The 66,430-nt window shown below is 34.1% G+C and overlaps 6 protein-coding genes across 6 annotated transcripts; 1 reads left to right on the top strand and 5 right to left on the bottom strand.

The window, feature by feature from the left end:
* Positions 1-10,303: 10,303 nt before the first annotated feature.
* On the bottom strand, positions 10,304-11,368 carry LOC131605359 (uncharacterized). Its single transcript, XM_058877727.1, has one exon. It carries the CDS (start codon positions 11,366-11,368, stop codon positions 10,304-10,306), a length of 1,065 nt encoding a protein of 354 aa, XP_058733710.1.
* A 2,704-nt stretch (positions 11,369-14,072) lies between these two features.
* Positions 14,073-15,049, bottom strand: LOC131607256 (uncharacterized). The gene is made up of 3 exons (XM_058879274.1): positions 14,840-15,049; positions 14,700-14,744; positions 14,073-14,491 (listed from the first exon to the last, which is right to left on the bottom strand). The coding sequence occupies exons 1-3, from the start codon at positions 14,993-14,995 to the stop codon at positions 14,081-14,083; spliced, it is 612 nt and encodes a 203-aa protein (XP_058735257.1). The 5' UTR covers positions 14,996-15,049; the 3' UTR covers positions 14,073-14,080.
* A 15,852-nt stretch (positions 15,050-30,901) lies between these two features.
* On the top strand, positions 30,902-34,776 carry LOC131602366 (ketol-acid reductoisomerase, chloroplastic-like). Its single transcript, XM_058874453.1, has 10 exons — positions 30,902-31,216; positions 31,313-31,405; positions 31,718-31,783; positions 31,927-32,067; positions 32,559-32,786; positions 32,912-33,029; positions 33,113-33,252; positions 33,371-33,538; positions 33,613-33,768; positions 34,193-34,776. Exons 1-10 carry the CDS (start codon positions 30,950-30,952, stop codon positions 34,559-34,561), a joined length of 1,746 nt encoding a protein of 581 aa, XP_058730436.1. The 5' UTR covers positions 30,902-30,949; the 3' UTR covers positions 34,562-34,776.
* Positions 34,777-38,375: 3,599 nt separating this feature from the next.
* LOC131607255 (senescence-specific cysteine protease SAG39-like) lies at positions 38,376-39,734 on the bottom strand. The gene is made up of 2 exons (XM_058879273.1): positions 39,107-39,734; positions 38,376-39,006 (listed from the first exon to the last, which is right to left on the bottom strand). The coding sequence occupies exons 1-2, from the start codon at positions 39,549-39,551 to the stop codon at positions 38,414-38,416; spliced, it is 1,038 nt and encodes a 345-aa protein (XP_058735256.1). The 5' UTR covers positions 39,552-39,734; the 3' UTR covers positions 38,376-38,413.
* Positions 39,735-56,243: 16,509 nt separating this feature from the next.
* On the bottom strand, positions 56,244-58,619 carry LOC131602364 (senescence-specific cysteine protease SAG39-like). Its single transcript, XM_058874450.1, has 3 exons — positions 58,146-58,619; positions 57,082-57,450; positions 56,244-56,978 (listed from the first exon to the last, which is right to left on the bottom strand). The coding sequence occupies exons 1-3, from the start codon at positions 58,246-58,248 to the stop codon at positions 56,386-56,388; spliced, it is 1,065 nt and encodes a 354-aa protein (XP_058730433.1). The 5' UTR covers positions 58,249-58,619; the 3' UTR covers positions 56,244-56,385.
* Positions 58,620-59,642: 1,023 nt separating this feature from the next.
* LOC131602365 (senescence-specific cysteine protease SAG39-like) lies at positions 59,643-60,771 on the bottom strand. The gene is made up of 2 exons (XM_058874451.1): positions 60,324-60,771; positions 59,643-60,235 (listed from the first exon to the last, which is right to left on the bottom strand). Exons 1-2 carry the CDS (start codon positions 60,769-60,771, stop codon positions 59,643-59,645), a joined length of 1,041 nt encoding a protein of 346 aa, XP_058730434.1.
* Positions 60,772-66,430: the final 5,659 nt, after the last annotated feature.

Below are 66,430 nucleotides of genomic sequence, written 5' to 3'. Positions count from 1 at the left end.
TTAAGGGTTGTGATGCACTGACCGTGTAAAAAATTTTACACTGACAGTGCACTACCTTTAAGCTCAAAAAGTAATAGCAATTTTTATATGATTTGTTTTATTGTATATATAGCCTTTTTGACCATCTTCAACTGAGCGAAATTTTGTTTGACTACTATATTTTATTTTAATAACTTTCTTTGATTTTGTGGATTTTATGACCAAATATTTGTAAGTGTTTTGTTTTCACATTTATATTGAATAACTTTATTTAATTCATTTAAGATTATTAATTAATTTTTTGATTATCCACTATTTTTGTTATATAAAAATAAAATGAATTGTATAAATAAAATAATTATAAAAAAATATTTTTAAATTTTTAATTTTATGATTTAATAAAAATTACTCTACATCACACAAACTTAAATCGATGGAAATAAAATAATTTGAAACCAAAGAAAATGAGACACAAATTTAGATCGGAAGAAATTACATTATGAGTTCTCAGAATTTATCCAGCACGTTAAACCTCAGTAATAGATACTCCCTCCATTTTTATTTATAAACAAATTTTAACTTTTTAAGTTCATTGAATAAATGATGTATTTAGACTATATATAAGTTAAATTCATCAATTATTAAATGAGCCTAAAAAATTAAAATTTACTTATAAATAAGAAAGAATTGGGGTATATTGATTGTTAATGATGAAAGATCCATGAGCATTTATTATGATGATGAAAAATTGAATGTAATAGAAAGAGAAAGTTTGTTACAAATAGAGAAAAGAGTGTGTAACTATTTCATTGATCGAATACTAGTTAATCACTTGAACTTTTTCTTTATATAATTCGAAATTCATTAAAATAAAAAAGATAGCAGTACAAGAGATTGGGGGACATAGAACCTGACCTAATGAAACAGAAAACTAAAGTAATCTGAATTAGAGATAGACATTAATACATCACATGTACAATCTAACGAACCACTTATGGCGCGAAACCAAATTAAAAAAATGAAATATGAATTGATCGTCACTAAACTCGGATTATGAGAACAGTGAATGAACTTGATCCCCAACACGATAACTAATTCATTAACAAACAACTTACGCACAAATTGCAGTAAGTAATCACGGCCATGTCTGGCCATACAGTCCGAAATCAATTACAATCAACTGAAACTGATTTTAATACCGCAGAGGTAGTACACTCGAACCAGAGCAAGAATCCATGTTCCACCGCCAAACCGAACAACCAAAAATTCTTGGACGCAATGGAGACAAATAACATCTTGAAACATGTTAATCTTAACATATTTGGAAGCAAACAAAGATCCAAGAATCACAAAAGTCAACACTCACGCATCAGAGAAGATGAGGCTTAGCACCAGCAAAAACCGGTGCCAAAGAAGGAGATGCAGAATCGCAACCGAGTTGCATCACGCAACCATCATCAGCGAACACTTCCTCCACCCACAAACCAAAATCCGATGAGGACTTAACCAAAAAAAGCAAACAGCTTCCAAATCTAAAAAAAAAAAAATCTGATTTAACTAGATCGATCAACAAACAACCAAACCTACTGTCGTCAAAACTCGTCGGAGAAACCACCCAACAACGACCATCTCAAAAGAATAGCCCCCAGGGTAAAATGGGCGTCCGTTCCTGTCATAACAAAAACAAAAAAACAATGTTAGTTAAACCGTTAGAAGAAAGTGCAATAAAACATAAATAAAAAATGATTAAATTATAAAGTGTAATAAAAAACTACCTCTCCATCCCAAACACGTCGAGCGAGGTGCTCGTGGTAGTATATCAACAGAGATGTGTTCGAAGGCCCTCCCGGGTAGCCCTCATCCTCATCGTCCTGAGCCTTCACCCCGGATACCCCCTCCTCCCCAGGCGCCTCCACCTCCTCCTAATGCTCCTCCACCACATCCTCCTCAACCTCGCGGGAGGAAGACGCTCGAGCCAGCCTACTCCTCGATTCAGATGAGGAACTTGCAAGACACTCGACCTTGTCCCCGTGTCGCTGCTAGCTGTGCAGCCCGCTCGCATCGAGTCAATGTCGTCTAGGTCTCCCTACCCTGTCTAAGTCGTGCCTGATTTCCTGATATTTTCCTGAAAAAATTGAAACCGGTAAGACTTTGAAACAATTTTGAAAATAAAAAAAATTAGTTCAGACTACATTTAGGAAGTGCATTTTCGAAACTGGTCAGAGGTGATTTCGGAAATGCACTTCTAAAAACATATGTGATGCTCCATTTCTGCAGAAACCCATTTCTTGCCCTAACCCATTCAAAATCCAATTTTTATCAACTATGCACTACCATTGACCCATAATAACTTCAACCTACTACATTTTGCTAATTTCTAACAGCCCTAATAAGATTATCAATGCTAGAGTTTAAAGTTTGGAAACTTACAAATTTATGAAGATTTGAGTTGCCTTTGAATGAGCCTTTGAATCCTTTTATGTTGTAAAGCAAGTGTAGTTTGTGTAGAAGTTGGAACAAATGGGTGTTGTGTTGAAAATTTTATGTTTTGGGTAAAATGAAAAGAGGGGGTGGCTGTTTTGAGTTAACAGAAAAAACGCAACATATTTCGGATATGCATCTCCGAAATGGTGTTTTCATAGATGCATCTCCGAAAACACCTTTTATTTTTTGCTTAAATGCAATTTTGACCCCCCAAATTTCTCAATTACTTGATTTTGGTCCCTATGTTTCAATTGCTTGATTTTGGTCCCCCAAGTTTTGTAATTGCTTGATTTTGGCCCTCCAAGTTCCAATTGCTTGATTTAGACCCCTCAAGTTTGTCTCCTTTTGCATTTGATAGTCCCCTAATGACACGTGGACTAAATTTCTCTATTTTCTGTTGCTTTTTCTCTTTTCTTTTTTTTTTTAATTTTCTTTTCTACAATTTTATTTTTCTTCTGTTTTTAATAGTTAAATTTTGAATGTAATATTTAAAAAATCTTAAATATTTCATTCAACTCATGTGTAATGGCAAATTATTTTGACAAAATAAAATAGACCACTGCCTAATTAAAATAACAAACTCTTTGCCAATAACTCTCTCATAGTTAAGCATAAATCCCAAAGTCTAGCAATCCTATTTCAATTTTTTATAAGGGATATTGCATGTTTGTCTATATATTCAAAGTTGAATAAAATATTTAAGATTTTTAAAATATTACATTCAAAGCTTAACTATTAAAAAGAGAAGAAAAATAGAATTGTAAAGAAGAAAATTTAAAAAAAAAAAAAGCAAAAAAAAAAGGAAGAAATTTAGTCAACATGTCATTAGGGGACTATCAAATGCAAAAGAGGATAATCTTGAGGGGGCAAAATCAAGAAATTGAAACTTAGAGGGCTAAAATTAAGCAATTCAAAAACTTGAGGGATCAAAATCAAGCAATTGAAATATGAGGGACCAAAATCAAAAAATTGAGAAATTTGGGGGTAAGAACTGCATTTAAGCCTTTATTTTTTAAAAAAATTTGATTTTTAATATGCATATCCGTAGTCACCCTTTTTGATGTTTTCGAAGATTCACATCCGATATATAGGGATATTTATGAAATTTCACCACTGATTCTTAAGAAGGTATAGGTCTATAAAGAAATTGTTAAAAAAATGGGTTAAATATACAAAATCCTATGTAATTTAGCGAGATTCGGTTTAAGTTCCTGTAATAAAAAATTTAAAAGCCCCCTCGTAATTTTCAGATTCCGTCAAATAAGCCCCCAATTGTCTAATTGCATCAAAGATTCTCTTTATTTGCCAACTTGGCAGTCCATGTGGCATTTTTAATTTTTTTATTATTATTTTTAAATCCACCTGGATTTTTTAATATTTTTTATTTCATTAAATATTGTTTTCGTTTTTAATTTTTTCATTAATTTAATTTTCATAGAATTATTTAAACTAAAATTAATTTAATTTTCATTTTTTTCCATAATTATTTAAACTAAAATCTAATTAAAATTATATTAGATTTATGGTGCATTATCAGCTTGTAATTAGTTTATTGACTTATATTACTGTGTGGTATATAAACACAAAATCATTCACTAACATATCCGGTGTAGGACTCTATTTTTTCTATTATCACTGCGAGCCAGAATGAAACAAGTTGAACAAACACATAACAATTTATAATAATCTTTACCCAACAATGCAAAGTTTGAGTCTGTACCTAAAACAAATGAAACATCACCCAAATCTTTCACATGGAGGTTTCCATCATACTCCACTATGAGGTTTCCATCATCTTCCACAAAAACATTACACAAAACAACCATATAGAGGTTTCCATCATACTTCACTATGTTTATATCAGAATCCAGCCATTCATGTATATTTTCTTTGCACCACAAGTTTTTCGGCGAAAACAAAAAAGAGAAAACATTGATCCAGAAAAGTGTTCCAATTTTATCCACAACATAAACCTGCCCCTTGTATAGTATTATATCATCTAAATACTTATTTTCTGCACCATCATCCTTTAAGACGGTAATTTTATTCTTTCCCATATTCGAAACATAAGTGATGATGATTGAATACGATATATTTTGGTTTGTAGTAGAGAACATAAGTGATGTGGAATACAAATATTGTGAGATGAAGGTGGAAAAGGAACAAGAGAACGCCATAGACTGCAAGTACTACGAAATTGAATAACATGAATAGTAGTGTTGAGTTTTTGTCCTATAACGGGAAGATTTGAGTTGGAACACTCTTCCTCTTTCTTATTCATGAACATGAACATGAATGTATGATGAACTTGTATATAACAACCACCACCACCTCCTCATTGAAGCCATGAATGTAATGATGAACTTGTATATCTCAATGGTTGCTTTGTTTTTTACTGCTGCAGTTGCAAGTCGCAGTAGCAACACCTCGACTTATTGGAGAAGATGGAATTGCCTGTGTAATTTTAGGGTCCCACATCGAAAACAATTCATTAAATTGAAGTGCTTATAAACCTTTTTAGTGCAATGGTTTACAAATAATGAAATAATAGGATTAGTGAAATATATTGAGCCTAGTCTATTGTTTTAATAGTTAATTTGAAATCCGAAAAACAACCCTGTAAAAAAAAAAAACACAGATTCCGTCCCTGCCATTTGTAGATTCCTCTATTTTGCCCCCTCATTGAATTTGGTCAACAAAAATGATGATGTGGCGCTATTTTTTTAATTATTTAATTATTATTTTATGACGTGGAATGCTGATATGCTGACGTGGAATTTAAGTTTTTTATTATTTTAAATTCTTTTTAATTCCACGTAATAACCCTTTATTTTTTATTTATTTTAATTTTATTTATAATAACCCTTTATTTTTTTTATTTTAATTTTATTTATGTATTATTATTGTTATTACATTGTTAAAATTAATAATTCTTAAAACAAAAACACAGATTCCGTCCCTGCCATTTGTAGATTCCTCTATTTTGTCCCCTCATTGAATTTGGTCAACAAAAATGATGATGTGGCGCTATTTTTTTAATTATTTAATTATTATTTTATGATGTGGAATGCTGATATGCTGACGTGGAATTTAAGTTTTTTATTATTTTAAATTCTTTTTAATTCCACGTAATAACCCTTTATTTTTTATTTATTTTAATTTTATTTATAATAACCCTTTATTTTTTACTTATTTTAATTTTATTTATGTATTATTATTGTTATTACATTGTTAAAATTAATAATTCTTAAAAAGTTGTCTAAAGTAAGGTATGTTCCACACCATTCTACAACACCCTTGCCAACTGAGCTATTTAATTTCTTTGGCAATTAATTGCATCAATATGTATATGTTACATAGGTATTATTCAACAATATAATAAATCGAAAGTATTTTTTCAACCATAAGTATTATTCAACCCAAATTTATTATTCAACCATATATTAAAACTGAAAGTATTATTTCTATAAATAAATATATTTTTCAAATATATTATATTGAAACGTTATTAAACAAACAATTTTAATATTTATTATTTAAATACTAAAAATAATAAAATAATAATAAATTGAAAATAATTGAAATATAATTTCAGTTTATTAATTGAACGTAAATATAATAAACTGAAATATTTAAATATAATACTTTTACGTCTAATATATTAATTATTTTTAATTGAAATATTAAAAACAATTAAAAATTTTAAAGATAATAAATGTTATTTGAAAAACAATTAAAAAGTTAATAATTCTACAGTAAAATTAATTCCAGTTTAATTTTAGTTTATTATTATAGTACACTAAAAATTAATTAACGTTATTATATTAAACTGGAAATAAATATATTTTAATATTTTAATATTTATTCACCACTTTGTTTTTTTTTATGTTTTTTATATTTAATTTATATATTTTAGTTTCTTAATATTTCATTTTATTTGAACGTAAATAAAATTAATATTAAATATATTAAACTAAAAAATAAATATAAATATATCTTATTAATGATTGAAAGTTGATATTAAATATATCTAATTAATATATCAATTTTACTATTTAATTAAATTTTTACGTTTTACAATATATCATATAAATAAAAGTGGAGATATTATTCCAACAGAGCTTATGGCCTAATGGTATAGTTATCTTTCAATGAGGTAGGGAACCTGGGTTCAACTCTTACCTCTACAAATGGCAGAGATGGAATCTGTGTTTTTGTTTTTATAGGGTGTTTTCATGCTCGGAATTTTAATTGAAATTTAAAACATATTTTAATTGTTTTAGATAAAAAAATTAGAAGGTAAATTTTTTAATACCTAGGAATTTTGGTTTGCACTGATAACTCCAATAAAAATTGATTTAAAATTTTGATTTATTTTAAAATAAAACAATACTAAAAAAATAACATAAAATTAAATAACATTATTTAATTAAAAGATGGATAACTATCCCACTGAATTCAAGTGAAACGTTTACCAAATTAAAAAACATTTTTTAAAACAATTTTGTAAAACATTAGAATCAATCAAATTTTAAATTTTTTAAAAGTAAAAAAAAAAAAAACTATTTTTAAAATCGGACTAAAGAAACTCTTTAGAATGGTAAGAAATGGAGAATATTTCATATTTAATCCAAATTTAAAGGTGGTAGGGTTAGTTGTTGATATCGCAGGAAGCAGAAAATAGGAAAGAACTTTTCATTATTATCAGTCAATAATTACTGTTACATTGGGAACTTGTATATATAGTGCAGTTAAGACTAAATTGTATCCACTATGCACACTGTACATTAATAATAAAACTATACATTAAAGTATATCTAAGTGAGCAAGCTATTTACTATGCTAATACCTCCCCACAAGTTGGAATGTGGATATTGCACAATCCCAACTTGGACAGAAGAGAAGAGAAAAATGATGAGTGTAAAGGTTTGGTGAGGACATCTGCTAGCTGAGAACTAGAAGGAACAGGTAGAAGATGAATGAGTTTGGACGCCAATTTCTCTCGAATAACATGGCAATCCAGCTCAATGTGTTTGTTGCGTTCATGAAAGTCGGATTGTGAGCCAAATAGATAGCAGACTCGCTATCACAGTAGGGAGATGCAGGCTCAGAAAAGGTGATACGAAAATCATCGAACAAATAACGCAGCCATTGTATTTCACATGTCAGAGAAGCTAAAGCTCGGTATTCAGCCTTAGTAGAGGATCGAGAGACAATATTATGTTTCTTAGAACGCCATGAAAGTAAGGTATTAGTGAGGTATAAGAGCCTTCCAATCAATTTTCTGTAGGATGAAGGATTATCTAATGGGATACCACCAGTAGAAGAAAGCTTTGTATTTGGATCAATAGGAGTTGAATTCAAGCAACTCTAAAACATATTTCCTTTGGCTTGAGAAAATTCCTGAGGTGGATCTTGCTATCTCCAATCCTAGGAAGTATCTGAGATGACCGAGGTCTTTAATTCTAAATTTTTGATCCAAAAATGTCTTGACTTGTTTAATCTCAGTGAGAGAGTTCCCTGTGAGAACTATGTTATCAACATAAACAAGGAGTGCAGTAAAATGATGTGTAGTGCATTTTGTGTAAAGTGAGTGATCAGCCTCAGATTGTTTGTAGCCCAAGTCTAATAAAGCAGTTGATAGTTTGGCTTGCCACTGTCTACTGGCTTGTTTCAAGCCATATAGAGATTTTATCAGTTTGCATACCTTAGAGGAATCTGGACTGCCATAACCAGGGGGTAGATGCATATATACTTCCTCATTGAGATCTTCATCGAGGAAAGTATTATTGATATCAAGCTGTTCCAAATGCCAATGTTTGATGGCAGCAATGGATAAGAGAACCCTGATTGTTGTGATCTTTGCAACAGGTGAGAAGGTGTCAAAATAATCTACCCCTTCAAGTTGAGTGTAACCTTTAGATACTAGCCTTGCCTTGTATCTCTCTATAGTGCCATCAGCATGATATTTAATTTAATAGACTCATTTGCAGCCAACTAGAACTTTACCTGCAGGAAGATCTACAAGGATCCAAGTTTGGTTATTCTCAAGGGCAGATATCTCAACATCCATAGTCTTTTTCCAACATTCATGTTTTGAAACTTGGGTATATGTTTTTGGTTCAGAAATGGATGAAATGGTGCAACAAAAATGTTTATAGGTAGGAGAACAATTTTGATAAAATAAAGAATTAGAGAGAGGATAAGGGACAATTGGATATGGTTGAGCCCTAGTGGATAGGAGATTGCAATGGAAATCCTTGAGATAACTTGGAGGGTGTTTTGGCCTAGTAGATTTCCTTGTGGGCTGAACTAAGGCAGGTGAGGCAGGGATAACAGCATGAGGACTAGTAGCAACAATTGTGGTATCAGGCAAAGCTGTGTCATGAGGAGAATTAGGGTCAAATTCTATTATATTAGGGCTGGGACTAACAGTAGGACTAACAGGGGCTACATTGTCATGACAAGGAAAAGGACTGGATGTAGAGTTGGGACTAACAGTAGGAGGAGCAGAGATTAAATTTGTCTCAAGAGGAGTGCTATTATCCAACAGTTTAGGCATGGTGCTAGTCACAGGAGTATTAACAGACATTTCTAGAAACAAACATTTCATGTGATAACATGTCATATAACAAGTAGCCCATCTTTGAAGCCAAGAAAGACAGCCTTTCTAGCTTGAGGTTGAAACTTAGTTTTATGAGCCTGAAGTGTGGTGGCAAAACAAAGACATCCAAAAACTTTGAGATGTATTAAGACAGGAAAAGAGTTGAAAGTATTTCATATGGACATTTATTTTGAAGGAGAGGACTAGGAATCCTGTTAATTAAATGTACAGCATGCTTAATGCTGAAATTCAATAAGGTTGTAGGCATGTTAGAATGAAAAGCAAGGGCTCTAGCAACATTGAGAATGTGCTTATGTTTTCTCTCAACCACCCCATTTTGTTGGGGTGTTTCTACACAATAATTTTGTTGGGAAATACCTTTGGACAGAAAAAATTGGCTTAAAGTCAGGAATTCTGAACCATTGTCAGATCTGAAACATTTTAAAGTGGTTTTGAATTGATTTTCTAAAGAGGCAATGAAATGGATAATACTCTGCTTTACTTCAGTTTTAGTTTTAAGGAAAATGATCCATGTAAATTGAGAGAAATCATCTACTAATGTAAGAAAATATTTGCGACCTTGAATAGATTCAGAGGCAAATGGGCCCCATAGGTCATCATGAACAATATCAAAGAGAGCATGAGTAAGAGTAACACTAGTGGGAAAAGGGAGCTTTTTCTATTTTGCTAGATGGCAAGAATCACAGGGTGCCATATTACTTTTATTACAAGGAATGAGGGGAAATTTCTTAGCTTAAGTATGCATACATGAATCTGAAACATGTCCTAGACTTGAATGTCAGGTTTCAAAGGAATTTGAAATAAGAGCATTACATTGAGTAAATTGAGTATAAGTATCTATGATATAGAGACCTCTTTGCAGCTTAGCTGTACCAATCGTTTGCCTCAAATGGTTCTACAAAATATGACATGTATTTGAAGAGAAATTGAGATTACAATCCATGTTATCAGTGAGTTTAGTGACACAGATCATATTAACATGGAAAATAGGAATGTAAAGAACATTGTAAAGGGTGGGAGTGGGGATGACAATGACATTTTCAGAAATAGAAGCATCTATGTGAGAGCCATTTGGTAAAGACACAGAGATATGTACAATAGTGTGATAAGATGAAAAGTTAGCAAGATCAAAAGTGATGTGATCCGTGGCTCCTGTGTCTAAGATCCATATAATAGAATTCTTACCAATTCCTATAGGTGTGTTGGAATTCATAGCTAGGGGTGAAGTGGTGATGGAATTGGCAGCAGGAGGTGTTTGGATTGTTGAAGCAAGGCCCAGATGCTTTGAAACTCCTCCTGAATAAAACCAAAAGAAGGTCCTGAAGCAATTTCTGCAGATGCTGAACCATTGGTAGCATTGTTAGCTTGAGACTGTGAAGAAGCATGAGTGGAATTCTGGCCTTTATTCTTCTGCCTGTAACCAGGAGGGTAGCCATTCTTTTGAAAGCATGTATCCACGGTATGATTCGTTCTTCCACAGTGTGTGCACACCCTATTACCTTTACCTTTAGAAATGTGTGACTGTTTGCCATGTTGACCGTTGACATGAAGAGCTGTAACCTCAAAATTAGTGGAATCAGATGACAATGAGTAATTGAGTTCTCGTTCTTGTTGAATAACAAGAGAGAAAGCCTTGTCAATGTGAGGCAGAGGTGTCATCATCATGATCTGGGACTTGGACTGTGCAAATCGGTCATTCAACCTTTTCAAAAACCTGATGACATAATCTTGCTCACGGTATTTCTTGGCAGAGTCAACAACACCACATGAGCAAGCAAACGAACAGGTACAACAGGGAAGGGGATGATAATTTTCAAGTTCATCCCAAAGCATCTTTAACTGAGTAAAGTATTCAGATACATCGAGTGTACCTTGGCGGAAGCGATAGAGTTCTTCTTGGATATCTGATATGCGAAAAACGTCACTATGCGAAAACCTAATCCGTAAATTGTTCCAAACATCTGAAGGTGTAGCGATCCATAAAACCGATTTCGCGATGGATTCAGAAATGGATCTTTGAATCCAAGAAAGGACCATGGTGTTGCATCTAATCCACTGAGCATACATAGGATCGGAGACGAATTGCTTTGGGAACGATCCATCGATGAATCTTTCTTTGTTCTTCGAAATCAACGCAATGTGCATCAATCTAGACCATGTGTGATAGTTCTTGTTATCCAATGGTGGAGCAACAAGAATCAAAGCTGGACTTTCGTTTGAATGAAGATATAAAGGGTTTGTAGAGTTTGTTGCAAAAGCCGCATAGCTCTGGTGATCCATGATGAAGAAGAAGGATCGATTGAGGAAGAAGAAAGGTGAAGAATCTTCATCTTGATCAATCGATGAAGAGCAATGAAGAATCTTGAACAATCAAGAAGGAAAAAGGAGGGAACGGTCACTAGAGCTCAGTTGAGCTCTCATACCATGTTGATATGGCCAGAAGTAGAAAAAAGGAAAGAGCTTTTCATTATTATCAGTCAATAATCACTGTTACAATGGGAACTTGTATATATAGTGCAATTAAGACTAAACTATATCCACCATGCGCAATAATAAAACTATACACTAAATGTATATCTAAGTGAGCAAACTATTTACTATGCTAATATCAATCCTAAGGGTGCAGTTAGATTGCTACTGGAATTAACATGTTTTATCTGATTTTTTAAAAAATTTGATAAAAATGTATAATTTGATAGTGAATTTTTTTACTTTGAAAAAAATGAGAAGAGCGTTTTAATTAACATGAAAAATTAGAGGGTGTCGGGTTTAATTGGAAGGGTGTCTGAACAAATTCTCCAAAGCCCAAGATAGTTCAAATAAAGCCCAATAGTTTCCTCAAAACTGAAAACCCAACAACAGTCAACAGCCAACGGTTATTTTTTCAACCAAACCAACCAGTGCATTCTTGGAAGATATTATTTTCATGTTCCATAGACAACGTTATTGAGAACAAATTCAAGCAAACCAAACATGACTAGAAAACATCGTTCATCATCATCTGAATATCCCGCCACTGTTCCCAAACCCAAACATCCCACTAGAATTCCAAAACAAAATGCATTGGAAGAAGAAGATGATGACAATAGTAATTATAGTGATGCAGAAGCTGTTGATTCTGAATACAACAGTGAATCTCAGGAAGATGATCATCAACAGTTTCAAGATGAAACAGAAATATATGAAGAAGAAGATGAAGAAAATAATGATAATGATGGTGATGATGATGATGATGATGATGATGATGATGATGATGATGATGATGATGATGATGATGATGATGATAATGATGATGGTAATGATGAAGTCCCTATTCCACCGCAAACCATGAATGCATCTTCATACATAAAAGTCGCACCTTTCCCCATTTTTCGCGGCACTCCAAACGAATCTCCAATAACCCATTTGAGTCGTTTCAAAAAAGTATGCAGAGCGAACAATGCATCCTCCATTGAAATGCAAAAGAATATCTTCCCCGTCACACTTGAAGAAGAATCTGCACTATGGTACGACCTCAACATCGAGCCTTACTTCCCTTCTCTTTCATGGGAGGAAATCAAGTTGTCGTTTTTGCAAGCATATTACGAAATTGAACCCGTTGAGGAGTTAAAGTCAGAGCTTATGGGAATTCGTCAAGGTGAGAAGGAACGTGTTAGATCCTACTTTCTAAGACTTCAATGGATTTTGAAGCGGTGGCCAGAACATGGGTTAGAAGATGATGTTATTAAAGGGGTATTTGTGAATGGATTGAGGGAAGAGTTTCATGATTGGGTTCTCATGCAAAAACCCAAATCTTTGAATGATGCATTGAGATTGGCCTTTGATTTTGAGCATGTGAGAAGGACTAGGAGTAAGAAGGAAATGGTTTTTAGTTGTGGGTTTTGTGAAGGGCCGCATAAAGAGAGTAGTTGTGAAGTTAGGGAAAGGATGAGAGAATTATGGAGACAGAGTGGGAAGAAAGGAGGGCGGTGATAAGGCTGCTAAGGGTGGTGAATCTTTGGAGGTGTGGAGAATGAAAAGAGACCTGAGTCAATGCCCAAAAACATATGTGTTGGATATAAAACCTTTCAAGGAACAAGAGCCATGAATGTAGGATTTCTCCAATAAATTTGGAAATTGTGTAGCTCTATTTAATTAATGGGGAAGTTGTTTGGTATATAGATTTTGGAATAGAATTGAGTTATCATGCATGAAAATATTATTTTGCTAAACACGGTGTATTGCTGGAATCAGCAATAATTTATTTGCAAATAAATAAACGTATTTATGGTTAGAAGATGGTATTTCCTATTGTTAATGTAAAACAATCTTTACACTATATGTTGTATAATAATTCTGATTTTGATTGTTGTTCAGTTCATTATCTCCCTTTCTATTGTTTTTGTTTCTTGATGATTGGCCACAACTCCTAGCAGGTGGTGAAAATAAACTTCATTCCTACCCTTTTGTGTAGCCTATTACATCCCTAAGTTTTACCTCTTGCCACAAAATGTAAACTAAAAGGGAGAATCTGATATTTCTGTTTTAAGTACCTCATAGTATAAATACACTTCTATACTTAAATTAGTAATATACACATTATTAATGAATCTTCCTTAAGGTGTCAAATACTTCAGTCCATCATGGAGAACCTGTTATTAAATCTATTGGCGGTAATGCAATATGTGCTAGCAAAATCGGCCATAAGAGGCTATGTCTTACTAGCAAGAACAAAAAGCAAGTACAACAAACAGAAATATCATAACAATCCTTATTTATCATCTTAGTGAAAGGATTCAAAGTAAAATCACTAGGCATTTATCATCTTAGAGAATAATATTCTGATTCTCTAACTCACCAAACATGATACTCATATACTATACTATGAACTATGAAGTATTAAACTCACTCTCTCTTTACATCTTCATAATCCAATTCTAACATTGGTTAAAAGAAACAACACAATAATACTATAACTGAAAGAGAGAAAGCAAAAGAATAGTAGTAATTTTTTCAGCACGAAGCGAGCGAAGCAGAATCCACGATTGAAGTGGAAGAGTGAAGAGCATGAATATTGCTCCTCTTTCGCCTTGGCACCATTTTCATAAGTTCTGGCCTACGCTTTAAAGTTTCAGGGATGATACCACCAGTTTCATCACTTATATTCTGGTGACTGTAGTTTTGCGACTGCGAGTGATTCACAACTCCAACATTCTGATTAGAGAAAGCAGGAAACAATCTCTGATCATCGCAGCAGCCGAATTTCTGGATAGAGGTAACACAACACTCTTGCCAGTTGAGATCAGCGAGATCCGCAATCGCCTCCTCCACAGTCAAATCAGCAAACGCAGAAATGCTCTCGGAGAGCGTTGATCGCGGAAGATCCAGCAGATCTAGCGTGTCCACAGCATCCATTAACACTTTCTGCGAATCAGATCCAAAACAGATTTTGCAAATTCCTTAAAACGAAACTAATCATCGAAGATTCACATAGCAACAGCAACACCGTTCAACTATACAGAGATGCTAAACTAAGTAGAAATAACTACTACAGATCGATGATGAGTATTACATATTACAACTATTATATAACTTGAAATCAGTTAAACAGAGAGAATTCAATCATTGCTACCTTTGGAGCATGGTGAATTTTCTTGAAGCCGTGAATACGGATGACCTGATGCAGTTGAAAGGAGTAAAAGAGATGAAGAATTTCAGAAATGAAAACTGAAAATTAGGTTTGATTTGGTGTAAATGTAGAAGGAATGGAACCTGATTGAGTTGATTCATGGTGAGATCAATGGCGTGACGAGAGTGAAGGAGATGAATGTAATCCTCGAGGCCGAGCTTATCGTTCTTGATCGTTTTTTTCTTTGAGGAGATCGTGTGTGCTGCCATTACCGTTCCCATGGTTAATTCTTCTGCCATTGTTGCAATCTCAGTTCAAATTGAAATGTAAGGAGGGAACCGCCTTTTATAATCGCGCCCATTTCACGAGTTTGTTGCGTTTACTACTACTACTTGTCGTTTATCTCCTCCTCCTCACATAATAAATTTCTTATTTTATTTTGTAGTAGCTGTGAAATTTTTTATTTATTTTTGGAATAAGGAACTATGTAAATATAAATGTAAAAAGATATATAAACTCAGTCACATAAATGTAAACTATGATATTAATTAAGTACACAAGGAGATCTTTACCCAGACTTACACTTATCATAATTATATGTTTAATATTAACATTTACCATTTGGTTAAGTAAAAAAAAAAATTATTCTGATTGGTCAATCACTTTTTCTTTTTTGGGATAAATCATGCATGTTCATTAATATGTTTTCTCAATTAATTAATTAAGTTTTCAAATTAAATAATCAATCTACTAGTGTGTATACCCGTGCGAGGCACGGGTTTAAATTGTATTAGTTAAAACAATTTTGTATATTACATATAAACAATATATATATATATATATATATATATATATATATATATATATATATATATATATATATATATATATGCACTGACAGTGTAAAGATATTTTACACTATCAGTTAATCATAGCCGTTAGATTTTTATAAGTTGTTGACTTTTATTTTAAATGCATATAAAGTAATATTAATAAGTGATTGTGATCCGTCGACCGTGTAAAGTATTTTACACCGACAGTGTATAGCAATTAACCTCATATATATATATATATATATATATATATATATATATATATATATATATATATATATATATATATATATATATATATATATATATATATATATATATATATATATATATATATATATATATATATATATATATATATATATATATATATATATATAGGGATAGGATCAAATGACACCAAGGTGTCAAAGTTTAATTTGACACCAAATCTCGACCGTTAAAATAATTGATCAAACGGTGATGCTAAATAGCCTATCTTTAGGAGAAAAATATGCTATGTATTTTTTTTATTTTATTTAACATCACCGTTTGATCAATTATTTTAATGATCGAGATTTAGTGTCAAATTAAACTTTGACACCTTGGTGCGTGTGTGTGTGTATATATATATATATATATATATATATATATATATATATATATATATATATATATATATATATATATATATATATATAAGCAAAATAATAAAATAGAGATTTGTAAGTTTTAAATATTGTTGTATTTTCTATAAGTTATAAAAAATACAATTCAAATAATATAATTGAGAGTTATTATTTTATAGATTAGACAAAACACAGAAGGTAACAAAATAATAGAATTAATTCATTTATGAAGTCATTCAGTAATTAAAAATAAAAATAAAAATAATATAATTGATTAACCAATAAAATTTAGTATTTTTAAAAAAGATAATATATAAGTTTTGGAAATTCAACATTCTGTTTATCTAATAGTGTAAAAGTGAGGCTTCACAGATAACTTCTAAGCTTCACAGATAATATATAACTTCTAGATTGATTGAAGCACACAAATTAAACTTCTATATAAGCTAAGCTCTTCACTTTATTCAAAACAAATATATAAGTCTCTTTACATCAAATATAAAATCCTTCAACCAAGTTGGTTTAGTAACACAACAATTATATGCAAAACAAAAACATTCAAATCAGTTGAGTTGCAGCCAGAGGACTGATATGATATAGACAGAAATTATGAAGTAGCAAAGAAAAAGTCTCTGGACAACAAATACAGGTGAAACAACGAATAATCCTTGAAAACATGACCAATATATAGCAATTCATACGGGTGAAATATCATTCAACAATGGCCTTCAAATATAGTTACAACTAAACACAATCAAGTTTATTCTACCTAGGTGTCACAGTAGAAACATCGATGCATGTTTGAGCCTAAACATACAATAGGTGTACAAATATAAGTAAAAATTACATTATATATAATTAAATAAGTGGGTTGTTTAAAATTATTTATGGAAAATTTTAAAATTAAAACTATTTGCATAAACCAAAAAAATTAAGTAATTTGACAATCATAACTAATAACATCAAAATAACATCAACCATCCTCTTTCTTACAACCTTCTCATATAAGTTCATAATAAGTTAATGTTATAAATGTCATCAATTTAAGGTTTAAGAATTAATATGTGCTCTATGATAAGTTCTAAGGGGAATATTAAGATATATTTTGTAAATTGATTAAGCCACAAAATAAGAAAAGACATTGAACGATCATTAAGTTTTAGGAGGCAATAAGGCTTAGAATAACTAAAGAAATACAATGGAGAAAAAAGTCTCTTAACTTTCTGTTGTGGTTAAAGAGAAACATGCCAAAAAAATGTTTGTATAAAGCTATCACAATGGTAATAGAAACTAAAAGAGAAATTTTGATAATTTGATGAAGAACTAAGATGATTTATACAGCAAACTGAGAATCCAATAGACTATTAATTCCAAGAGAAAATTTATTCCAAGACACATTTCAAGCACCAATGTAATACACTGTTAGTAATGATTGGTAGGTTTGTATGTTTTACTAATAATAAAGACCAATGTTTACACTTGTTTTTGACAAACAATATTGATCATGGTCGTAACACTGCTTTGAACTTGTCTAAGAAGATTGCAAATGTGAATGTGAGTGAAATCATCATCTGTCTTTATCCCTTGAGCAGTTCAGCTTTTAATTCTTAACACACACTCTTTCCATTGTTGAAATATTATCAAAAGTCAGAACATACCGTATCTAATCTCTCATCACAAGGCTTCAAGCAACAATGATGTTAACATGATCATGGCTGTCAGCGGCGATGGAAAAAATCTCAATTAGTCAAAAGCTGGAAAAAGATAAAATATAAGTATATTGATGCTGTCAGTTTTCATTATCAATCAAATAAAGAAAATATGAGTATGGGAATCCCACTTACATGTAATGACAAAATGTCGTGGCTTGAATCACTAAGAAAAACCATTAATAATACCTATCTAACTGAAAGGGGTTTATTCTTGGTTGCTTGGCTTTGAAGAAGCAATATAGAGATGTTCATAAAGTAATAAAGTTAACAGATGAGTAAAGACCAATGCATAACAAAGTTAACAGACCATATAAACATACAAAGTATTAATTCTAGAGGTTGCCTTACTTTAGAAACATCACTGGAAGATGAGTTTTCAACTCCACTTGTCAATTTCCTCAATTTATGTTCTAAAAGTATACCTAAGGCATCACCACTTGCAAGATCTTACATGAACTTATTAACCTAAACAAAAAAATTACTCTAACGTCCATAAGGTGTACTCAAGTTACAACATGTTCAAACAAAATCAGGAATCCCATTGGCAATAAGCCTGTGAGATGGAGGAAACTTGTATACACAAATCCAATAATGTGGCATATAGCTCCATAGAAACACGTTTTTAAATTTTGAGGAGCATAGATGAAAACTATTGAAAAGCTTACAAATATGTTGAAACAGAATAGGGTAAGTTTCATCCACCATTTTCAGTAAAATAAAACTTAGAGAATACTACCTGTGTTCCCGTGCTTTAGGCGACTGCTCCCTAAAGAACCAGTGAAGCCCACAGCAACAGTTGGGGATCCTAATCAATAGGTAAAATGCATACGACATAAGAGTCTATTTTGATAAATAACTTAATTAAGCACTTAAGGATATAAGCTAATCATATAAGTGTTTGTGTTTAAGCTAACCAACTAAGATGGGTTAGTATATGGAAAAGACTAATAATAGGGGAAAAATTTGATGAGAATATATAATGCAAGGAGAAGGAAATCTCACCAAAATACTTGACCATAAATACAGCAAACCAAATAAACCACCATTCTTCTCCAAGGTTATGTACGGACCATTTTCCAACTAACCGTTTCAGATTCATCCTGACACTTCCTTTCCCAAAGCTCCCACATCAAACACGAACAGGGTAAACTCGTGAGCATTCTCTTGATGACCGTAATAGAAGAACTCGCCGAAGATAAGTAAACATGTTTGGATTTTTGAAGGAGCGTCAGATATGAGATCCACGCGGAGTAACCGAGCAATTTAATTCTCGAGTATGCAGAATGGAAACGAAGAACCATAAGAATCACCTGCAAAAGATGAAAATCAGGTAAGGTCACAAAAATTCTAAAAACTTCAAAATCTATTGCAAACTTCTGATCGCTAATCCATCGCTTATTTTAGCAGGTGGATGAAAAAGTAGAGAATGAAGAAGCAGAAAGGGTGAGGATCATAATGAGTTGAATGAACTTGTGCGATGTGGGAGGAGGTGAAGAGAGACGTTGAGGTTTAGGTGGTTCGTCGAAGATGAGAGTGAGGATCACACTATATAAATATAAACTAGTGTGTATACCCGTGCGAGGCACGGGTTTAAATTGTATTAGTTAAAACAATTTTGTATATTACATATAAACAATTTTATATATATATATATATATATATATATATATATATATATATATATATATATATATATATATATATATATATATATATATATATATATATATATATATATATATATATATATATATATATATATATATATATGCACTGACAGTGTAAAGATATTTTACACTATCAGTTAATCATAGCCGTTAGATTTTTATAAGTTGTTGACTTTTATTTTAAATGCATATAAAGTAATATTAATAAGTGATTGTGATCCGTCGACCGTGTAAAGTATTTTACACCGACAGTGTATAGCAATTAACCTCATATATATATATATATATATATATATATATATATATATATATATATATATATATATATATATATATATATATATATATATATATATATAGGGATAGGATCAAATGACACCAAGGTGTCAAAGTTTAATTTGACACCAAATCTCGACCGTTAAAATAATTGATCAAACGGTGATGCTAAATAGCCTATCTTTAGGAGAAAAATATGCTATGTATTTTTTTTATTTTATTTAACATCACCGTTTGATCAATTATTTTAATGATCGAGATTTAGTGTCAAATTAAACTTTGACACCTTGGTGCGTGTGTGTGTGTATATATATATATATATATATATATATATATATATATATATATATATATATATATATATATATATATATATATATATATATATATATATATATATATATATATATATATATATATATAAGCAAAATAATAAAATAGAGATTTGTAAGTTTTAAATATTGTTGTATTTTCTATAAGTTATAAAAAATACAATTCAAATAATATAATTGAGAGTTATTATTTTATAGATTAGACAAAACACAGAAGGTAACAAAATAATAGAATTAATTCATTTATGAAGTCATTCAGTAATTAAAAATAAAAATAAAAATAATATAATTGATTAACCAATAAAATTTAGTATTTTTAAAAAAGATAATATATAAGTTTTGGAAATTCAACATTCTGTTTATCTAATAGTGTAAAAGTGAGGCTTCACAGATAACTTCTAAGCTTCACAGATAATATATAACTTCTAGATTGATTGAAGCACACAAATTAAACTTCTATATAAGCTAAGCTCTTCACTTTATTCAAAACAAATATATAAGTCTCTTTACATCAAATATAAAATCCTTCAACCAAGTTGGTTTAGTAACACAACAATTATATGCAAAACAAAAACATTCAAATCAGTTGAGTTGCAGCCAGAGGACTGATATGATATAGACAGAAATTATGAAGTAGCAAAGAAAAAGTCTCTGGACAACAAATACAGGTGAAACAACGAATAATCCTTGAAAACATGACCAATATATAGCAATTCATACGGGTGAAATATCATTCAACAATGGCCTTCAAATATAGTTACAACTAAACACAATCAAGTTTATTCTACCTAGGTGTCACAGTAGAAACATCGATGCATGTTTGAGCCTAAACATACAATAGGTGTACAAATATAAGTAAAAATTACATTATATATAATTAAATAAGTGGGTTGTTTAAAATTATTTATGGAAAATTTTAAAATTAAAACTATTTGCATAAACCAAAAAAATTAAGTAATTTGACAATCATAACTAATAACATCAAAATAACATCAACCATCCTCTTTCTTACAACCTTCTCATATAAGTTCATAATAAGTTAATGTTATAAATGTCATCAATTTAAGGTTTAAGAATTAATATGTGCTCTATGATAAGTTCTAAGGGGAATATTAAGATATATTTTGTAAATTGATTAAGCCACAAAATAAGAAAAGACATTGAACGATCATTAAGTTTTAGGAGGCAATAAGGCTTAGAATAACTAAAGAAATACAATGGAGAAAAAAGTCTCTTAACTTTCTGTTGTGGTTAAAGAGAAACATGCCAAAAAAATGTTTGTATAAAGCTATCACAATGGTAATAGAAACTAAAAGAGAAATTTTGATAATTTGATGAAGAACTAAGATGATTTATACAGCAAACTGAGAATCCAATAGACTATTAATTCCAAGAGAAAATTTATTCCAAGACACATTTCAAGCACCAATGTAATACACTGTTAGTAATGATTGGTAGGTTTGTATGTTTTACTAATAATAAAGACCAATGTTTACACTTGTTTTTGACAAACAATATTGATCATGGTCGTAACACTGCTTTGAACTTGTCTAAGAAGATTGCAAATGTGAATGTGAGTGAAATCATCATCTGTCTTTATCCCTTGAGCAGTTCAGCTTTTAATTCTTAACACACACTCTTTCCATTGTTGAAATATTATCAAAAGTCAGAACATACCGTATCTAATCTCTCATCACAAGGCTTCAAGCAACAATGATGTTAACATGATCATGGCTGTCAGCGGCGATGGAAAAAATCTCAATTAGTCAAAAGCTGGAAAAAGATAAAATATAAGTATATTGATGCTGTCAGTTTTCATTATCAATCAAATAAAGAAAATATGAGTATGGGAATCCCACTTACATGTAATGACAAAATGTCGTGGCTTGAATCACTAAGAAAAACCATTAATAATACCTATCTAACTGAAAGGGGTTTATTCTTGGTTGCTTGGCTTTGAAGAAGCAATATAGAGATGTTCATAAAGTAATAAAGTTAACAGATGAGTAAAGACCAATGCATAACAAAGTTAACAGACCATATAAACATACAAAGTATTAATTCTAGAGGTTGCCTTACTTTAGAAACATCACTGGAAGATGAGTTTTCAACTCCACTTGTCAATTTCCTCAATTTATGTTCTAAAAGTATACCTAAGGCATCACCACTTGCAAGATCTTACATGAACTTATTAACCTAAACAAAAAAATTACTCTAACGTCCATAAGGTGTACTCAAGTTACAACATGTTCAAACAAAATCAGGAATCCCATTGGCAATAAGCCTGTGAGATGGAGGAAACTTGTATACACAAATCCAATAATGTGGCATATAGCTCCATAGAAACACGTTTTTAAATTTTGAGGAGCATAGATGAAAACTATTGAAAAGCTTACAAATATGTTGAAACAGAATAGGGTAAGTTTCATCCACCATTTTCAGTAAAATAAAACTTAGAGAATACTACCTGTGTTCCCGTGCTTTAGGCGACTGCTCCCTAAAGAACCAGTGAAGCCCACAGCAACAGTTGGGGATCCTAATCAATAGGTAAAATGCATACGACATAAGAGTCTATTTTGATAAATAACTTAATTAAGCACTTAAGGATATAAGCTAATCATATAAGTGTTTGTGTTTAAGCTAACCAACTAAGATGGGTTAGTATATGGAAAAGACTAATAACAGGGGAAAAATTTGATGAGAATATATAATGCAAGGAGAAGGAAATCTCACCAAAATACTTGACCATAAATACAGCAAACCAAATAAACCACCATTCTTCTCCAAGGTTATGTACGGACCATTTTCCAACTAACCGTTTCAGATTCATCCTGACACTTCCTTTCCCAAAGCTCCCACATCAAACACGAACAGGGTAAACTCGTGAGCATTCTCTTGATGACCGTAATAGAAGAACTCGCCGAAGATAAGTAAACATGTTTGGATTTTTGAAGGAGCGTCAGATATGAGATCCACGCGGAGTAACCGAGCAATTTAATTCTCGAGTATGCAGAATGGAAACGAAGAACCATAAGAATCACCTGCAAAAGATGAAAATCAGGTAAGGTCACAAAAATTCTAAAAACTTCAAAATCTATTGCAAACTTCTGATCGCTAATCCATCGCTTATTTTAGCAGGTGGATGAAAAAGTAGAGAATGAAGAAGCAGAAAGGGTGAGGATCATAATGAGTTGAATGAACTTGTGCGATGTGGGAGGAGGTGAAGAGAGACGTTGAGGTTTAGGTGGTTCGTCGAAGATGAGAGTGAGGATCACACTATATAAATATAAATTGGGAAAAGAAATAACATTGATGAGAAGGGATTGGGAGAAGAAAAATTAGATTGGGAGAAGAGAATAGAATGGTTTAAATTTATGGGTAGAAGAAAAAAAAGGACATTGGAATTAGAACGTTGGAATGTGAATGGGGTGTAAGAAAAAGAAAAAGAAAAAAGATAAAGTTGGAATGTGAATGGGTATAAGCAAAAAAAATATATCTGAAGAAGAGGAAAGGTAGGACGGTTGAAGTCTCCAATGATCCAAGCAGATAAAATTTGGGAAGTCGTAGCCCATAACAAACAAATTCTTTAGTTTACTATTTTTTATTTAATTTAATAAAATAAATACAATTATATTAAATGAAAGTTTCCTTTTATAGCATAAATAAAAATATAAGAATGCATGAGAGAGTGCCAAGTGGCAAACTTGCCAAAGTACTCATCTTGCATTATTCTATTGTATGATAATTACTTTAGAACAAATATCGGTCTATATTGAAATTGTGGTATTCAGATCTTAAATATCCTAAAAGATGTCGTGACACCGATTTCTGAATAATACACAAGGGCATGGTAAATAATAAAGCAGTGTAGAAACTTTAAAATGCACAAATAATTGTTCAACCAGTTCGGTATCAACAATACCTACTCTAGAGGCTACCAAGTCAAGGATAAGTCAACTATGATAGTATCAATTCGAAATATTCTGCAAACAACCTCTGGTTCACACGTAAACAACCTCCAGTTTATAGCCTTCTCACTTAATCACTACATGTGTTATACTTCTACCTAAGACTCACCTAGGTATAAGGCCCTCCTCAATCCCCGTCAATCACAATTGTGATGACCAATTACAAAACATTAGAAGACACACTTCCAAAACATACAAACACTCAATACTTAAAAGCTTACGGGTGAATGACAGAACTTACAACTCAATGAAAACGTCAAACTCTTCTATCAAAATGATATTAGAGAGAGACTCACAATACACACAAGACTACACAAACCCTAACACAAACTACAATGTAAGTTCCACTAAAATACTAGGTTTGTTGCTTGTTATTTAAAGCGATCTTCTGTACTGGACTTGAACTTCAAATCGCAGCAGGGCACACTAGAATATACTCCACAATCTTCTCCATGAAGATAGGGCTTCAATAATTAGTTTCCTAAATATTCTCCATATTTAGAAACCAATCAAATATCTTGAAAACAGAGACAATCTATTATCCCGAAATCAAGCACCACATGGGATTGTATAATATTCCAAAATATTATGCACCTATGCATAAAACAGACTTCAACAGATTCAACTGTAACTTATCAGATACAATGTCGAATAGATCCTACATAAGACATCTTTCTTGACATGTCTTCTTTGGTTGAAGTGAATAGAACCTCTTGTTTAACATGTTCTCACAAGTTAGTCTTATCAAACATAACGTCAACCATAAAATAGAGAATTAACAATCCCCCCCTTTGGCTTATTTTGGCTAAAACAACTTAACAATCTAATCTTTGAAAATAAATCAAACACAAGAACAATTCTCGGCCATGTAGAGAATACACAACAGATTTCCACAATCAGAGTTGCAGCAGAAAAACATGTAACCATGTTAGTTGTCAGTGGAATCTGCACACAGAAGTTGAGTTAAGAAAATATCAACTACTCATCATGATGCCAAGACGTTGTGTCCTAACATCTCTCCACGCATGCCATTCAGCTCTTCAAAACCTATTAAGAAACACTCCCCATTAACAACAACTCATCGGCAACAGAAGAGAAAGAAAATTTCTCCCTATCAGTCAATGGTTAGTGGTTAGTGCACTGTCACATAGTATTACTTCCCCTTTTAGCCATAATAGGATAAAGCACTGTAAGTAAGTAACCAACAAACAAAAACCACGCACAATCATTAGCATGTAACGTATAATGCTAAACAAATCCTAGGCCAACACCAGCATGCTGCATTGAAATTCCTGGATCAAATGGATACTCTTTATGGTAACAAGATATTTGAACCTTCACTGAAGTTGCATTAGTCTCGTTGGGAGAGAGTCAATGTTTTGATCTTCTTTATTTCTCTTCAGTGCTTGACTGGTGCCCAGTCAGTAATTGCTATAATTTTTCACACACACAGACGCCCAATTTGCTTCTTAATTGTACAAACTAAATTGCATCCAAAGCCTTTGTAAAAATATCAGCATGTTAATTTTTTGTTTTCACATGCTCAAGTATTATGACTTTGTCTCTAACAAGGTCTCTAATTAAATGATGCTTGATGTCAATGTGCTTAGTCCTAGTGTCTTTAACAAGGTTTCTATACAGACTTTGATCAATACCAACCCCCTTTTTCATCCTTGAACAACTTCAAGTGTGTAGGAGCATGAGTTATTTTGTGACTAACATTTTCTAACCCAAACTTTTTCACAATATTCTTGTGTATTTTCCTTGGCAAAGAAAAATAGAGTCTTCCATTTGCTTGATTTGTAACCCACGAAAGTAGGTTAATCCACCAACCAAGCTCATCTCAAACTCATATTGCATTTACTTGACGTAATGTTGGACCATCTGATCCGACATCCCAGCAAAAACAATGTCATCCACATAAATCTGAGCTACCATGAGTTTGACATCCTTTTCTTTGATAAAAAAAGTTGTATCTATTCCATCCTTTTTAAATCCATGATTGACTAGAAACTCAATCAACCTTTCATACCGAGCTCTGAGAGCTTGGTTCAGCCCATACAATGTCTTTTTCAGTTTGAACACATGATCTGGAAAGTCAGGATCACCGAACCCTTTAGGTTGTTCTACATAAACCTCTTCATTCAGATAGCCATTTAGGAAGGCACTCTTTACATCCATCTAGAACAGCTTGAACTTGAAAATACACGCCACTCCAAGTAGTAACCTGATGGATTCCAAGCGAGCTACAGGAGAAAATGTTTCATCAAAATCCACTCCCTCAATTTGAGTGTATCCTTGAGCAACAAGTTTGGCTCTGTTTCTGGTAACAATACCTTGTTCATCTGACTTGTTCTTGTACACCCATTTTGTCCTAATGACATTTGTTCCTTCAGGTGTTGGTACTAAGTCCCAAACTTTATTTCTCTTGAACTGTGCAAGTTCCTCTTGCATAACATTAATCCAAAACTCATTAGTCAGGGTTTCCTTCACATTCTTTGGTTCAAGTTTCGAAACGAAGCAAGAGTTTGACACAACTTCTCTTTACCTGGTGGTTACCTCTTTATTCAAATCTCCTATGATAAGCTCCTTAGGATGATCTTTCTGAATTCTGATGAAGGGTCCTTTATCAGTTTTCTCAGTGCCTACTGGTTCTGTATTTGCACTTAAGTCACCACCATTAACATCTAGAGGACGGGATGTTTCAATATTATCTGTAGGAGCAGATGTTTCAACATCATCCATAGGACAAAATGTTCCAACATCATTTGTGACATCAGCTTATTTTGGTGAGTCATCGACCACCACATTTATGGACTCCATCATCATCTTTGTTCTAGTGTTGAACACTTTATATGCTCTACTATTGATAGAGTATCCCAAAAATATCCCCTCATCACTTTTAGGGTCCATTTTCCTCATCTTCTCACGAATAACCAGAAGGTAGCATTTACTTCCAAAAATATGAAAATATTTCACAGTTGGCTTCTTTCATTTCCACAGTTCATAGAGAGTAACTGAAGTTCCATATCTGATTGTTACCCTATTGTGGATATAACATGAAGTGTTCATCACTTCAGCCCAGAAATAATACAGGAGTTTCTTAGCATGAATCATGACCCTTGCACATTCTTGGATAGTCCTATTTTTACATTCCACCACCCCCATTTTGTTTAGGAGTGATAGATGACGAGAACTCATGACTAATCCCTTCAGCAGAGCAGAATTCTTCAAATTTGTTGTTTCCTTCATTTTGAACATCTGAATTTTGAGTGACTTTGAAGGCAATTGATTTACCTTTCTTTCGAGGTTTGCCTTCCAAAATGATACTTTCATAGGCACGGAATGATCCAATGAGTTCCTCAACTTGTAGTACCTTTTTTCATAGGCACGGAATGATCCAATGAGTTCCTCAACTTGTAGTACCTTTAAGTCTTTAGCTTAAGTTATGGCTCTTATCATTGGCCTCCAAACTTTAGGGAGACTTCTAATTAGTTTCCTTATTCTTTCATGTGTAATATAATTTTTTCCAAGAGATCTTAATTCACTGATGATGATGGTAAATCTAGCAAACATTTCATATATGGTTTCATCTTCCTTCATATCGAATGTTTCAAATTTTCTTACTCCCATGTCATTCCTTTCTTCTTTTATATGACTAGTTACTTCATGATGAATTTTGAGATTATCCCAAATTTCTTTGGCAGAGTTGCACTCCTCTATTTTGTCATATTCTTCCCTGCTTGAAGCACGATATAATATAAATTGAGTTTTTAAATTTAGGAGTACCTGATTCTTTTCTTTTATGGTCCATCTTGCCCAAGGTTTCGTCCTGGCAGGGCTAGTATCCGTTGGAGTAGTCAATGGAGTAAAATTTCATGTTTCAATGACTGACTAGATATTTATATCTTGAGATAGAAGAAATAGTCTCATTTCACATTTTCATTAGTAGTAGTCAGCCTTGTTGAAGAATGAGGGTATGTGAGATGATCCTCTTTCAGCTATGAATTTGTTTAGTTCAACCATTTCTTGATCAAGATCGTTTTACTCTGGCACGATTAAGTGTTTTATTTCAGAGTCCGTGCTTGGATACCAATTGTTGAAACAAGAAATGTCGCTAGAAAGGGGGGGTTGAATAGTGACCTTTTTTATAAAAAAAAAACTCTAAGTAGTTAGAAATAGTTATGACAAGTAAGTAATAAAGGACTAAAGTAAGTAACGCATAATACTTTATCCTGGTTCACCAATCTGGTTAGTCCAGTCCTCACACACAGTGAAATTTTTCTATTCCTCAGACTCTATCCTTGAGAAGGATATATGTGGCAATTTTTACTTAGCCTCAAAAGGATTTTACACTCACTAAAGTATTCTTCGCTTTAGATTTGATTACATTTTTTGTTTCAAGATTTTATATCACTTGAGGATATACAAGATGTAATGGTTTGACAATTTGTTAACTCACTATATGACAGTGAGAAACCTTTCTTTTGAAAGAAACTTATTAACTAAGTTGAAATGAGATTGATCAAAATATTAGTGAGATTGATCTTTTCTTCACGTTTTTTGATGATCTTTGCAGTATGGTGTAATAGAGTTTTTATTGCCTATTTGAGAAGTAACTTTTGAGGGTGTTTTATGAGAATTGTCTTTTGAGGCTTTGTGAGAGTTGTCCTTTGAGTAGATGAATCAGAGAATGTGATGACTACTCAACATGTTTAAATTTTTTTATAAGAGGGAGGTCCACATGTTTCCTTTACTTTGAGTATTTGAAACCTCTTGGACGAATTCACAATTTTTTTCAATGTATATTGACTCACTATTAATTTAACATATATAAACAAAATCATATGTGAGACTTAATATCTTGGATAGGCTGGCCTATATAGGTTGGCCTATATAGGTTGGCCTATACAGGCTTAGAAAAAAATGATAAATAGGTTGGTCTATATATGCATATAAATTAGAAAAAATATCAAATAGACCAACCTAAATATTCATATATAGGCCGACTTATAAGGCTTGTTAAGTAATACGAATTAATTGAATACCTTAATAAGAAAGAGGTCTTTAAATAGGCTTTCAGCCCAAGCCATGCTTTTAAAAAGGCTAGGCCAGACTGAAAAAAAGAGTCTATAGTAGACCATAGGCCAGACTCAGGCCTTGTAAGTTTACCGTAGGCCAAATTCAGGCCTTATAAAGCCTATCCTATTTCCACCCCTACTTGTACAATATGTTAGACAAATAGTTTGTTGTCCTCAAAACTATGAGATGTTTCAACAAATTGTTGTAGCCTCCTTTACCTTTACTGCCTAACCACATTCCTTTGCCTTTTTTTTTTTGCTAATTGCGCATGCAGAGCTACATCACTTTTTGACTTACTTGCAGATCTTTTAGTCATTCTTTCTTCATGAGATTCAAGTACCCCTTGAAGCTATTCCTTTGTCAAATGACAATTTTTTCGATTCTTCTATGACTACTACCACGTGATCGAACTTCAGAGCTAACAACCTTAAGATCTTTGCGACAACTGATCTTGATGTCAACACTTCTCCACATATCTTGATTTGATTCACCAGTTTTTAACCCTAGTGAAGAAATCAATTATGCTTTCACTTTCTTCCATCTGAAGTAGCTCATACGTTCTTTTGTGAGCTTGTAACCGCACCTCTTTCACCTTCTCCGCATCTCCAAAAGATTTCTCCAAAATATCCCATGCTTCTTTCGTTGATTCTACACCACTCATTTTTTCAAAGTTATCTAGATTAACACATTGATGAATTATAAAGAGGGCTTTATAATCTTTCTTCTTCAATTACTTATGTGCAACCTTTTGTTCATCCGTAGCATCTTCTCCAATTGGCGTTACTCCTTCTTTCACAAGATCCCAAAGATATTGATAGCAGAAAACAATCTTCATGTGTTTACACCAATTATCATACTTCTTATATTTCAGAATTGGAAGACTTGCTAGAAAATGTCTGTTCGGATGATTCATCGCGCTATGCTTCACATGAATGACACAGTCAGTGCTCTAGATACCATATGTTAGAATTAAACCCCAATCTTTGAGCTAATTCAAATCTATCTTTCTGATTGATTGTGCCTCTTGTTCTTAACTATTCACTAGAGTGAATCAACCACAACTTGGTTGTAAGTTGATTCATACTGCACAAAAATTTTGAGAAGAAGGAAAGATGAATCGAAGAAGAAAAGAGAAATTAGGATTTAAGAGAAATTAGGATTTAAGAGAAAAGGGGAAGAAGAAGATAGATTCTACAAACTCTAACTAACTAACTTACTAACTCAGCTAAAACCTAAAAATTATAAATTTAATTATATCAAGGCTAACTCCTTTAACAACTATACATTTCGACTAGTACATTTATTTTAACAACTACTTTGCTTCGACCCAAGTATAATAGAAATATATTACTAATATTAATAATTCATATAAGTAATCACCTTAATTCACCTTTATTTCATTTAGTATTTTTAAAAAAAATTTGACATAATTAAATGTGACGCGAGATAGAAATGACACAGCACATTTGTAAAATGAAGTATATAGTATGTGAGCGAGATCCATCCGTTCGTCACTATTATCAACTTGTCATAACATTTACTACCACGCGGTGCGCGAGCTTTTATGATACGATATGCAACATAACCTCGAAAGAAAAATGCTTTCGAACACAAAAAAACAGAAATGATGATTACACAAACAAGTGGTACTAGTAGACAAACAAAACACATGGGGCGCAGTACCAACGTGGCGCACATTAGCAAACTCACTCTAACACCTGTACTATAAAACCCACTGTAAAAATAACCCTCTCTTCAACTCTTCACTTATAAACATGGCGGCCGTTACTTCCTCCTGCTCCACCGCGATCTCCGCCTCTTCCAAAACCCTAGCGAAGCCAGTCGCCGCGAGCTTCGCTCCTACCAATCTCTCATTTTCAAAGCTTTGCCCTCACTCAATTAGGGCTCGTAGATCCATCACTGTCGGCAGCGCACTTGGTGCCACCATGGTGTCTGCTCCTCCCGCTACTCTTCCTGTTTCGCTTGATTTTGAGACTTCTGTATTCAAGAAGGAGAGAGTTAACCTCGCCGGTCACGAAGAGGTTCGAGTTTCTTCAAACTTTTCACTCTACTCTGAGAAATCGACTATTATTTTAAATTTTTAAATTAATGGTTTTTTTTTGGTTGATTTGTTGCAGTACATCGTGAGAGGAGGAAGAGATTTGTTTCATTTGTTGCCTGAAGCTTTCAAGGGGATTAAGCAGATTGGTGTCATTGGATGGGGTTCACAGGTAAATTTTTTTTTGGTAATCTCAACCTAATTTTGCATGCATGTGACATGTTAGTTGAAAGTGTTTTTCTTTGAGTAAGTTTATTTGTTGCGGTTGGATTCAACTTTATAGTTTGGTATCTAAACATGTGTAGGTATCTAAACATGTATATTTTGGTATCTAAACCATTTTTGGGGAATATCTTATTTATTGTAAGACAGAAAGTGATACCTTTTGTGTTTGGAGATATTATTTTATTTTAGAAGGAATGTTCTGATACTGTCACAGTTCATAATTTTAATACAATTGCTATTTTTGTGCTACGTTCATCAGGGACCTGCTCAGGCTCAGAATCTACGTGACTCTCTTGTTGAAGCAAAGTCTGATATTGTGGTTAAGGTGATTCTGCAATTTTAGTGTTTTGGTTTATTATGTTGTTTTGATATATTGATATATGATTGTAAGCTGTAAAGGATTTTTACTAGCATTGATCTCTCTCTGGATCCTGTTAGAATAATACATTTGTCTATCAATGTTTACAGGTTGGACTCAGGAAAGGTTCTAGTTCCTTTAATGAGGCCAGGGATGCTGGATTTAGTGAGGAGAAGGGAACTCTAGGTGACATATGGGAAACTATTTCAGGCAGTGATCTTGTATTGCTGTTGATTTCTGATTCTGCACAGGTTAGTATATTCATGTCAATGCTCCAGAAATCTGTCGACTCTTTTGGTAATGTCTCCATTGTCCACTATTAATTACTTAGATTGATTTTGATTACTTTCTGTTGGTTTTTTTAATATTGTCGTTGATTATCAAGAATGCTTCCAATCATTTTGTATTGTTTTCCACCGCCAAGTATGATCACGTCTGTCGTATATTACTCAGAATCAGACATATATAATCAATGTTATGGAATAAATTAAAGAAAGATGTATTACTTTTTTGTTTTAAATTGAATGGATGTTTTTCGGACGCAGAACATTTTTTTAAATAATTAACTTGTAATTTGCATTTTTTTTCTTATATTTTCCACTGGAACAATTTGATCTGGCTTTGTATGTGTACAGGCTGTGTCATGCTGCTGTGCTTTTGCAGTTTTCTAACATTTTGCATCTCTTCACAGTTTTCACTCGAGGTCCCTATCAATAACTTTAAAATTTGTTCTTTAACACAGGCAGATAATTATGAGAAAATATTTTCCCACATGAAGCCAAATAGCATACTTGGGCTGTCCCACGGTTTTCTTCTTGGCCACTTGCAGTCAATTGGACTTGATTTTCCCAAAAATTTCAGTGTAATTGCAGTGTGTCCTAAGGGGATGGGTCCTTCTGTAAGGAGGCTTTACGTACAAGGCAAAGAGATAAATGGTGCTGGAATTAATTCAAGTTTTGGAGTCCACCAGGTAAACTTCCCTCTATCTTAATTTGTATTCCTTCCCTCATCAACGTGCTCTTGCCCATATTATTTTATTTGATGAATTGGTAATTTACTTTACTGGGAGGCTAAACGTAATATCATTGGATGCAGGATGTTGATGGTCGGGCTACTAATGTTGCTTTGGGGTGGTCTGTTGCCCTTGGTTCTCCTTTCACATTTGCCACTACATTAGAGCAGGAATACAAGAGTGACATCTTTGGAGAGAGAGGTATGCAGTTGCTTCTTGAAATGCCTTGATATTGTCCTTTGAAGTCTTTTTGCATTACATAACTTTACTTTTATGGTTTACAGGAATTTTACTGGGTGCCGTTCATGGAATTGTTGAGTCCTTGTTTAGAAGGTACACTGAAAATGGAATGAGTGAAGATCTTGCTTATAAGAACACTGTTGAGTCCATTACAGGAGTAATATCTAAAACCATCTCAACTCAGGTTGCGATCTCTTCCTTATATCCACTAACTTCTCGTCTCTTTGATTTTTTTCCCTTTCAACTTGAATATGGTGGACTTATGAGTTGTGATCTAAGCATTGCTCTTTTTGGTTGGATAGGGCATGTTGGCTGTATACAATGCTTTATCTGAAGATGGAAAGAAGGAATTTGAGAAAGCATACAGTGCTTCCTTTTATCCCTGCATGGAAATTTTGTATGAGTGCTACGAGGATGTGGCCAGCGGTAGTGAGATCCGCAGTGTTGTTTTGGCCGGTCGTCGATTTTACGTAAGTTCATATTTATTTCCCATTTATAGTTGGCCTTTATATGGAGGACTTCAACTTATTCCTGTGTTTTACAGGAGAAAGAGGGTCTGCCTGCATTTCCCATGGGTAAAATTGATCAGACTCGGATGTGGAAGGTTGGTGAACGCGTTCGATCTACAAGGCCAGCAGGTGATCTAGGCCCTCTATACCCATTTACCGCTGGTGTCTTTGTGGCATTGATGATGGCCCAGGTTTGTATCTTTGTTATCACTTTTTTTGCTCGAATATTGGTTGTTGATATAAAATTGTTACAACATATGTTTCCTGCATCAAGTAGTATTTATTTTATTGTTAAGGTTTGGAAATTTTTTTAAATTAAAATCATCTTTAATGTGAGGTAGGCTTGTATTCGCCCTTGACTTTTTATGGATCTCGCACTTGTAATTACATCAAGGGCGAACACATGTAGTTGCTCATTCTAGAAAAAAGCTCAACTTAGAATACCTTTTCCCATGCTTTTGAATTGAAAAGCTGTAAGTCACCCATAAAAGACAGCATGATTTTTTTTTTAAAAAGATTTCCTATCTTTTTATTCATTTTTCTTGCTTAATCATTTGTGGTTTAATTGACACATAAAACTGACCTTATTTTGAATTTCTTTATAACAATTTCCAGATTGAGGTCTTGAGGAAGAAGGGGCATTCTTACTCTGAAATCATTAATGAGAGTGTGATCGAGTCTGTCGATTCTTTGAATCCATTCATGCATGCTCGTGGTGTTTCTTTCATGGTTGACAACTGCTCAACCACAGCAAGGTTGGGTTCAAGGAAATGGGCTCCTAGATTTGATTACAATTTAACTCAGCAGGCCTTGGTGGCAGTAGACAGCGGAGCTCCTATCAACCAGGACCTGATCAGCAACTTCGTGTCAGACCCAGTGCACGGAGCTATTCAAGTTTGTGCTGAACTAAGACCCACATTAGACATTTCAGTGCCTGCAGATGCAGACTTTGTCCGCCCTGAGTTGCGCCAGTCTAGTAACTAGAATGTGAACTAATTATGGCTTTTCTTGAGTTGATTCCCTATCAGAAATCCCACAGAATAGCAACTATTGTGTGAAGTGAGTTATAAAATGTTTGGTATGGAAGTTTTGTATGATCACTTTGTAGTACTAAGTTTGATTTTAATGAGGAATGTTGCTTGATGATGATATATTATGACGAGTTAATAAATAATGTTCACGAATCTTTTTGGTTGTCATTGAAGCGTTGAATTAATTTACTGATGATTTTCAATGCTGTTCCAGTACATTGATATCTATTCTATATACCTTAAAATAATACTTCTGCAACCTTATTGGTAATGGTAGAAAATATTTCAGTCATTTCTATCAGAATCACAAATTGATATTCTCATCTATATTGTCTATTTTTTAATCTAAAAGCTAACAAAATGCATGCTTGAAACTTGAAAGATATAAAAAAGTAGTGATTTTTGAACAAGTATAGAAAAAAACCTTGATACATTGATCATCTATCGATTAAAGTGATACTTGAAAGTTTATTTAAGTTTATATTCGTCATTTGAATAAATTTATAAAACATAGCTTGTGTTGTTGAGTTCTTTTTAGTTTACATCAACGTACTCACTATAACTCATAAATATCCTCACTAATATAACTTATCAATATCCAATAAAAGCTTATCAAAGTTGTAAAAAAATGCTTATCGAAGTGATTAGTTAAGTGTTTAATTAAATTGATTAACAAAACGTATTATAAATTTTAGACTAATGTTACTTTAGGCTATGTTTGGGAGTTTGAAGGGGAGGGGAGGGGAATGCTTCCAAAAACAAAATTTTAAAAAAATGTAGGAAAATATTTGACAATTTTTGAAAAAATGAATTTGTTTAGAATGATAAAAGAGTTATTATCATTACTAAATTTTTAATTTTCAAAATAGTATAACAACCTAAAAGATATTTGGAAAATTTAGGTAAGCCCTTCAAAACCCTTCAAAACCCTCCTTCAATACAATTTTTGAGTTCCCCCATTTTATGGGGTTTTTGGTGTTATGAATAAACTCAAACCCTCCAAAACCCTCCTACACAAAATCTTTTTATCATTTTCACCCAATTCCTCCTATTTTTCAAAGCCTTCCCCTCCCTTCCCCTCCAAACTCTCAAACATAGCCTTAATGACAAATTTTGACTCTGCCAAAATCCAAGCGGCTCAAGAGAGAAACATAAGAACATGCAAGTTATAAAGAAGATTTTACAAAATTAGAAAAATAAATAAAAGAAAGAAAGTAATTAAAGAAAAATGTTGTGAAATTAAAAGATCCAACTACAATAGTACTGTTGTGAAGTCTTCTGATAATAAACTTACTACAAGTATTGATGCGTCAGTACTTTCTCATTGTGAAGTCTCATAATATCAAACTTATAGTATAAACTTACTAATAGTACTGTTGTGAAGTCTTCTGATAACTAACACGGAAATAGTCTCTACCACTACACCACTGAACCCTATGTATCCAAAGCAAGTCTAAAACATAACCGTCACCAAACAGAAACTGAACCAACATTCGAGACCCGCCTAGACTGTTGTTATCACCATGTTAACAACTGGTCCCCGAAGCTCTGCCGCCACCGACTAGACTCCACCTGCCGCTGACCAGACTCCGCCAGAGCTTTGCCACTATTCGTCTGAGGATTGCCACCCGCCATAGTTTCGTCTGCTGTCATCTACCAGACTCCGACCGGCGTCATTCTGTGTTGTTTTTCATGATTATAATTTTTGACGAAACATGCTTTGAGACAAAACCTGGAAAATATGTTTCAACACTTTCAGAAATTAGAACTACAAAATAAGTACAGAAGGATTGCGGTCGGAGTTTGGCTGGTGGCGGTGGCTGGAGTCCGACTGATGACGGCGACAAAGCTTCGACGGTCAGTCGTTGGTGCAATGGTGGCAGTGGTCCAGTTAGGTCTTAGTCTGAGTCGATTTGATTCGAAGATATGTTCGGTGATGAGTCGTGTTTTGAGTCTATTTTGGATCTGTAAAGTTTGTGTTGTTATAAATATGTATCACTATCACTTTTGTTACTTAAGGGAATAAGACAAAAGGAAGATATGGTAATCCTAGTTAGAGAGACAATGTTATAAATTTTTTGGGGTGTATTCTTGAATTCAAGAGATCTTTGGAGGTATATAAGGGGATTAAGAAATTCTAAATACTTTGAGTTTGTGTGATTTATATATATATATATAGAGTTTGAAATATTGAGAAACACGTACTAGGGTAAAAAATATGGTTTGTTCTAGATAACTTGAGCAACTATTTTATTGTAACTCATTTGTAATCTCTTGTAATAATTTTGAAATTATGTGTTTGCAGGTATAATCAGGAAGTGATCAAAGCCTGTAGATAGGCACAATGTGCTTGGCTCTGATAACATCATGATTTTGATGATGACAACACCTGAAGCTGTAATAGTTATTAAAATGATCCTAATGACAACAAAGCATGAAGACAAGCAAGTACTAAAGCAAGCAATCAAAGATGCACAAGATGGTTGATCAAGCTATTAATCCGAATCAAGCCAAAGAATTAGGGTTTTATGATACCAGTGATATTCTCGGAAGATGGCGTCTGACTTGAAAATATCTCAAGCCTTAACCACAAGAAGATTCAAGTGAAGTTCTTATATGACTGGTATATCCGGCAAAATGACATGAAGCTTCAGAGTGTGAAAGAGAAGAAGTGTGAAAGCTCGTCCGGTCATGTCTAATTGGGTGGTCAATGTTTTGTAAAAACACAAGGGAGCTTTTGGAAAGAGAAAAGGGGTGATGCACTGATAGTGTAAAATATTTTTACACTGTAAACCAATCATCACTCATGTATCCAATTAAACCATCTTTTTATTTAAAAAAAACTTAATGACATGACACATTTATGATTTTCTATTGGATGACGGTGTAAAACTATTTTACACGGTCAGTGCATTACCTTTTAACTCAAATAAAGCCACCTAAAATGTTTCTGTCTTTTTCTTAATAGATTAGGGCAAGTTTTTGAACTATTTAATCTATTAGAACCAATGTTTAATCAATTAGATAAGGGAGAAACATGTCTATAATCGATTATGATAATTTTTGAATGAATGGTAACGACTCTCTATTACAACCTTTTAATTTGGATAGTATTAAGTGATTATTTCATGTTCCTAATCGACTAGCTAATTGACTAGGATATTAATTTTGCCAATGGACTGTTTTAATAACCGTTCATTGACCTATAAATAGAGACACTCTCCTTCATTTATTTCTTACCTTCCTCTATCTCAACCTCTCTATTAATTATTTCTCATCCTCTTACGTATTTTTAGCTATAACACTTTGAGAAACAATTTTGAGTTTAGCGAGAAAGTTGTTCAAAGAAAAATTTCTCATTTGATTTTTTAATTTAAAAACCGACTAAATGCATGCTTAAAACTTGTTTATTGAGATACAACATATGAAAATAGAACAGTAGTACTTATTAGTTTAAATCCAAAAACACATGCCAAATTTGTTTGCATTTGTGATATCAATTTGACAGTCCTGTATTTTCAGAAGATTTCAACTATCTTTTTATTAGCTCAGGAGATTTTGACATTACTTTAACATTTCTCCTATATATTTATGAGTTGTATTTTATTCCAAAAATCGAAATCAATGTTACCTGAATGACAAGTTTTGAGTTTGTTAAAAGTCCTGAGTTGTAATAAGAGGAAACCAGAAACACTCTGTAACAAGAAACCGTGATTGATGCAGCTAATAGAAGATAAATGCACAACCAATCATAATTTAGTTTGATTTACAGAGTTTGGGTAACATAAGTACTTGAGTTTAATATTTAAGCAGTAGGGTAAGATGCTTGCATTGCAATGCCACACAGTCCTTCAGCAGCATCAACTCCCATTTGCATTCTAATGTATCCTTCTTCACCCCAATCTGTTCCCCATGAGTTTTTAACCAACCAATATTTGGTTCCATCACTATCCACACCATAACCCACAGCAGTGACGCCATGATCCAACTCAGTTCCACATGAACCAGTAAACACACCACTTTTGTAAAATTGAAAGTCGGATCCACTAGCATCGATGGCTACAGAAATTGGTTGATTTGCCACAGCTTTTTGCAGTGCCTGCTCATTGTTGGCAGGGACATCTTCATACCCGGTAATGGTGGCTGCTTGGGTGGATGCTTGATTTGCACTGCATGTTCCGTCAACACCTTGATAGGGGTATTGAGCTTCAGTGGTGAGTCCGTGATTTTGAATGATGAATTTGAAAGCATCATCCATAAGACCACCCTCACAACCTTGGTCCACACCTTTTGTGTCACAATCAACAAGTTCTTGTTCTGATAAAGAGACCAATTTTCCAGTACTCAATTGATGAATTCCTTCGGTTGCTGCAACAGCAGAGAATGCCCAACAACATCCTACAAAAGGTATATTGATATTAATTACAGTTTGAAAATAATTAAATTTAAAATTTGATAATACTGATTTGAATTCTTTATTTATTAGATAGACACTTACCACATTGGCCTTGATTCTTCACAGGTGTCACTGCTCCTTTCTTCCTCCAGTCAACCGTGGATGGAACCGCACTTGTATTTTCATACTTAAAAGTAGATGTTCTTGTGATTGAGGAGCACATATGCCCCTTGAATTTGTTTCTAGAAGCTGTGAATTCCTCGTTGGTGAGGTCTGCAAATTGATTAATGCCCAGTTTGTATGACTTGTTACTGTCAACATTGTTGGATGCTTCAATGTAATTCGCGTTTTCCGCAAATATTTTTAGACGGTTCTCCCTTTCTTGAGTGTCCTTATAGACTTTGCCATAGTAATTCATCCATTGCAGGTGTCTCTCATACATAGAGTCGTCTTGGAGAGTGCGAGAAGTGACTTGGAGAGCACACAATCCCAAGCAGAATATGAGTGTGAATGCAATGCCATGATATAATTGAATTTTAGCAGCCATGGTGTGTTGTGAGAAACAAGTGTTTTTGAGTTGATTAGTTAGCAGTTAAATGTGAGAAAGATGTGTTGTGTCTATACCCAATGATGTTTGTGGTATTTATAATAGGCAATTTTATGGTGAATTGAATATTAACATTTTGATAGTTTTCAATTTAAAGCTTAAAACAGGTTTATAGTCATGAGTATGCAGTTACGTAGTCGGGAGAAATGTCTGAATGAGAGATTCTCTATATGGACAAATAAGGGGCTTAATTACGTACAATGCTCTCAAAGGAAGGCTTGTGCGTTGGAAATATTTTGGATTATAAAAGTGAAGGTAGACCAGCAGTTTGTTTGAGACAATAATTATAAAAACCGTATCAACAAACTCCCCTCTCATGATAAAAACAACGTGAACGTTATTCTTACACCAAATCTTACATCTATACCGTATGTACGGACGTCAGTGTTCATGTACCAACGACACTGTTCATGTATGGACGAATACTATTCATGTACGGACGTTTATTTTTAATATCTGAACGTGCATTAACCAACTTCATTACTGTATTAACCAAGTTTTTACACTGCATTAATCAAGTTTGATGACTGTTAAAAAAATATTTTTAATATCTGGGTGTTGCATTAACCAACTTTATCACTGCATTAACTAAGTTTTTGCACTGCATTAACCAAGTTTGGTGATTGGTAAAAATTATTTTTAATACCTGGATGTTGCATTAACCAACTTCATTATTGCATTAACCAAATTTTTACACTGCATTAACCAAATTTAATGACTACTATAAAATATTGTTGGGTGTAAGTATTGGTGTATCAATAGCATTTCTCTAAAAGCAAATTAACTAATAAAGCGTATAATACATCAATCTACATTAATAGCAAATTAACCAATTGTAAAACAAATATCATAGTAGATATAAAGGAAATCAACCACATTCACATTCGTTACAAATTGAACAAATGTAAAACAAATTCACATTCTTTACAATATTGAAAAATTCTAATTATCTTAATGTAATAGACCATATTATTAAACTGTGCTATTTTGAACGATTTACTTAGGTATGAAACATGTGATAACATTCATTTTGTCAATATAATTGCTCCCAAAAGTAGGTGATTTTTGCATCGAATTGAGTTAACAATTCTTATATTATTTATTTTATGTATTTATTTTCCGTGTTCGGACAAGATACGACACATTCTGTCTCAAAGAACTTCATTGGAAAATTATCGTAAGCAAATATGTTAAGTAAGTTGTTCAAATATTATACGAGACATCTTGTCTTGAGCTGCTTATTTGGTGCGCAAGTTTTAATAGAGTGAGCCTCATGCTTTAAGGATTTGTTTTCTTTTGTGTTCAATTAAAGATTTGATTTTAAAGTGCGTAATTATGTAGAAAAGATTTATTTCGAATATATTTTTGGCAAGATTGAAATTCTTATTCATATCAGATTCATAATGAAATATATTTAATTCAATCAAAATTCATAATCAACATTATGAAGTTTGATATTTTATGCACTTTATGAAGTCCATCCGGGTTCACGCAAAAACCATACTGGAAATCTTATGCTTAGCAAATGTTGCTATTTAAGGAGGTGTTATCTGTTGTGAAAAGTGAAAACTCAGACCTTGCATAGTTAAGCTTGACATTTTTAGTTGTTATTGAGTTTTTGTGTTTTGGGTTGTAATACTCTATTACCGGGTTATCTTTTTAAGTTAGGAGAATAAAGTATCTGTGTTCCAATTGTGTTTCATCACTTCATTTATTTTTGTTATTGTAAAAACACTTAGGAGAGTCTATGAGTAAAAGTGAGAGGCGTTTCATATTCAGGAGGAACCTCTATCAAAATTCAACCATGTAACCATTCGACCTGGTGCTAAGGTCACTCATTATTAGTTATGAAAAGGAAGAAAACCAAATATGAAATACTTTCATATATTTGGTAGCAAGTTCTATATTCTTGCTGATAGAGAACAAAGACAAAAGTTGAATCCTAAAAATTATGAAGTCATCTTCTTGGGATATTCTATAAATAGTAAGACATACTGTGAATTTAGTAATAAAAAAAATCTATGATGAAAACCATAAATGTCATTGTTTATGACATCCAATATGAAGTTGTCCGCCAAGAAAAGGAGGATTGTGCTATTCTAGATCAACATGTATTACCAAATAATTCAGTAAAGAATACTAACATCATTCTTTCTGAAATTCTATTCTTCAGGGGAGAGATGTTGGACCAGATGTTAGAGCTGTCAAAATTGGCTAATTCATATAGGCCGATCCGCCAGGCCCGAAAAATTATAGGGCTTGGGCCTTAAAATTAGAGCCCATATTTTTCAGAGCCTTTTTAGCCCAACCCTAAAAAGCCCGCTACCCATTAGGACTAGCCCATATGGGCCGTAGGTAGCCCATTAGGTCCGCATAATTATAAAATTAAAAAAATACATTAATATTTATATTATCTTACTCCAAAATAGCATATTGATTTTTCTCACTTCACTAAATTTTATCTCTATTTTATTCAATCTTTCTCTTTTAAATATTATACATTAATATAATCAACTTTTTTTCATCGTATTATATTAGTTTTTCTCTTATAATAAATATTCAAGTATTATTTTATACAGTTTGGACATATATTGCATTTAAAAACACATTATAGTATTTATAAGAGATAATATAGTACTTAAAAATGTATTATGTTTAAAATAGCATAATTTTTAATTTTATTTATAATAAATATTATGGAGTTTTATTTTAATTTTTTAAAATAAAAAAAACATTTAGGGCCGGGTAGCCCGAAACCCATCTAGAGCCGGGCCCGGGTAGCAAATTTTGAGCCCATATTACACAGGGCCTTTTTGGCCTAGCCCTAAAAAGCCCAGGGTCCGCCAGAGCCGACCCGTTTAGGACCGAGTAGTCCATATTGACAGCTCTAGTTGTCTGGGACAACTTGTCCAACTTGTTAAACCAGATTTAGCACACTATAACAACAACAATAAGATAAGGTAAAATCAATAAAGAACAAAATAAAATTGGTAATCCAGTTCAATGCAAACCACACCTATATTTGGGGGCATCAAACCCAAGAAAGAAAATCCACTATTCTATATAATTAATACAAAGTGTTTTAGATGAACAAGCCCATTGTTCAATGCCTCTCTTCTTAAATCTACCATAGTGTCATTCTATTTAGGACTCCCCCTAAATATGAGAACCTCCTTTAACTTTCTCTCAATCACTAATCTCAAATGATCAACATCAATAAACACAATGATGAATATTGAATTACAACGCAACTAAACAAACAAACTACTATGCCTTATGGATGGAGCAATAACGTGCTGTAAAATTAACACAAACAAATACTGAACCTAAAACACAAATTATCTGTTGTGAAAACTCAGACCTTGCATAGTTAAGCTTGACATTTTTAGTTGATATTGAGTCTTTGTGTTTTGGATTGTAATACTCTATTACTGGGTTATGAAAAACGGAAAAAAGATGCAAAATAGCAAGTTTCAGGTTGTCATGACGGGTACATCCAAACAATGACGCCCATCACCCCCATTCAGTAGATGATCGTCAGTTAGCCAAGAGAAAAAGAGGAGTGAGTGTTCAACGACCATGACGGGAAGGTCGTCTCCCTTGTTGACTCCCGTCATGGCCTGGAGATTTATATCCCAACTCATCACATAATGGTGGGAAGTCCGTCAACCTCGCTGATACCCGCCATGACACACAAACTCAGTTTTTCATATTTTTCTCAACCAACTGCTCCACAATCTCAACCCTGTTTTGCATGATTTTTGCATGTTTTGAGACATTTTCGGAGTTTGAATTTGCCTATAAATATTCTAGTAATGCATTGTAAAAGGGGTCCAAGCTTTATTTTTGCACTAAATTTACTAGTTAGCGCACAAAGATCCCACATTGGGGTGTTTATGCAAAAAAAAATTCTGCGCTTGGAACATTTATCTTGTAGCTATTTTCAATTCTGCTAGCGATGTTTTATCATTTTCTCCATTGCTGTTTCAAATTCTACTGATGTATCGGATCAAATGTCTCCATTATGTGCAATTAATTTATGCAAGTTTCAATTTTTATTCACTTTCGAGGTTCTTTTTCTTTGCTGAATTTTATTATGTATGCAATATCTTCATGTTATTTAAGTGCTTAGTACATATTAGAGTTTGACCAAACTCATCCTTAAAAAACCGATTGGTAAGATGAGGAGTGTCACTCTATATAAACTCTTTTCAATGCTCTATATTCAACTAATGTGAGACTTTAGGATCTCCCTAATATACCCCCTCACGCCCAACATTCTATTTGGGCTTGGTGCGTGAATATTAACGGTGGGCGGTCCATGATCCGATTAATAGACTCTGATACCATATTAGAGTTTGACCTAACCCATCCTTATAAAACCGGTTGGTAAGGCAAGAAGTGTCACTCTATATAAATTCTTTTCATTGCTCTATCTCCGACCAATGTGAGATTTTAGGATCTTCCTAATAGTACACCATGTTCGAATAAACTAGTATATGGTCTGAAACTTGAAGACTGTTTATCGGTAAAATTCATACAAAATGCTTAATTAATTTATTATATTGAGAATAAGTTGTTGTTTTGCAATATCTATTTTTAATTATTAGGGTTAAATAAGTTTTTGGTCCTTATAAAATTACCAAATTTCGTTTTAAGTCCCTTCAAATTTTTCCTTCAAATTTCAGTCCCTACAAAATTTTCCGTTTAAAAAAATGGTCCCTGACGTTAAAAGCCACTAACGGCTGCTGACGTGTCAAGACAGGTGGAAATTTTTTAAACCATTTGTTAATTGTTTTAATCCAGCGTGTACAGGGACAATCCACCCTTATCTTTTCCTCTTCTTCTTCTTCTGGTCCCTCTTCTCTCTCAAGACTTCATCGTGGTCCCTCTTCTCTCATCCTTTCTTTGCCTTTTCATTCAAGTGGTCCCAACAACGACAACTCCTGGTTTTGAGTGCTCCGGTCCCAAAAAACGACAAGGTAAGTCCCACTTTCTCATTCTATTGTTTAATAATTGCAAGATTTCTGTCTTGAATCTTGTTTAGGGTTGGTTGTTCCTTGCATGCCATATACCATTGTTTAGGGTTTTATTTTGTTGTCAACTCACTGTCTGATATACCATTGGTTAACTTGAAATGTGTAGGGAATGGGGTTATTTAAGGTTGTCTTTTTTACCAAAGGAAAATTTGTAAGAGATGAAGGGGTAACATATGAAGGGGGCGATGTTTTTGCTATAGCTGGTCAGTACCCAGATTTCTGGTCATATTTTGAAGCATGTGATTTACTTAAGGCTTTGGATGCTTCATTTATAAAGGAAGATGTGAAAATGTGGTGGAAGTCCGAACATGGCTCACTTGAAAATGATCTAAAACCACTTGTTAATGATGAGGATGCAACATTGTTAGCTATGTGTGCTGAGGAGACAAAGTCTGATATTGAGATAAGAGAGGTCCTGAAATCTTGCCAAAGACCACTGACCCTGAAATCTTGCCACCTAGTTAGCTAACAAATGGCCAAAGACCACTGACCCTGAAATCTTGCCACCTAGTTATAAGAGAGGTCCTGGCAGACCAAAGAAATTGAGAAGAAGAGAGCCTGATGAAGAAAGTCAAACAAGGTGGCAAAGGACTAACACAAGTCATAGGTGCAAGATTTGCTTTGAATATGGACATAACAAAAGGACTTGTAAGAAAAACAAACAGCTAGCAGTTGTTGTTGGTGAAGTACCAAGAGATGTACCAAGAGATGTACCAACAGGTGTTGCACCCACCCAAGGAAGCCAAACACCTAATGTGGGAACTTCTGGAGTCAAAAAAAGGGTAAGTAATACAACTAAATTGGTTACAGTTATTTTGGTTGATTTTCTTACAATTAAATTGGTTGCAGGCTTCTGTGCAAGTAGGTGGGAAATCAAAGAAGTCAAAGTCTACTGCAAATGTAGGAGGGAAATCAAAGAAGTCAAAGTCTACTGCAAATGTAGGAGGGAAATAAAAGAATTCAAAGTCTACTGCAAATGCACCAACTTCTGTGCAAGCTAATGATGTGCCACAACATGAAGCTGTAAGTGAGAATCAATTTTGTGATGTGCAAGCTGAAGATGTGCCTCATAGCAATGAGAATCAAGCTAATGATGTGCAAGCTGAAGATGTGCCTCATAGCAATGAGAATCAAGCTAATGATGTGCAAGCTGAAGATGTGCCTCATAGCAATGAGAATCAAGCTAATGATGTGCAAGCTAATGATGTGAAAGCTAATGATGTTCAACCTGAAGATGTGCCTCATAGCAATGAAGATGTGCCTCATTCACAAAACACTGTCAGTTCAGCTGAGGCAATGAAAATGTATTGTGGAATTGATCCTGATGAATTGGAGGCCTTGTTAGATGATGAGGAAATACTTGATATTGCACCATTGAGAATTGATACTAGTCCTGTCAAGAGTAAAAGATCTGGTCCCAAGACCTTTATTGGGAAATGCCCCAAGGTTCCAAAACCTGTCAAACCATCCATTGCTCCAAAGGTGTCCAAAGCTGCCAACAAGTCAACTATGTCAACTAGGAGTGACCCTGAAAGTTTGTAACAAGTGGTGATATACCTTGGCATGCTATGTTTATAAACCATTGTTAACTGTTTTTTTGTCTTAACAGGTGAAGGTAATGATATCACCAAGGAAAAAGTCCAATCTTGCTGCATCTCCAATTAGAAAGAGTGATAGACTAAGGACTTTGAAGACAAAAAATATACAGGGGCCTGGAAGGGATCAAAATGATCCATTTGTAATTCCTGAGGAAGACTCTACTGTGAGCAGTGCTAGTGGGAGAAAGCCATGGGCTGACATCCAAAAGAGCTTGACTCAGTGATCCAAAATTGTCCTACTGTTTTGTTATTTACTTTGAAACATTTTTGTGATGTATTATGAACCACTTTTGGATATATCTCTTTTGTTTTGTACTGAATCTAAGATGTATCATGAACCACTCTTATGTTATCAGTTGCTTTGGTTTTTCATTTATGTGTATCATAACAAACAAAATTGAAACAAGAACTACATTGTATTTCATTAAACAAGAACATCAAGCAAGAACATCAAACAAATACATCAAACAATGAACATAACCAAACTACATTAACAAGTGTTCACAAGCCTAAACAACTCAGTAATTACACTTGAACACAAAATACAAATTAATCATAAAGGACACAACAAGAACCAACATCTTTATTTTTCCATGAAATTCCAATATTTTCAACTTGGCCTTTAAGTTCTTGTTCTTCTTCCTTGCATCCTCATACAATGACTTCATATATCCCACAGATTCCATGACTTCAAACTCTGAATTCCTAATGGTAAGATCTTCATTTCCAGAATTTTCACCAACATCTTCAGCCCATATGAATAGATTACAAGTATCAGCATTCTTCCAGTAAGGACATCTCCAAAACAACCTCCCCTTATTTGGTCCATTGTTACATTGATACATCACCATCCGAGCTTGACACCCACAAAACCTACCACCAAATCGCGATTTCACTGAAACAGACGACATAGGTCACGATGAACGAAGAAGAACTAAAACGAAAGAACGAAGACGAAGCACAAAGTGACACTGAATGAGGAATTAGGGCAAAAGAAGAAGATGAGGAATATAGGTCACGATGGAGGCAGAAGATGAAGAAGAGGAATTAGGGCAAAGGAATGATGAGTGGTCCCTTTAATAACACGCTGGATTAAAACAATTAACAAATGGTTTAAAAAATTTCCAACTGTCTTGACACGTCAGCAGCCGTTAGTGGCTTTTAACGTCAGGGACCATTTTTTTAGACGGAAAATTTTGTAGGGACTGAAATTTGAAGGGACTTAAAACGAAATTTGGTAATTTTATAGGGACCAAAAACTTATTTAACCCTAATTATTATACTTACTACAAAAGTAGAAGCATAGCGATACCAGTTACGTATTGAAAGACTAGAACTGGTATCTGACATTGTTATTCAAATGTTTAATTTCAAGGTAGCGAAAACATCTTGAAGTAAACTGATTTTTTATTTTCAACTTGTCAAGAATTTTAAATACGATAATTTCACTGCGAAAGCCGATTTTTAACTTATTTAGGAATTCAGTGACCCACCAACGAAAGTGGGCGTCGCCATTTGTTGAATAATTTCTACAAATTAATCTTTATTCTCATTATAATAAATGGTTTATTTTTTATGAGTAGATTTGGTAGATGGAAATTGTTGTTTTGTTCCCTTACAAATTATTTGATTAATTTAATCTGATTTATTACTTTTTATTACACTTTTGCGTAAAACCAACCATTTGAGCTGCCTTAGCTAAACATAGGAGCGATAAATCGCGATAGTTGTAATTAGTATATGTGGATTCGACAAATCTTTTATATTACACCGATATAGCCGTATACTTGCGGCCTACCAAATTTTTGGCATTGTTACCGGTGACCAAATTCTGCAATATCGCGATTCTATTGTTATGCGTATTAACTAAGGCAATTTTTTGTTTTTAATTAATTTTTCCCCACTTTCGGTTGTATGTGAAGAACCCGGAGCACCGAGAATCTAGCCTAACTGATCAACAAAATCAAACGCTACCTACGTGCTAGGCGCCGATTACAATAAATCCAACGAGAAATGATGGAAAACGATAACCGTCCGCTTAAGGATTTGGTTGTGCCCTCTATGAGGATCCCCATTCAATTATTGTTTGCCCTGCGATTACAACAAATAAATTTGAACTTAAACCCTCTCTGCTACAAATAGTACACTCGAACAATTCTCCGCTAACCTGACAGAGGATCCAAATTTTTACCTCACTGTCTTTGTGCAGTTTACTGGCACACTCAAAAGAAATGGTGTCGATCCTGAAGCCACTCAACTGTATTTATTCCCATTCTTCCTCAGGGGCAGAGCCAAAGCATGGCTACAATCCCTACCGTAAAATTACATTACGACATGGAATGAACTAAAAAAAGTGTTCGCCACTAATATTCCCCATCGAGCAAAACAACACAACTTAAAAACCAAATAACCTTCTTCCTGCAGGTAGATGGTGAATCGCTCTTCAAAGTGTGCGTGCAATGTAAGGAGTTGATGAGAGCATGCCCATATCACGAGTTATAGAAGTTGCTAATAATTTATACATTCTACAATGGTCAACTTTATAACACGAGAAGGACCATTTATGCTGCTGCAAGAGGGGCTATAATGAATAAATCTTTCAATGAAGCATATGACCTTATCAAAAACATGGATTAAAACCACTACTAGTAGGGGAATGAATGTTCTCCCGTAGAGAAAACACAACCGAGAGGAGGAATGTACAAAGTTAGCAAATTTGATCATATGAACGCTAAAGTAGATGCCATGTTTAAAAAGTTAGACAACTTAAGCATCAACCCCACGACTATCATAGCTGCTATGACTCCCAATTACAAAATCTATGGAGCCCTTGGACAATTACTATTGAGTGTGAACTATTAGTCAAACTATGGGAATAATTAGTCAAATCTAATTATGGCAAGATACAACATTAGTAAGGAACAATAATAGGAATAACATAGCTTATGGCTGTAACTCTAACAATTGGTATCATAGCCTATAATGGCTTCTTCTAGTGGATCGGTCAAGGTCGGAAAATATGAAATTGAAAAGTTCAATGGAAAAAATGATTTTTCCTATTGGAGGATGCAAATGAAAAATCTGCTTATATCACAAAAGTTACATAAGGCGTTAGCGGGGAAAGAACAAAAACCTGTGAGTATGAAGGATGAGGATTGGGAAAAGCTAGATCTTGAAGCACAGGCAGCCATAATCTCATGTCTTGAGAGGGATGTTGCATTCTTGGTAAATGAAGAATCAACAACTGCTGGCGTGTGGGCAAAGTTAGAGAATAACTTTATGGTGAAAACTCTAACAAATCAGATCTATTTAAAATCTAGATTATATACATGCAAAATGGAGGAAGACACCTCAATTCGGGATTATGTCAATAAGTTTGATAGGATTATATCAGACTTGAAAGATATAGGAGTGAAGATTGATGATGAAGACCAAGCACTTATGTTGCTTCTTTCATTGACCAAGAAGTATGAAAATCTAGTTCAAACATTGATGCTTGTGGGTGATACTCTAACCATGGATGAGACTAGAACATCGCTATTAGCGGATGATCTTCGAAAGGTTGCTAATAGTGGAATGTCTGGTAATGGTGGAGAAAATAACGAGCAGACACAAGGATTGTTTGCTAGTAGGGGGCGGAACAATGAAAGAGGAAGGGGAAAGGGCGGGAAGTCTAGATCAAAATCTAGAGCTCCTGCAGAAAGAACATGCTTTAAATGTGGCGAGCTTGGGCACTTTAAAGCAAATTGTCCAAATAAGAGAGTATTATTCAAGAAGTATACCAACAACGAAAACAACTCCAGAGGTAAACAACAAGATTTGCAGGAGGCGAGTTATGTCTCAAATGGCGAGGATGATTGCGTCTCAGTTTCAGAGCAAGACCATGATATCTCCAAAAGATGGATGCTTGATGCAGGAGCTTCACACCATATGTGCCCAAATAGGAAGTGGTTTACTACATACCAAAGCGCAGACGGTGGTACAGTTTTAATGGGGAATAACCATGCCTGTAAAATTATAGGGTATGGTACAATTCAAATTAAGATGCATGATGGAGCAGTAAGGACTTTGAGGAATGTGAGACATGTCCCTAATTTGCGGAAAAACATTATTTCTCTTGGTGTATTAGAAGAAAATGGTTGCAAAATAATCTTGGAAATGGAGTCTTAAAGGTTGTTCGTGGTTTGTTGGTTGTGATGAAGGGGGTTCGTCATAAGAATCTTTATTCTCTTGTGGGGGAAACTGTCACGAGTGATTTGGCAGTTGGGATCAATAAAAGTAAAGACTAGACGGAAAGTACGAGGATGTGGCACATGCGCCTTGGGCATATGTCTGAAAAGGGTCTATCACTGCTTGGTGAGAAAGGTTTGCTGAAGAACATGGAAAAGCTATGCATGGAATTTTGTGAACATTGTGTGTTTGGTAAAGCACATAGGTTGCGGTTTTCTACAAGCAAACATAAAAGCAGGGGGATATTAGACTATGTGCATACTGACGTTTGGGGTCCGGCTCCAATTACTTCTAAGGGTGGTTCCAGGTACTTTGTTACATATGTTGATGATCATTCAAGGTATGCTTGGATATATTTTCTTAAGCATAAAAATGAGGTATTTGATTTTTTTTAAATTTTGGAGAGCAGTGGTTGAGAACAGAATGGGTAGAAAGTTGAAAACTCTGCGATTGGATAATGGTACAGAGTATACAGATGGAGCTTTCAAGAGGTTTTGTGATCAGTAAGGCATTGTTAGACATTGGACGGTCAGAGGTACACCACAACAGAATGGAGTTGCGGAAAGACTGAACCGTACACTTCTTGAGAAAGCAAGGTGTATGCGCTCTAATTCTGGGCTAGATCGAGAATGGTGGGCAGAGTCGGTTGCTACAGCTTGTTATGTAGTAAACAGATCCCCACATTCTAGTTTAAGTGGAGACACGTCCTATAGGGTATGGTCAGGTGAACATGCGGATTATGAAAGACTGAAAATATTCGGATGCACAACCTATTATCACGTCAAGGATAACAAACTTGATACCAGAGCCAAGAAAGCTATCTTTCTAGGATATGCAAAAGGGGTCAAAGGCTATCGTCTTTGGAGTGTAGAAGATTATAAGTTTGTGATCAGCAGGGATGTTACATTTGACGAAAAATCTTTGGTAGCTTTGTCAAAAGCTATTAAACCTTTTGATGGTGATGTGACGATGTCAAATAAGCAAGTTATTGAGATAGAGTCTGAAGACCAACCAGATTCTAGTCATGGTCGGGTGGAGAATCCTATCGCTAGTGAAGACGAGGAAGAGGATGAACATGATCATGAGGAGGTTCAGCAGGAAAATACACATGTGTTACAACAACAACAAGAATCTTTGGATGCCACTAGGCCAAAGAGAAATTATAAACCAGTTCAGAAGTTTGGGTCAGACAAACCTCTTAGGCATTATGGACAGGTTAACTTGGTGGAATATGCACTCTCAGTTGAAGATGATGAGCCGGTCACCTTCAAGAAAGCTATCAAAGACAAAGATAGAGAGAGTTGGTTGGTTGATATGGAGGAAGAGATGAAATCTCTTCATAAGAACAAGACATGGGAGGTGGTCCCATTGCCTGTAGGAAAGTCTGTTATCGGTTGTAAGTGAGTGTATAAAAGAAAATAAGATCATACTAAGTTGGGTGGTACAAGATATAAGGCTAAACTAGTGGCCAAGGGGTTTGCACAAAAGGAAGGAGTTGATTACAATGAGATATTTTCTCCGGTGGTGAAACATCTATCCGGGTGCTATTAAGTTTAGTAGCTCATGGTGATCTTGAGCTGGAACAACTAGATGTGAAGACAACCTTCTTGCATGGAGACTTAGATGAGGAGATATATATGCATAAACCCGAGGGATACAAGGTTGAGGGTAAAAAGGGTTAGGTATGTCGCTTGAGGAAATCACTTTATGGGTTGAAACAATCTCCTAGACAGTGGTACAAGCGATTTGATTCCTTTATGATAAAACAAGGTTACTCTAGAAGTAGTTATGACAGTTGTGTCTATATTCAGAAGCTTCTTGAAGGTGATTATATCTACCTATTATTGTATGTCGATGACATGCTTATTGCTTCAAAAAGCAAGGTGGAGATAGATACGTTGAAATTTAAACTTGGTAAAGAGTTTGAGACGAAGAATTTGGGCGCTGCAAAGAAAATATTGGGTATGGAGATTAGAAGAGAGCGGATAAACCAGAAACTGTTCTTGAGTCAAAATGGCTATTTAGAACGAGTTGTTGAAAGGTTCGGACTGAAAGGTGCTAAGTCAGTGGTTACTCCATTAGCTCCACATTTTAGGCTTTCTGGTAATCAATCTCCCACTACAACAGAAGATAAGGCATACATGGAAAATGTACCTTATGCTAGTGCAGTTGGCAGTTTGATGTATGCTATGGTGTGTACACGTCCAGATATTTCACAAGCGGTAAGTGTTGTCAGTAGGTTCATGGCGAATTCGAGAAAGTCACATTGGGAAGCAGTGAAATGGATTTTGAGGTACTTGAAAGGTACCATTAACGCCAGTTTGTGTTTTGGTGGAGATACATGTCAAATAAGCGGGTTTGTTGATTCAGATTATGCTGGTGATCTAGATAGACGATGATCTACTACTGGTTATGTGTTTCAAATACATGGTGCTCCAGTTAGTTGGCGGTCGATGTTAAAGTCCACAGTGGCACTCTCAACTACGGAAGCTGAGTACATGGCGGTAGCAGAAGGAGTAAAGGAAGCATTGTGGCTAAGGGGTCTTCTAGATGATTTGGGTATGAAACAAGAATGTGTAAGAATGAGTTGTGATAGTCAAAGTGCGCTGCATTTGGCAAAGAATCAAGTTCATCATGCTCGGACCAAGCATATTGATGTAAGATATCATTTTGTACGAGATGTCGTAGAAGAAGGACATATTTCTCTTACAAAGGTACATACTAATGATAACCCAGCTGACATGTTAACCAAGGTTGTATCAGGTAGCAAATTTCAACACTGTTTGAACTTGCTAAACATTATTCCATATTCGTCAAAAATTTGAATGCTTCAAATTATGAACGAGGTGGAGAATTGTGGGAATAATTAGTCAAATCTAATTATGGCAAGATACAACATTAGTAAGGAACAATAATAGGAATAACATAGCTTATGGCTTATATGTGTTTTGTAATATGCTTCATTCATTTTATAATATGTGGATTACTATATAAGATGAATCATTAGTTTGTAATAATATCAATAACATATACAAATTCAATCTTTCTTCTTTGGACACTTATATCTCTTCATACAAATTCTTTGTTCATGTTATACTAATTTCTTATTTAACTTTAAGAGAGTTGTATTTCATATCACTATTAGAAGTCAAAGTTCCGCTGTAACTCTAACACAAACCTTCCTCAGATCAGGCGAATTACACGCAACAAAGGAACCCGTATTCCAACACATATAATCCTAGAAGAAGAATTTATCCCAATTTATCCTACAAGAACAATAATCCTACATCACACCCAGTCCTGCACCTGATACTCCACCCGATTTTCAAGGCTAAAAAGGAGCCCCCTCTGCTCCTAAAAAGTCAAACCTCTAACTGATGATGGAGAATTTTATCAAAAAAATAAGGAGTTAGAAACACAAAATAACGAGATGATAAAGCAATTGGTGAATAAAGTAGACGATATGGTCACTCATAACAAGATGTTAGAAACACAAACTTCTCAATTGGCCCAACAACAAGCTTCTACAACTCCCCTGCTGGAATATTTTTAGAGCAACCACAGCCAAACCTAAAGTAACATGCCAACATTATATCTCTACAAAGCAGAACAGAGTTAGAAGCCCTTGTTGATAAGAGAGATAGAGCGAAGGGTGTAGAGAAGAAAACTAAAAAAAGGAGTCAGTAACATCTGAAAAGAAGAGAGCGAACAATCATTGAATGCCAATGAGGTAGTTGAAGAGGACAATGAAGAACCATATATACCTCCTCCTCCTTACAAACCCCCGATCCTTTTCCCTCAAAGATTTGCGAAAGCGAAAAATTGAGGAACAATTTAGAAAGTTTGTTGAGCTCTTAAAGAAGCTTCACATTAACATTCCTTTTATAGAACCAATAACCTAGATTCCTTCGTATGCTAAATTCTTAACGGAAATTATGAAGAACAAAAGGAATATCGATGAAGAAGGTATAGTAGTACTCACTGAGGAGTGTAACGCTATTATCCAAAATAAAATGGCACCCAAGCTGAAAGATCCAGGGAGTTTCTCAGTTCCTTGCGTCATCGGTAACCATGTCACTGCTAAGTCCCGTTGTGATTTGGGTGCGAGTGCAAGTCTGATGCCTCTGTCTATCAATATGAGGCTAAATCTAGGAGAGCTTAAACATACTAACATGTCTCTTTAGCTAGATGACCGATCCAATACTAGTAAGAATACTGGAAGAAGCCCCGTTAAGAATTGGCCAGTTATACATTCCCACCGATTTTGGGGTAATGGACATAAATGAAGACTCTCATTTCCCTATCCTCTTAGGAAGACCTTTTCTAACCACCGCTGGTGCTATTATTGATGTAAAGAGAGGGAAGCTCACCTTTGAGGTTGGAGAAGAAAAGATTGAGTTCCTCTTATCAAAATTCATGAAGAATCCATCCATCAATAACTCATGCTTTTGTTGATATCATAGATGAATGCATTAAAGATTATTCATTAGAGCCACCCTCAATTGATAAGTTGAATGCCTCTGACAAAAGGAATCAAAGACGACGAAGCGTAAGCTTATGAAGACTTATTGAATGCAAGTCCAATTGATTAAAATGAGTACTTTGCCCTTCTTCCTACTCCAACGCAAGAAATAGAAAATCCAAAATTAGAACTCATGTTACATCCCCAAAACCTTAGGTACAAATTTTCTAAAGTCCAATTCTCTCTCTCTCTCTCTCTCTCTCTCTCTCTCTCTCTCTCTCTCTCTCTCTCTCTCTCTCTCTCTCTCTCTCTCTCTCTCTCTCTATATATATATATATATATATATATATATATATATATATATATATATATATATATATATATATATATATATATATATATATATATATATATATATATATATATATATATATATATATATATATAGTTTCCATAACCATAAGGAAGATAATATGAGGGACATTGGTTTGGATGAGCTTATTTAAGGCTCACACTGCTTGTGGGTTACCCAGTCCACGACAATTCCAAACCAGAACCTTCATTGTTGTCGGCATGCCTTCTGGGCCAAGAATTGAGGTGCTATTTGATTCTGTGTTTGTTGTGCCAATTTCTTCAAATTTCCTTCTTTCACTTGTCAAGAGTCACAATGCCTTGAAGTAGTTGTTCTTGTTGCAGAATAGATAAAACATTTTGCACACATAAGATAGGGGCTCAATCATTAAGATTTGTGTATTAGCAGTGTTGAAAGTGTCATTCAATCCCTTCAAAGAGAAGATAGCATAATCTGTCTTTTGTTGTTGCTTAAGTTTAGTATGTTCTCCGCATGTTCATGTAAGTAAAAAACGAGGGAGCTCAAGATCTTCGCATAAAGTCTTAAGCTCATAGCTTGATTAGTATATAAGTGTAGTACCATAACTGAATTGGTTGATAACTATAACTCATAACAAACTAATTCTATATTATAGGATTAATCACATATAGGTGTATAATTCTAACAAGGATGGAGTAGGAGGTTTTTGTAATTGTCTTCATAGTGTTATTAAGAAATTTTCATATGATTTTGACATTAGTTTAACATTGCTCCAATATATTATGAGTTGCATTTTATTCCAAAAATCCAAATCAATGTAACATGAATTACAAGTTTTAAGTTTGTCAAAAGTCATGAGTTGTAGTAAGGAAACCAGAAACACTTTGTAACAAGCAGCAAATAAAAAAATGTAAATAAGGAATAAAAGAACAAAAGATATCAGTTGCTCTTAATATTTCTTGTATTGATAAATGCCAAAGTAGCTGTATATATAATATGTTTAAATAGTTACAGAAACCATGATTGAATCAGCTAATAGATGATAAATGCACAATCATTCATAATTTAGTTTGATTTACAGAGTTTGGGTAACATAAGTACTTCAGTTTAATATTTAAGCAGTAGGGTAAGATGCTTGCATTGCAATGCCACACAGTCCTTCAGCTGCATCAACTCCCATTTGCATTCTAATGTATCCTTCTTCACCCCAATCTGTTCCCCATGAGTTTTTAACCAACCAATATTTGGTTCCATCACTATCCACACCATAACCCACAGCAGTGACCCCGTGGTCCAACTCAGTTCCACATGAACCAGTAAACACACCACTTTTGTAAAACTGAAAGTCGGATCCGCTAGCATCAATGGCTACAGAAATTGGTTGATTTGCAACCGCTTTTTGTAGTGCCTGCTCATTGTTGGCCGGGACATCTTCATATCCTGTAATGGTAGCTGCTTGGGTGGATGCTTGGTTTGCACTGCACGTTCCGTCAACACCTTGATAGGGGTATTGAGCTTCAGTGGTGAGTCCGTGATTTTGAATGATGAATTTGAAAGCATCATCCATAAGACCACCCTCACAACCTTGGTCCACACCTTTTGTGTCGCAATCAACAAGTTCTTGTTCTGATAAAGAGACTAATTTTCCTGTACTCAACTGATGAATTCCTTCAGTTGCTGCAACAGCAGAAAATGCCCAGCAACATCCTACAATAGGTAAATTTATATTAACTAGAGTTTGACAACAATTCAATATTTGACCACATAGTCCTGCTGAATTGAATGCATTACTTATTAGATAGACACTTACCACATTGGCCTTGATTCTTCACAGGAGTCACTGCTCCTTTCTTCCTCCAATCAACGGTGGATGGAACCGCACTTGCATTTTCATACTTAAAAGTAGATGTTCTTGTGATTGAGGAGCACATATGCCCCTTGAATTTGTTTCTAGATGTTGTGAACTCCTCGTTGGTGAGGTCTGCAAATTGATTGATGCCTAGTTTGTATGATTTGTTACTGTCAACATTGTTAGACGCTTCAATGTAGTTCACGTTTTCTGCGAATATCTTTAGACGACTCTCCCTTTCTTGAGAATCCTTATAAACTTTGCCATAGTAATTCATCCATTGCTGGTGCCTCTCATACATAGGGTCGTCTCCGAGAGTGCGAGAAGTGACTTGGAGAGCACACAATCCCAAGCAGAATATGAGTGTGAATGCAATGCCATGATATAATTGAATTTTAGCAGCCATGGTGTGTTGTGAGAAACACGTGTTTTTGAGTTGATTAGTTAGCAGTTAAATGTGAGAAAGATGTGTTGTGTCTATACCCAATGATGTTTGTGGTATTTATAATAGGCAATTTTATGGTGAGTTGAATATTAACATTTTGATAGTTTTCAATTTAAAGCTAAAAACAAATTTATGGTCATGAGTATGTAGTTACGTAGTCGGGAGAAATGTCTGAATGAGAGATTCTATGAGTAGCTATATGGACAAATAAGGGGCTTAATTACGTACAATGAGCTCAAAGGAAGGCTTGTGCGTTGTAAATATTTTGGATTATAAAAGTGAAGGGAGACCAGCAGTTTGTTTGAGACAATAATTATAAAAACAAATTCACATCTCATGATAAAATACAAATTAAGTATCAACAAATTCCCATGTCATGATAAAAACAAATTAAGTAGTAAAGCGTATAATACTTCTATTCTAAATTAATACAACCAAATGTAAAACAAATAAAATGAACAATTTTCTAATATATTGTTAGTTTCTTTTTCTTCATGGTCAATATACATTACATTCTTTACAATATTGAAAAACTCAAATTATCTTACTTTAATAGACCGTGGAATTTTGGACGACTTACTTGTGTGTGAGTTTGAAGGAAGCGCAGCCACTGACGAGCCGACGAGCGTGGCAGAAGCGGGAGAGTGGGTTGAAGACAGTTGGCAGTGGATCTTTGATAACATAGTGCGAGACACCGAGGTTGAGGACAGGCTGCACTTGACGGAGTTTTCGGATCTGTTGCAGGCGTATTGCCTGAGGCAGAACAAGAACGATAGTTTCGAGTGGATTCCGGAGAAAAACTATATTTTTTCGGTAAAATCTTGCGCTAACGTCATCCTCCAAGACGTTAGCATTCCTGCTCACAACGGCACAGATTTCGTATCTCTTTGGAAGTTGAAAGTTCCTTCTAAGATTCAGATGTTCAGTTGGAGATTGTTTCTCGGCAGATTATCGACTAAAGATCAACTGTTTAAAAGGGGTATTTTGGAGGATGTTAGAGACAAATGCTGCGTTTTCTGCTTCAGAGATGAATCCAAAATTCACCTCTTCGACTTTGTGTCTTCACTAGAAGAGTTTGGACTAAAGTTTGCGATTGGATTGGTAATTATCCTCCTTTATCTTATGCCGACATTGCTGACTTATCTAGTATTTGTCAGAAGGTGAAGAAGACCAAAGATAGAAATATTATTTGTGTGATTTGGTTGGCCTCGGTTTGGAGCTTGTGGTTGACGAGGAATGCTATTCTCTTCGAGGGTAGAATATGTAGTTTTTCCGAATGTTTAAGGCTATTAAATTTCTGTCGTGGAAATGGTTGGGGATCGGTAGCAATATATCTCTGTCCAATAGTTTTCATGTCTGGAATATTCTTCCGCTAGCGTGTTTTCGGTAGCTCGTCGTCCTTGTGTCGTTGTAAGGGTTTGAGTACCCCTTGTACTCATTTCGTTTTAATGGATTTATTGCCTATTAAAAAAATTTTTTTCATACCATAGACACGTTTCAGTTTTTTTTTTGAACCAAACCATGAAAAACCTTAGGTGTAGGTGTGAACCACTCCAATGAAGAACCAAAATCCCATGATATAATATTCTGTACAAAATGTCTTTAAATATGTGATTAAACATTTCATGATTGATAAGACTATTTAGTTGTTAAGATACTTAAGTATTCTTGCAGTGGGATACTCAGTAAAAGTCATCCAGTAGAGGAGAGTTCAGTGCATCATAAATGGAACTAATCTTGGTAACTTTACTTCAACTATTGTAGTACTTGCTTTTTTCACTGTTTCTAGTTTCAATTCTAGTTACTTTTCATTTAAATTCAATCATACCATAAAAAAAGAGACTAAAACAATAATCCTAACATGTATTTGAAAAAAAGAAAAAAAATGTATCCAAAGAAAAAGAAGAAGGAAGGACAAGATTTACTCTTAATGTTTTCATTGTATTGATAAATGCACAAGTAGATGTATATAATATACACAGATAGTAATAGAAACTATGATACATGTAGCTAATAGTACATAAATGCACAATCAGTCACAGTTTAGGTTGATTTACATAAATATTAAGTATGGAGCTTAAACAGTAGGATAAGATGCTTGCATTGCAATACCACACAGTCCTTCAACAGCATCGACTCCCCTTTGCATCCTAATGTATCCTTCTTCACCCCAATCGGCTCCCCACGAGTTCTTAACCAACCAATACTTGGTTCCATCACTATCAACACCATAACCCACAGCAGTGACACCATGATCTAATTCAGTTCCACAAGAACCAGTGAAGACACCGCTTTTATAAAATTGAAAGTCGGATCCACTAGCATCAATGGCTACAGAAATTGGTTGATTTGCCACAGCTTTTTGTAGTGCCTGCTCATTGTTGGCCGGGACATCTTCATATCCTGTAATGGTAGCTGCTTGGGTGGATGCTTGATTTGCACTGCATGTTCCGTCAACACCTTGATAGGGGTATTGAGCTTCCGTGCTGAGTCCGTGATTTTGAATGATGAATTTGAAAGCATCATCCATAAGACCACCCTCACAACCTTGGTCCACACCTTTTGTGTCGCAATCAACAAGTTCTTGTTCTGATAAAGAGACCAATTTTCCAGTACTCAACTGATGAATTCCTTCCGTTGCTGCAACAGCAGAGAATGCCCAACAACATCCTACAATAGGTAAATTGATATTACAATTAAATATTTGACCATATAGTCCTGCTGAATTGAATGCATTACTTATTAGATAGTCACTTACCGCATTGTCCTTGATTCTTCACAGGTGTCACTGCTCCTTTCTTCCTCCAATCAACCGTGGATGGAACCGCACTTGCATTTTCATACTTAAAGGTAGATGTTCTTGTGATTGAGGAGCACATATGCCCCTTGAATTTGTTTCTAGAAGCTGTGAATTCCTCGTTGGTGAGGTCCGCAAATTGATTGATGCCTAGTTTGTATGATTTGTTACTGTTAACATTGTTGGATGCTTCAATGTAATTCATGTTTTCTGCAAATATTTTTAGACGGTTCTCCCTTTCTTGAGTGTCCTTATAGACTTTGCCATAGTAACTCATCCATTGCTGGTGCCTCTCATGCATAGAGTCGTATTGGAGAGTGCGAGAAGTGACTTGAATAGTCAACAAACCCAGGCAGAATATGAATGTCAATGCAATACCACTATGATATAATTGATTTTTGGCAGCCATGGTTTGACAGACAAGGATTTTTGAGTTGATTAGTTAGCAGTTGAATGTTAGAATGATGTGTGGTGATTATACTCAATGATCATTGTGGTATTTATATTAGGCAATTTTATGGTGAATTGAATATTAACATTTTGATAGTTTTCAATTTAAAGTCTAAAACAAATTTATGGTCAGTATGTGGTTTCGTACTCGGGAGAAATGTCTGAATGAGAGAACCTGTGATTAGCTATGGACGAATTTGATGTCAAGCAAGGAGCTTAATTACGTACAATGAGCTCAAAGGAAGGCTTTTGCGTTGGAAATATTTTGGATTATAAAAGTGAAGGGAGACCAGCAGTTTGTTTGAGACAATAATTATAAAAACCGTATCAACATATTCCCCTCTCATGATAAAAACAAATATAATAGTTGAGCGTATAATACAGCAATCTACATTTAATAGCAAATAACCAAATTCACATTCTTTACAAATCAACCAAATGTAAAACAAATTCACATTCTTTACAATATTGAAAAATTCTAATTATCTTAATGTTAATAGACCATATTACTGAAATGTTGACAGATTTGCTTAAGTATGAAATATGTGATAACATTAACATAATTCCCCCGTGACTTTTGCATCAAATTGACTTTTTAGTCCCTATAAAAAAAATTTATTTTTGTTCTCTATAAAAGCAAATTGTATATTTTGATCCCTGCAAAATTATTATGCACGTAGTTTTAGTCACTAATGTTAAATCAATATGTATTTTTTAATGATTATTTTGCAGACATGTTTAGATTGTTTTAAAAAGTTCTTTGGAAAAAAACTCAAAATTTGATTTTTAAGTCGAAATTTTTATTACTTTTAATATTATTTTATTGAAATTTGAAAAAAAATCATATTTAATTCTTCTCATTTTAAAAAATTCTAAAATTTGATAAATAAATATTTTACAGTATTCTAAAATGTATAAACAAAATTATTAAAAAATTTTAAAATTAAAGGGAAATTAAACAGTTTTTAAAATTTAAAAAATAGCGGAGACTAAACTTGCATGCATGAAATTTTTAGAAGGACCATTAATTGAAAGAAATTTTTTTAAAGACTGAAATGTAATGTTGATTTATTTATAAGGACAAAAAACATATTTAACCCTTTATTTTATGCATTTATTTTCTGCGTTCTAACAAGATACGAGACATTCTGTCTCGAAGAACTTCATTAGAAAACTATCGGTAAGCAAATATGTTAAGTAAGTTGTTCTAATATTATACGAGACATATTGTCTTGAGCTGTTTATTTGGTGCGCAAGTTTTAATGGAGCGAGCCTCATGCTTTAAGAATTTGTTTCCTTTTCTGTTCAATTAAAGATCTGATTTTAAAATGCGTAGTTATTTGAAAAAGATTTATTTAGAATAAATTTTTGGCAAGATTGAAATTCTTATTCATATCATATTCAAAATGAATTATATTTGTTTCAATCAAAATTCAGAATCAATATTATGAAGATTGATATTTTATGCACTTTATGAAATCCAGTCGGGTTCACGCAAAAACCATATTGGAATTTTTATGCGTAGAAAATGTTGCTATTTAAGGAGGTGTTATCCGTTGTGAAAACTCAGACTTTGCATAGTTAAGCTTGGCATTTTTAGTTGTTATTGGGTTTTTGTGTCTTGGGTTGTAATACTCTATTACTGGGTTATCTTTTTAAGTTAGGAGAATAAAGTACATGCGTTCCAATTGTGTTTTATCACTTCATATATTTTTGTTATTGTAAAAACACTTAGGAGAGTATATGAGTGAAAGGGAGAGGCGTCTCATATTCAAGAGGAGCCTTTATCAAAATTCAACCATGTAACCATTCGACCTGGTACCAAGGTCACTCATTATGAGTTATGGAAAGGAAGAAAACCAAATGTGAAATACTGTCATATATTTGGTAGGGAGTTCTATAACCTTGCTGATAGAGAACCAAGACAAAAGTTGAATCCTAAAAATTATGAAGTCATCTTCTTGGGATACTCCATAAATAGTAAGGCATACTGAGTGTTCAATAATAAAAAAAATCTATGATGGAAACCATAAATGTCATTGTTTATGACATCCAATGTGAAGTTGTCAGCCAAGAAAAAGAGGATTGTGCTATTCTAGAACAACATGTCTTACCAAATAATCCAGAAAAGAATACCAATATAATTCTTTCTGAAATTCTATTCCTCAGGGGAGAGATCTTAGACCAGATGTATGGGACAACTTGTCCAACTTGTTAAACCAAATTTAACAAATTATGACAACAACAATAAGATAAAATCAATAAAGAACAAAACAAAATTGGTAATCCAGTTCATTGCAAACCACACTTACATTTGGGGGCATCAAACCCAAGAAAGGAAATCCACTATTCTATAGAATTCATACAAAGTGTCTTAGATGAACAAGCCCCTTGTTCAATGCTTCTCTTCTTAATTCCTCCCTAGTGTCTTTCTATTTAGGACTCCTCCTAAATATGAGAACCCCCTTTAACTTTCTCTCAATCATTAATTCCAAATGATCAACATCAATAAACACAATGATGAATATTGAATTGCAAGTCAACTAAACAAACCAACTACTATGCCTTATGAATGAAGCAATAGTGTGCTGTACAATTAACACAAACAAATACTCAACCTAAAACACAAATTATCCGTTGTGAAAACTCAGACCGTGCATAGTTAAGCTTGGCGTTTTTAGTTGATATTGAGTCTTTGTGTTTTGGGTTGTAATACTCTATTAATGAGTTATGAAAAACGGAAAAAATATGCAAAATAGAAAGTTTCAGGTTGTCATGACGGATACATCCAAGCAATGACCATGACGGGAAGGTTGTTAGTTAGCTGATCATCAGTTAGCCAAGAGAAAAAGAGGAGTGAGTGTTCAATGACCATGACGGGAAGGTCGTCTCCCTCGTTGACACCCGTCCTGGCCTGGAGATTTATATCCCAACTCATCACATAATGGTGGGAAGGCCGTCAACCTCGCTGATACCCGTCATGACACCCAAACTCAGTTTTTCATATTTTTCACAACTAACTGCTCCACAATATCGGCCCTGTTTTGCGCGATTTTTGCATGTTTTGAGGCATTTTTAGAGTATGAATTTGCCTATAAATATTCTAGTAATGCATTGTAAAAGGGGTCCAAACTTTATTTTTGCACTAAATTTACTAGTTAGCGCACAAAGATCCCACATTGGGGTGTTTATGCTTTATTTTCAATTCTGCTAGTGCTGTTTTATCATTTTCTCCATTGCTGTTTCGAATTCTACTGATGTATCGGATCAAATGTCTCCATTATGTGTAATTAATATATGCAAGTTTCAATTTTTATTCACTTTCCAAGTTCTTTTTCTTTGCTGAATTTTATTATGTACGGAATATCTCCATGTTATTTAAATGCTTAGTACATATTGGAGTTTGACCTAACTTATCCTTACAAAACCGGTTGGTAAGGGGAGGAGTGTTAATCTATATAAACTCTTTTCAATGCTTTATCTCCAAACAATGTGGAACTTTAGGATCTTCCTAATACACCCCCTCACACCCAACATTATTTTTGGGCTTGATGCATGGATATTAACGGTGGGCGGCCCATAGTCCGATCAATAGGCTCTGATACTATATTAGAGTTTGACCTAACTTATCCTTACAAAACCGGTTGGTAAGGCAAGAAGTGTCATTCTATATAAAATCTTTTCAACGCTCTATCTCCAACCAATGTGAGACTTTAGGATCTTCTTAATAGTACACCATGTCCAAGTAGACTAGTATAGGGTCTGAAACATAAAGACTGTTTGAGATGTTGTTTTGCAATATTTATTTTTAATTATTATACTTACTACAAATGTAGAAGTATAGCGATACCGGTTACGTATTGAAAGACTAGAACTGGTATCCGACATTGTTATTCAAATGTTTAATTTCAAGGTAGTGAAAACATCTTTAAGTTAACTGATTTTTTATTTTCAACTTATAAAGAATTTTAAATACGATAATTTCACTGCGAAAGCCGATTTTAACTTATTTAGAAATTCAGTGACCCACCAACGAAAGTGGGTGTCACCATTAGTTGAATAATTTCTACAAATTAATCTTCATTCTCATTATAATAATTGCTTTCATTTTTTATGAGTAGATTTGGTAGATGGAAATCACTGTTTTGTTCCCTTACTAATTATTTGATTAATTTAATCTGATTTATTGCTTTTTATTATACTTTTGTGTAAAACCAACCATTTGAGTTGCCTTAGCTAAACATAGGAACGATAAATCGCTATAGTTGTAATTGGTCTCTATAGATTTGACAAGCCTTTTATATTATAGGCGTATATTTGTGGCCTATCAAGTTTTTGGCATTGTTACCGGTAACCAAATTCTGCAATATCGCGATTCTATTGTTATACGTATGAACTAACGGAATTTTTTGTTTTTAATTAACTTTTCCCCACTTTCGATTGTATGTGAAGAAATCGGAGCACCGAGAATTTATCCTAACTGATCAACGAAATCAAACGCTACCTACGTGCTAGACGCTGATTACAATAAATCCAACGAGAAATGATGGAAAACGATAATCGTTCACTTAAGGATTTGGTTGTGCCCTCTAATGAGGAGCCCCATTTAAGTGTTGTTCGCCATGCGATTACAACAAATAATTTTGAACTTAAACCATCTTTGCTACAAATAGTACACCCGAACCGATTCTCTGCTAACCCGACAGAGGATCCAAATTTTCACCTCGGTGTCTTTGTGCAGTTCGCTGACACACTCAAAAGAAATGGTGTCGATCCTAAAGCCATTCACATGCATTTATTCCCATTCTTCTTCAGGGGCAAAGCTAGAGCATGGATAGAATCCCTACCGTCAAATTACATTACGACATGGAATGAACTAAAAAAGTGTTCGCCACTAGATATTTCTCATCGAGAAAAACAACATAACTTAAAAACCAAATAACCTTCTTCATGCAGACAGATGGTGAATCGCTCTTCAAAGCGTGTGTGGAATGTAAGGAGTTGATGAGAGCATAACGCATCACGAGTTATAGAAGTTGCTAATAATTTATACAATCTACAATGGTCTACTTTATAACACGAGAAGGACCATTGATGCTGTTGCAAGAGGGGCTCTAATGAATAAATTTTTCAATGAAGCATATGACCTTATTGAAAATATGGCTCAAAACCACTACTAGTGGGGGAGCGAACGTGCTCCCGTTGAGAAAACACAACCAAGAGGAGGAATGTACCAAGTTAGCAAATTTGATCATATGAACGCTAAAGTAGATGTCATGTATAAAAAGTTAGACAACTTAAGCATTAAACCCACCACTATCATTGCTGCTATAACTCCCAATTACAAAATCTATTGAACCCCTAGACACATTACTGCTGAGTGTGAACTATTAGTCGAGCCTTTCCCAAATCAAGTGAATTACACGCAACAAAGGAACCCATATTCCAACACATATAATCCCAGAAGAAGAATTCACCCCAATTTATCCTACAAGAACAATAATCCTACACCACACCCATTCCTGCACCTGATACTCCACCCGATTTTCAAGGCTAAAAAGGAGCCCCCGCTGCTCCTAAAAAGTCAAATAACGAGATGATAAAGCAATTGGTGAATA

The sequence above is a fragment of the Vicia villosa genome, linkage group LG5 (assembly GCF_029867415.1).
Source record: "Vicia villosa cultivar HV-30 ecotype Madison, WI linkage group LG5, Vvil1.0, whole genome shotgun sequence".
Taxonomy (NCBI): Eukaryota; Viridiplantae; Streptophyta; class Magnoliopsida; order Fabales; family Fabaceae; genus Vicia; species Vicia villosa.
Note: the sequence above shows the minus strand (reverse complement) of the source record. Positions and strands in the feature narration are given on the sequence as shown.

Coding starts and splice junctions, on each gene's coding strand:
- LOC131602365 (XM_058874451.1), bottom strand. CDS start 60,771: ATGGCTGCCAAAAATCAATTATATCATAGTGGTATTGCATTGACATTC. Junction 60,236..60,323: donor GAAGAATCAAGGACAATGCG/GTAAGTGACTAT, acceptor TACCTATTGTAG/GATGTTGTTGGGCATTCTCT.
- LOC131607255 (XM_058879273.1), bottom strand. CDS start 39,551: ATGGCTGCTAAAATTCAATTATATCATGGCATTGCATTCACACTCATA. Junction 39,007..39,106: donor GAAGAATCAAGGCCAATGTG/GTAAGTGTCTAT, acceptor TACCTTTTGTAG/GATGTTGTTGGGCATTCTCT.
- LOC131605359 (XM_058877727.1), bottom strand. CDS start 11,368: ATGGATCACCAGAGCTATGCGGCTTTTGCAACAAACTCTACAAACCCT.
- LOC131602366 (XM_058874453.1), top strand. CDS start 30,950: ATGGCGGCCGTTACTTCCTCCTGCTCCACCGCGATCTCCGCCTCTTCC. Junction 32,068..32,558: donor TGATTTCTGATTCTGCACAG/GTTAGTATATTC, acceptor TCTTTAACACAG/GCAGATAATTATGAGAAAAT. Junction 33,253..33,370: donor CTAAAACCATCTCAACTCAG/GTTGCGATCTCT, acceptor TTGGTTGGATAG/GGCATGTTGGCTGTATACAA.
- LOC131607256 (XM_058879274.1), bottom strand. CDS start 14,995: ATGGCAGAAGAATTAACCATGGGAACGGTAATGGCAGCACACACGATC. Junction 14,745..14,839: donor CCATGAATCAACTCAATCAG/GTTCCATTCCTT, acceptor CAACTGCATCAG/GTCATCCGTATTCACGGCTT. Junction 14,492..14,699: donor AAATTCACCATGCTCCAAAG/GTAGCAATGATT, acceptor TCTGATTCGCAG/AAAGTGTTAATGGATGCTGT.
- LOC131602364 (XM_058874450.1), bottom strand. CDS start 58,248: ATGTTATCAAAGATCCACTGCCAACTGTCTTCAACCCACTCTCCCGCT. Junction 57,451..58,145: donor TCCTTCAAACTCACACACAA/GTAAGTCGTCCA, acceptor GTGCTCTCCAAG/TCACTTCTCGCACTCTCGGA. Junction 56,979..57,081: donor GAAGAATCAAGGCCAATGTG/GTAAGTGTCTAT, acceptor TACCTATTGTAG/GATGTTGCTGGGCATTTTCT.